The 72,089-nt window shown below is 39.8% G+C and overlaps 1 long non-coding RNA gene across 1 annotated transcript; it reads left to right on the top strand.

Moving 5' to 3' along the window:
• Window positions 1-36,220: 36,220 nt before the first annotated feature.
• LOC147912343 (uncharacterized) lies at window positions 36,221-65,029 on the top strand. Its single transcript, XR_015550001.1, has 3 exons — window positions 36,221-36,315; window positions 61,134-61,317; window positions 64,629-65,029. It is a non-coding gene; the product is annotated as an uncharacterized LOC147912343 (long non-coding RNA).
• Window positions 65,030-72,089: the final 7,060 nt, after the last annotated feature.

Genomic DNA, 72,089 nt, shown 5'->3' with positions numbered 1-72,089 from the left:
ATTTGAATCCAATGCTAAAATTGGTAACATGGCAAGTTTAAAAATTACATCTTCCCAATTATATTAAAGAAGGCAATCAGGAAAAGTAGATCTGAAGCATCCTTAGTCAAACATAATTAGGTGCACTGGTGTAAAAATATTTCTTGCTGCTCTCTTCAATAATACCTGTGTTCAAGTTCAATAGATTTTTACCCAATTCCACACTGCCACATGCTCACTCATCTCTGTGGCCCTGAATGTGAATGTTCTTCCTCACATTTTGCACCAGAAAAACAGAACTGCTAGTCGTTAGCCAATGGCCAGGTCAACTATTTTCTCTGTGATATCATTGCTGTTCCTTCGTAGAAATTGTTTTCAGAAGTTAAAAAATAAAGTAATTAAATAAAGAGGATTTTACTAGTGATAGCATCTTATAAAATTTCAAAATAAATGCTGTTAGTTTTTCTCCTGCTCAAATAGAACCTCTATTTGTCACCTTCCTTTAGATCTTGTGACTCATGCATTAGCCATCCCTCATGGTCCAGCCTGACCCCACATAGTGCTGGATTATTCTCTTTTTCCTCCTGGTCTACCATTGGCATCCCCAGTTGCCTTAATGCTCAGATCATGTAGGTTATAGTAAAAGTATGCAACTTGATAAAAAGTTTTCTTTTATCCTTGAAATACTAATAGAAACCAATTCCACACATTACATAAAACTAGAAAATAGTGATTCTCAATTAAGGCAGTTAATAATTGTACATTCTGCTATACCAGGACATGAGCGACCAGGGGAAGTACTAGGATAGAGGAAATATGGAAATTTTGGTAAGAAGTCATAAATAGAAAAGACTATAATGATGAGCAGAGCAAGGTGTAACCTTTAATGTCGACTCATAAGGTTAGCAACTGAGAAGCCTGGCAGAGTAATAGAACCATGTGGGGTGATGATATAATTTATTGCCAAAGCCAGGACACTTGTGAGAGTGAAGGAGGGTGCTATGGATAAATACACCAAGATTATAGGCATAAATTAGGAATTTCTGAGGCAACCCATTCCAGGTGAATGGATGGTCACCGTAAATTAGGTAAATGATGAAGGAACTAGACAACAGCAAGAATCTATTTTACCTTAAGCCAAAATTCATGGGAAAATTTTCAGAGCAAAGTGGAGAAGTGAAACAAGGAAGCCAGAGCAGCCAATTACAAGCAAAGGGCATCATTACACCAGCACAATGTGTAACTGGAGGTCAATCTCCTGAGAAAACTTGGTAAAATGGAACACAACATACATCTCAGAATTATTCTACCTAGGAGGTGAGGGAATCGGGGTATTTAGACGCCAATGCTAGAGAGTCATTGACAGGCTGCTCCCCGGCGTGAGTTCTTATGTGTGTGGGGCAGCTTTCTGAGGTTCTGAGAAAAAAAAAAATGCCTGCAGGCACAGAGCTGCAGGCACTGGCAGCTGAAAGCCTACATGAGGGGTATGGGCGACGTCCCCATAGGTCAACTACTTATTTCTATGGTCATGGTCTAAAATTAAGTGGCCAAGAAGGCTAGTTTTAGTTTGGGAAAGATAAGATATCCTGGGTAAAATGACCTCTTCTAATCATTTTTGACGGATCAGTATCCCTGTGAGGAAACAATTTGTGCTGGAATGGTACTTGTTATTTAGTCTTATCTCAGAAATTGGTCACAGTCTGAGGAGAGTTTAAAATAGACTGGGGAGAGTTTAAAATAGACTAGTAAACATATAAAAATATTTCAAAGATGTTTTAAATTCAAATCTCATAACTTTATAATTGAATATGAGGTGATTTTCTCAGGTGATCTTCACAGTTTTAAAAAAGTGTTATTTTTTTTATGTAGAACCAATGGTTAGGGATTGTATTGGAAGAATATACAACAACCGTCTCAAAATTCTCACACTTTGAGGGGAATATGTCGGAAGTTGTTTGGGAAGCTATTTTATTACATTTCCAAATAATTTGTTTAATTCTGAAACTACTGTAGTGATGGTATGTGTGTACATTTGTCCAAACTCAGAAAATTGTATGTATTAAATATGTGCAGTTTTTCTATATCAAATTATACCTCTATAATGCTGTAAAAAAAGAATTAGACATTGTCTTTCCTGTAGAAAAAGGTTTTGAGCAAAATTCTTTAGATGGCCATCCACAGTATGGTGATATTTAACATTGTTATAATTTTAGAGACCAATTTTTTGCAGTATAATTTTTAAATGCAAATGTTCCACTGAGTATAGTAAGTAAAGTTAGAAATTGTGTCCTTTTTATGATGGCTGGTTTTCTTTTTCAGACGTATCTCTTTAGTGCCAGGACAATGACTTGGGGCTTAGAAGGGTGTAGGACAGATTTGATCAGGGAGACCTGGGGTCAGGGACCCAGTACAGTGAGAATATGAATTAGGGGCCGACCTCACTGCTGGAACTGAGAATTCAGATATGCAAGTAGAGCCTGATATCCAAAGACTGGAGAAGGTAATATGGAATGTGTAACTGCACAGATAAAAGTCAGTACCAGATGCATGCTGCAAAGCAGAATTTCTAACGTGTGGGGATCCAGATTTGTGTTTGACAGTAGATAGGACTCCTGCCTCAGAGCTAGCATTCAGAGTTTGTTTCTTGGCCAAGGCATGCAGTTGGGAAGAAAATAAGAGCGACTCATAAATCCAGTTCTGTAGAAAGTTCTTTGGAGCTAGGTACAAGATAGTGTGATAGAAACCATTCTAAAGCTGGATTTGGGCTCAGTGGTTTGGCAGAGGCCCAATGACCAAGACTGAAGTGCAAGCAGAGAGATGAGTGGATGTTGAGTCCGCTTGAACCTCTCAGTATCTAGAGCTAAGGGGGGAGTTAAGTCTGCCTTTGTGGATTAAGTGTTCCAGCTGAGTGTGAAAGAGAAATACAACAGCAGGGAGGCAGACACATCCATATATTTGGTTTTAGAATAATTGTCTAAAACAGTGTTTCCCGAAGGCGTTTCATGGATCACTATTCCTAGGAGATTCTCTGAAATGAGAACTTCTTTCTTATAATCAGACTGGGAAATGCTACTTATCTTTTCTCCTCCTTAAAGAATCACACTGTACGTTAACATGTTAAAAACTCTGAGAATTCCTGTAGTAAAGAAAGATTTTTCCTTCTGGCGCCTATTACCGTCCCATGGAACCACACTTCTGTGTAATACACACCGAGAGCGACTGGGTTGGAGGGCCCTCTGTGCAGCAGCAGCCAGTGAAGAGGAAGCAGCTTTGTAAAGCTTTGTGAAGACTCCAGTGGGTAATGGCTAGACACGCTCTATCAACTGCATCTTGAAGAAGCTGCGATTTGGTAAGAGTCTATTGAGAGAGGAAAACAGAATTTGGTTCAAAATAGCTTTTGAGTATGTCATTAAGGTAAAGGCTGTCAAGAGGTAAAAGGCCAAGGGCATCCTTGCTTTATTCTTTTAACAGAAATCACGAAACAGAAGATACCAGCTTGATTGCATTGCTCTGTCTGTAAGTAGGAGATGAATAGGAGTGGAGGAGGCAGGTGTTTCAGTGCTTTCGTTTCAGCGTTTCATCTCCATCCCTAGTAAGAACCAGTCTCAAGACGCACTGGGCTGAACACCTGATGGAGACAATAACCATAGTGGAGCCTGTGGCATGGGGGCAGTTGGAGGCCGAGAGCAGAGCACATTCTCTGTTAGTGGCATTTATAAGACACAATTAAGCTTTTAAAATTGGGTATCACATATTCAAGTACTGTGCCTCTAGCAATAAGCTGGTGTTGTTAAATTTATAGGCTGTTGCTATTAAAATTTTTTTTTGTTTTTGGTGAGGAAGATTCACTCCAAGCCAACATCTGTTGCCAATCTTCCTCTTTTTTTGCTTGAGGAAGATCCACCCTGAGCTAACATCTGTGCCCATCTTCCTCTATTTTGTATGTGGGTCGCTGCCACAGCATGGCTTGACAAGTGGTGTAGGTCCACGCCCAGGATCTGAACCTGCAAACCCAGGCTGCTGAAGCGGAGCACACCAGACTTAACCACTATATCACAGGGCTGGCCTCTTAAAATAATTATTAAATCAGTGTTTCCTAGAAACATACAACTAAAAGAATTATTTCTGATTCATGAGATCGTTGGTATACTGTATGAGGCATAAACTATTTTTGTTTAGATGGAATGTTATTTTTTTCTTTTATATAAGTTGTATTATTTTGAAGATTCATTGTGCTTCAATTTATCTGACTTTTATCAAGAAATATGAAAATATCTATTTCTGAAATTTTATATTTGATCAAGAAGCCACCATGGAAGCAGATATCATGAGTTTGTGCATATATCTATGTATTAACTAGATATTTACATTTGTAGCAATATCTCTATCTCTTTATATTTATTTGCAAAATGAAAGGTTATGTTAAAATTTATTTTGACTAGGATAAAAGTCTCTATTTGTATTTGTATTCCATTAAAATGATTTTGCTCTATGTTTATATAAATCTCTATTATAAATGTGCTATTATATTATTTATATCTTAGCCTGATTTTATTAAAGACATTTGTAAGTATACCTGTGTGGACCTTATATATACCAGATATAGGTTAAGATATGTGCGTACGTATTTAAAGTCTACCAGGTAATTTACATATTTTATAATGTTAAATTAGAAAAGCATCTGATTCGCCTAATTAGAGGTGGTGATTATTATTATTTTGATAAACAGCTCTGCATTGATGTGCATATTTAACGTTAACCATGAAATGAACCCAGTGAGAAGCTGCTCCTTTATTCAGTATGATTTCAAAAATCTTCATGACAGAAAGTAGTTGACTGTTGTGCTAGCAACTGAGCTGTAATTCACGGAAATTGTCCCATAACTCAGAAGTCACCTCTGCTTTAAGCACACTTCCAAAATATGTATTAAAATGAATATCTCTAAAATCTCAAGACTAAAGGCTTCCAAGGTTTGCAGCATTCATAATATTTTTTATGTGCTTCCATTCTTTATGTCCTTTCATTTTTCAGTGCAAACAGACAAGCTAGACCACTCTACTATTATGGAATAAAATAAAGAGATTTTGGAAGCATAAAATATCTTTAGCTAAGTATTTTAAAGCTTTCGGCAAATGTTAATTAACTGTACCTCCTACCAGCCCTGTGAGTAGTGATAGTAAGTATATCATAATACCCATTTTATAGGTAATAAAATTAAATAAACAATTGAAAGAAAATAGATCCAGTACATAGCTTCTCTGGCTGTAAATATTTTCACAGATCCATGGACTATAATTGTACTTATTTAAGACACTGAATTCCAAGTCAGTGCTACTTTTTGCATAAATTAAAGTGCTTTTATAATATGTTCAAAAATTTACATTTTATTAAATTTTGTGGGGCCCCTATTGTAGGTAAAACAATCTACTTGATAATGTGGAAGCTATAAAGCTGTCAGCCAGTTCCTGCTTTCAAACAATTCAGTCTGAGAGCAGAGGATGGAGGTGATTGTGGGCAAGGTTGAGAAGATGGGTTGCAATGAGGTAGAAAATGTATTCAGCAGGCAGGCAGAGTAGGAGATGAACGATACTTAGGAAGCTGGGGGGAGTGGGGAAGTTCAGATGTTAGATATGGGAATCTTTGAAGGTGGTCAGGTGTGAGCAGCACAGTGTGAAAACAGAGGAAGTAATAGAGTCAGGGGATACAGCAGGGTTGGTTTTAAAGAACAAAAAGCTAAATGGGGGAGCAAAAGGGAGCTAGTGATGAGGGAGGGGAAAGGAGAAAGAGAGAGACAGAGACAAGGGGAGGAAGAAGAGAGAGAGAGATCAGCTGTGGCTTAAATCTTTGGAGAGAGGATGGTAGAATTTTCTGATTTGCGTTGTGTTATGTAATTTCTTCACCACTCCCTCTTCAAGAAAAGACATAGTAAAGAAAGATCAGGGCTGGCCCCGTGGCTTGGCAGTTAAGTGCGCGCGCTCTGCTGCTGGCGGCCGGGGTTCGGATCCCGGGGGTGCACCGACGCACCGCTTCTCCGGCCATGCTGAGGCCGCATCCCACATACAGCAACTAGAAGGATGTGCAACTATGACATACAACTATCTACTGGGGCTTTGGGGAAAAAAAGGAGGAGGATTGGCAATAGATGTTAGCTCAGAGCCGGTCTTCCTCAGCAAAAAGAGGAGGATTAGCATGGATGTTAGCTCAGGGCTGATCTTCCTCACACACACACAAAAATAATAAGAAAGATCAGTTTCCTTGCCATTTCCTGTTGGGTTGGAGGGGGGTTGATTTATGGTTTTTTGGGCTATGATACCATCCATGCTGAGACAGACCTTGAGTGAATCCAATTGTGAGCATTTTATGAATCTATGACCTCAGACAGCCAAAGAAGCTCATTTGTGAAGTTTCAGGCTGGAAAATTGGATTTTACTCCAGCTTCTAAAGCCTCCCCAAGTTGTATGAAATTGGAGGACTTCTGAAATGGGAGGGGAAGAGGATGAAAATCACATTTGAGTAGTTCAGGGTTTTTTGCATATTCTCCTGGGAAGGGGCTACAGCCATTGGCAAGCCAGTTAAGCAAACATTAGAACACCTGATGAAAGTCTCATTCTATAGGAAATGAGACAAACTGGTGGAGAGGATAACATAGGCAGAACAGGAGAAAAAAGTGAGTCTTAGAATACCCCACTGAAATGCAGTAGAGGAAGGAAGTCTCAAGAGTTGGGAAAATGCCAGAAATTTAGGGAGACTCTCCAGTGTTCATCACTAGGAATTTTGTGACCTCAAAGATACGAAGAGCTTTGATTGTGTGCCAGAATGTCTGATGATCAAGAAATCTTACAGAACAACATAGAGAGTTATTGAGAATTTGGTGAGGGATAAGGGTGGGATTGAGGATGCAAAAGTGTAGCAGTGTGACAAGCACGTTAATGGTGGATGAGAATAGGCATATTTCTCCTGCCCTACTTCAGGACTCCAGGGATCCAGTTTGGGGTTTGGGTTGGGTCATCGGCTATTGATTGCCTATAGGAAATTAGAAAGAGTGAGACAGAGAGAGGACCCAAAATTAAGTCTGATTTTTAAAATTTTTTGAGCATTGCAAATGAGGATAATAGTGTCACCATTTAGAAAACATGGAAGACAAGAATAGCAACAGTTTTGTTGAGGAATGATGATTTTTGGTATTGAATAGGTTGCTTTTGAAATTCTGGTTCGCCTTCAAGAGGGATCCCTCCAGCAAGTAGAATTTGGAAATCCATGAAGAAAAACTAGAGCTAGAAATCTGATAAATGAGATACTTGGAGCTAAGTATAAGATGAGATCAATGAGGGGGAGACTGAGGGACACAAGTAGAGGAGACCTAATACAAGAACCTTGGGATGGGCTGCCTTATGGAGGTGGGCAGAGAAAGAGCTGCTGCTAAGAGTGGTGTAGAGATGAGAGGGAAGCGAGGTGAGCTCACTGCCCAATAAAGAACAGAATATTGAGGCATATGGGACAGTCAACAGTGTTACATGTACCCGCTCCCCAAGGGAAGCAGCTCAAAGGAAGCCTATCTAGTTGCTGCATCCAGCTCAAGGTCAAGGATCTTTTGGTGATGTGGTCTGCTCCTTCAGGTGCGTACATTACTCCTTGCAGTCCAGCCACCTGTGAACTCACAAACAAGTTATCTCCTCCCTCATCTTCTCCCAGTGGAGGATAACTACACTAAAAACTCCCACTTGGAAGGAAAAGAATGAAAGACACGTAACATTCACTTGTCCATTGCAATGATGAAATTCTGCCAGGCAGGTATTATCAGATCCCTCTCTTCTGGCTGGTGGAAGGAATCCAATTGGATCATGATTCAGCTTTTTTGAAGTTCAAAAGTTTAGAGAGGGAGAAATAAAATGGTCATTATTCACAGGTCATACGATTGTACGTGTACAAAGTTTGAAAGAATCTATAAAGTTGTAGAATTAATAGATGGATTTAGCAAAATTGCTAGAAATAAGATTAATGACATGAAATTAATTCTATTTCCATGTACTAGTAGAAAACAATTACAAATGGAAAGGTTTTTTAAAAAGATATCATTTACAATAACATAAATAATTCAAATATATAGAAATAAAACTAATGAAAATGAAACTACAAAACATTCATGAGAGAAATTAAAGAAGACCTAAGCAAATAAAAATGCTGTGTTCATAGATTGGAAGACTAAGTGTTATAAATATGTCAGTCCTCCACAAATTGATGTATGGATTTAATGCAATTATAATCAAAATCCCTGCAAGATTTTTTTGTATGTGTGAGCACTGACAAACTAATTCTAGTAAATTCAAAGTAAGAGAATAGACAAGGCAATGTTTAAAAGATGAATAAAGCTGCAGTATTTACACCAGGTATCAAGACATCCTAAAGCTATAGTAAATAAGATGGTATGGTATTGTAAAGATACATAAACCAACGGAACAGAGTAGAAAGTCTAGAACCAGACAGCCAGGTACATGAACTTGATTTACGACAAAGGTGGCACTGGTGCATAGTGAGGGAAAGGATGGTCTTTTCAACAAATGATGCTACGTCATCTAAATATCCATATGAAACAATATTTTAACCAGGTGTGAAAATCAATTCCAGATAGATGTGGATCTACATGTGAAAAGTAAAACAATAAAGCTATGAAAAGAAAACATCAGAGAATATCTTCATGACCTTGTTGCTGACAAAGATTTCTTAAGTAAGATGCAAAAAAAACCTATAAAGAAAAAATAAATTGGACTATATTAAAATTTAAAACTTATTTTCAACAGAGGACACCTTTAAGGGAGTGAAAAAAGCCACAGAGTAGGAGGAGATGTTTGTAAAGATGTTTGCAAAGTAGGAGGAGATGTCTGACAAAAGATTCTTATCCAGAATATATAAAATACCCCTAGAAATCAGTAAGAAAAATGTAGTAAACTCTATAGAAATATGGGCAAAAATCTTCAAGCACTTTACAAAAGAGGATAACCAAATGGCCCATAGACATGAAAAGGCACACAACTTCATTAGTCATTAGGAAAGTACAGATTAAAAATGCAATGAGTTAATACTACACATTCAACAGAATGGAGAGAAAACAGAATATACCAAGTGTTAGCAAGGATGTAGAAAAATACCCATAGACTTGTAAATTGCTGTAATCACATTGGAAAACTGTTTGGCACCGTCTCCTAGAACTCAAGATATGCACACTCTATGACCCAGCAATTTTCCTTATAAGTATATACTCAAAAGGAATGCGTATTTGTTCACCAGAAGACATATTATTATATTAATAGTAGCATTATTCGAACTGAAAATTATCCAAATGCCCATTAACAGTAAAATGGATAATTTTTCATATATTCGTACAGTGAAATATTCTAAAGTACTGAGAATGAACAACTATTGCAACACACAACCATGTTAATTTATCTCAGAAATGTAATATTGAGGGAAAGAAGCCAGGTACAAAAAAGTAAATATTATATGATTCCTTCTAATTAAATACAAAAATAGGCAAAATTAAAGGTGTTGGTCTTAGGGATACTAGTTAACATTGAGAAGATGTGACTGAGAAGGAATATGGGAACCAGAATGGTGGGGGTGCAGGGGATGGTTCTGTTGTGCTGTTTTATTTTGTTGATCTGTGTTCTGGTTACTTAGGTGGGTTTGGTTTTTGAAAATCCATTACTCTCTATACTTATGATCTATGTAATTTTATATATGTACGTTATACTTCAACAAAGTTATTGTGTGATTCCCAGCAAGGTAAATATAGCAGAAGTAGGAAACTGCACAAAGAAAAAAAAATCCTGATTACCTTTTTAAAATAGTAGTGGGAAACATGAATTCATATCCATGCATTCATTGCATAATAAGAACAAACAAATTGAATGTGTGATTTGGTTTTTTCCCTCCAACTTGGAAGTGTTTAGTAACATTTATATGCAAATATCTGGACACAAAAGTAGGGCTTGGGTAGTCAATGACGTGACTCAAAATTCATTTTTGTATTTTTTAGGCTACAGCTGACATATGCATTTGCTATGGACTGAATGTTTGTGTCCCTCCAAAATCCATATGTCAAAGCCCTAATGCCCAGTATGATGGTATTTGGAGATGGGGTCTTGGGGAGATAATTAGGGTTAAATTAGGTCACGAGGATGAGGCCCTCCTGAGGGAATTAGTGGACCTACAAGAAGAGAGAGAGAAATCTCTCTCTCTGCCATGTGCAGACAGCAAGAAAGTGGCCATTCAGAACTCAGGAAGAGAGCTCTCATCGGATCCCCACCATGCTGGCATCCTGGTCTCAGACTTCCAGCTTCCAGAACTGTGAGAAACAAATTTCTGTTGTCTGAGCCACCCAGTTGATGAGATTTTGTTATGCAGCTCGAGCTGACTAAGACACATTTTACTAAAGGATTTAATGGAAACACTAGTTAATGAACTGTTTAGATACAGGAGATTAAAATGTGAATTAAAATTTTCTGTGGGCAGTGAATGGAGTTAATTGAAAATTTTGATTCAAATTTGAAAACTGTGAGTTGCAGCACTTATTCAATTCACTGGCCCTGTGTAGACACAGTCATGTCATAGATGCTGCCACGTTTTCATAAACCCATAATTACTAACATCACTTATAGTAACCCTGTGATATTATTGGCATGTAATTTATTCACCTTCAGGACCTGTGGGATTCCCAGGTTTATGCCCAGAAACTCAATTTGCCTAAGTCCTGGGCTGTCCCCAGTGTGGCAAAGGAGGTACTTGTGGGAGTGCATTTGAGGGTCTCACAAAGGGATGCAGAGGGCTTAGGAAGCAGGCAGCGTGGTGCAACTACGAAGTGGCAGAACTGGGATTTCTATTCACATCTGTCTCCCCATATGGCACGTGTCATATGTGGTGCCTTTGGATGGTGGCATGGCCCTTAGATTCCTGGGTCCCCACATTTGCCCCAAAGCACAGAGGATGACATCAGACCCATTTCTACTTTTATGATGTAAGTCAGGTTATACATGTTCTAATAATCCACAATAATATTTAGAAAGAGGAAGGCCCCGTTCAACATGCGGGGGTCTCCTTCTATGGAAAAGGCCTAGATTGTTCTTGTCTCCATGACCATCTTTAAATAACCTTTGAATCACAGGCCTACACGAATCTGTAAGTTCTAATTTTTAAAATTGTCTTGTATTCAGTGAGAATTACTGTTTAACCTTTTTGGTTATCTTATCACTTGGATTTCTAGCACACTGGAAAAAAAATTAATTAATTACATTAATTTAAGTAATACCCACTCCCTCTTTGCCATCCTTCTTTCGTGAAATCATCTGTCTCCCTAGTTGCAGAAAATAACTTTCTCTTTTTCTTTTAAGAAAGAAGCTAGTTAAATTTCATCCTCATTTGTAGCTTTGCTACAAATTGTTTTGTTAGTTATGCCTCCTGCTGAATCATTTTGATGTGTCTCTGCCTTGGTTAGCTCACAGACCTGACAGCCTCATTAGCTCTTGATGGTCTGCTCTCTTGAACAGGGTTACCATCAGCTCCCTATTGGGATTCAAATCACTTTTATCCCAGAAAGCCTGTCTAGTGTACACAGACCCTCCTGCAGAGCTCTATGATTTTCAGAAACTACTTCCATAGCCTGTGGGAGTGGCACACACAGTAGTTAATGTGACTCAAATTTACCTTCAGGTGGGAGTCCTCTTCCTTGTCTCTTTCCTTGCTTCCTTCATTCTTTCCTCCTTCCCTTCCCCCCCCTTCCTCCTTCCCTCTTTGTCTCTTTCCTTCCCTTCCTTCCTCTCTTTCTTTGTAATAAGCATGGATATTTATATATTCAACTAGTTAATATTAACTTAATATTTGCTACTTTAAGACAACATAGAACAGCAAACCATAGTGATTTGTTTTTCTTTTTGTTTGGTGAGGAAGATTGTCCCTGAGCTAACACCTGTGCCAATCTTCCTCTATTTTGTATGTGGGTCACCACCACAGCATGGCTTGACGAGGGGTATGTAGGTCCACGCCCAGGATCTGAACCTGCAAACCCCGGGCCACTGAAGTGGAGTGAGCAAACTTAATCACCACGCCACCAGGCTGGCCCCAATCATGCTGATTTTTCTCACCAATATCCATTCACTCTTCCCCTCGACCTGCTTCCTAACAGAACCCTGCTTTTGTTCATGTATTTCCCCTTCTCCACACTCTTTAGAGAAAGTTTGCTTAATCTCCACCCCCAAGAGTGATGGGTACTTTGGGGCTCAAGTCAGTCATCATTGGCCCCATTTTCCTTGCTAGCAATTATATAAAGCTTTGGGCAATGAAACAGGTGGGAAAGTCTGCTCAGGAGTTTCTGGGGAAGGCTTTTTCACTGCTGAGAAGTGCCCATTCTTTTTTTGAATGTTATTGTGTGTGGATGTTTGGGATGGAATAGCTGGTGATGTATTTGGTTTATGGAAGAAACTAGCCTGAGGATCAAGCTAACCCACCGGAAAAGGCAGAGTGGGAAGATGATGAGTACCTGGGCCTGGATGAATCATTGAGCCCCTGCATTAACCAGTCCTGGAGTCACCTCACTCCTGGACTCTGTTATTTGAAGTAATAAAATCTTTTTTTATTTAAACCGCTTCGAGTTTCATTTCTGTCGCTTGCTGGGGAAAGCCTTCTGGTTTAATATTCCAGTGCTCCTTTCTAGTGTGTCAGCTTGCACAATCACACCCTCTTTTGGAGCTCCGCTTCCCTCATCTGTGTGTCCTTACAGATCTGTTGGGAAGATTAAATGACATAATAATAATAATAAACGTTTATTGAGCCCTTATTGCGCACAGAACTGTGCTAAATACTTTGCATGTTTCAATTATTCAATAGGCCTGCAGAGGCCTGGATATGTGTCTGGCATCTAGTTGATGGAGAGTAGTTTTTCTCTCCCTTCTTCCCCACTCATTCATGTATTTGGTGTCATGGAGAGAATAAATGTGGGGTATGTCCTTGTTTTTAAGGGTTAATAATGTAGATAGAAGGGAGCTGGTTTAGGAGTCTATTTAGTTTTTAAGAAATCACAGTGAGTAATATTGGTAAATATATAAATAACTACTGTTACCAAACCAAAGTGGATTCACTTCTTGGTGAGTTGAAATCAAAGCCTTCACCAGAAGTAGTTGTCACACATGGTAAAATTTTTTTGCAGCAAATAAAGAGACCATGAGGAGTCACTTCCACAGCTGTGGCTCTCCATGCAAGGGAAAGGAGGGGCCTTTTATTTCAGATGAGGAATGAATATTCAAAAGGGAGTTTTCATCATTATGGATAGAGGTGGGCATTCGCTCACGCAGGTGCAGTTTGAAAACATGCTTCCACATATATCGCATGTTATGGTAATAAGGCCTAAGCTCCTCCTGGTGGAGATCTTAACATGAAAATGAAGCAAAGGTAACTCTTGGACACTTCTCCGTCCGTCTGCACAGGCGTCACTCATGCTGTGGGGTTTGGACCAGTTCAGGGGTGATTGGTGATTGTATCTCTTAACATAACTAAAAAACTCCTTTGAGAAACAATTAAGTGCTTCTGAAACTTCCTTTGAGTTTACTTGAGGCAGTTAGTCGGTGACAAAATGATATGATAGCAAACTAAACTCTGGTTTGAGGAGGACTGTGAAATAAGGTTAGGAAGTAGGGGAGTCAGTCTTAGAATGTCTTGCAACTAGGCAAAGTAGATGGGACTGGGTATAATACAAACTGGGGGACCACTGGAAGTGTGTGACTCGGGAGGTAATGTGATGAATGTGTTTAAAGAAGATAAGTCCGAGTGAGGAGAAAGACTGAAGTGAAACAAATTGATTAGGAAGCTACTGTAATGTAATCTGGATGGAAAGTGATAAGGTCTAGATTATATTCCAGTCAACTCCCATTTGTTCAGATCTTAAAAGACAGAATGCCCCAATTAAAAAAACAACGCATTTTGTATTCTAGTGCAAGGACTCTTGATTTCCACAATCATTACCCGAGAGAAGTCAGGATACCTGAATGACTTCTAGATCACGGGGATAGATCAACTCATATTCAGTCCTACTTTGAGATTATTTATATTTTAGAAATAGCCCTAATAAATAAAAAAGTTTAACCTATTTAGTACGTATAACAATTTTCAGTTAACTAGATTATTAAAACAGGAGTGCCCTGTTCCCTATCATTGTGGACAAATGAGGAGTAATCTTATTGTGTTTAGAAATTAAATGGTCTCTTTATTTACTAATTAGAAAACCTACTGGTAACTTACAGAATATTTTCATACTTCTCTTTTGTATGTAAAGATTTTTTTCCCCTGGATATATTTAGTGGATCTGGCTGTAAATATTCTTCTTTTCCATATCAGAGGAGAAAATAGGCCCATATATTTCAGGTGACATTTTTTCTGGCTAGTGGGAAGTAGAAGTGTGGCGAGAAGATACCTAGAAAAAAACCTATCTGTGTCAGATAACAACAGAGTGGTTTAAAAGAACAAGCCCCAGCAAATCATAGACTGAAACAATAGAAAAGAAACAAGAGAGATAACGACACACCACAGAACAGAAGAGGCCAAGACCAAGGCTGGGCAACTCGTTACAAGTACAGTCATAAAACCTCCAATGAATACAAGGTTAAAAATGGAATTGTCACTTAGGACCTCAATTTCAGGAAACAAATCATATGTGGCCTAGATGTTGTCATGAAAGGTTATTTCTTGCCCTCTGATCAGATTTTTTATTGTATTTTTTGATTGATTGTCTTGGATTACAAAACAACAGTAGGAAACCAGGCAAAATTACTGGCCACGTATTTAAATAGAATATGAGTTTGATTCCAGCATTTTGAATGCTGTTAACCAGAAAGTAAAGACTTGATAAACACATCAGAGTGCCCCCATTATAACCAGAGTTTTAAAAATTATGCATAATTAAAAAAAAACACACATTAATAGAAAAAGGGACCCATCCTCTTTTTTTTTTTTTCTTTCTTCCTTTCTTATGTCTTTTAAAAGCAAATGTTAAGTTATATCCTGTTCTTTTTTTGGGGTGAGGAAGATTAGCCCTGAGCTAACATCTGTGCCAATCCTCCTCCACTTTGTATGTGGGTTGCCTCCACAGCATGGCTGACGAGTGGAGTAGGTCTGCACCCGGGATCCAAACCTGCGAACCCAGGCCGCTGAAGCGGAGTGTGCGGAACCCCAACCACCTGGCCACGGGGTCAGCCCCATATCCAGCTCTTTTGATTCCCAGATTTTTACAGTCAGCTCTTCAAATTGCAAAGATGTAGTCGAAGTTAGTAACCATTTCCAAAAGACTTTATTTTGGAATGGCATGGCATGACGTTCACATTTTAAGCATTTTTTTGAATATAATATCCCATCAACCAAATACATTGTAATCCATCTGTAAATATCTATTAAGAGCCTTTTGCATATGGTAAGCAAGACAGACATTGCCCTGTTCTTTTGGAGTTTACATGGAAGAGAGATTGTTGACCAAGCTATCAAGTCTTCATCAGCTGGGTCTGGATGTTGTGGGTAGTGGAGGACTTGATGTTTAAGCCAAAACCCAAATGATGAGTAGAAATTTTCAGGTGACAAGGAGGGGAGGAGAGTCCCTGGGCAGACAAAACTGTATGTGTAAGAGACAAGAGAAAGCACAGGCTTTCCCCAAACTGTAAACCTAATTTGGGAGGAAGTTTGTGGGTGAAGAGAGAAAAGGGCAGAGACGGGGTTGGAGAAGAATCGCTCATCTTTCACTTGGTGGAAAGATGGTCAGCAGATTTTCCACCACAACAGATTCTTAAGGATATTTGACAATAGGGGCCAGAAAAAAAAAAAGCCAGAGTGAGTTTCTTCTTTGTTTTTCATTAGACTAATTACCTGATTTCCTTTAGGCAAGTCTCGATTTCTGTTAATCTCCGAGCTCAGGAGATGGAGTTTTCGCTCTGCTCTAGTACCTACTTCCATAGTATATTTCCCTCCCTAGCAAATTGAGAAGCCTCATGCCAAGACTCAATTTCCAAGAGGAAATTTATTACTCTCAAAGGAAAACACTTGGAGAAGAGAAGCATTATATTAAAAAGAATGGATATACTTGCTCGTTTTGAAACATACTCATGAGGCTCAAGAGGCAAAGCAGAAATTCCCCAGGAGAGAACTAGAGAAACGGGGAGGAACGAAGGCTGGGCTCTTTCTCTCTGCAGGTAACCTCATTAACGTGTATCTGTGGAATAGAGTGAAGGCTGACATTTTGTTTTAAAGACTTTTCTTCCGATGGGTTTCATTTCATTACGTGGTTCATTTAGGGCTCCCTCGCTTCCCCCAGGGAGATCCTTAAGGACAGTATATCTTGTGGAGTCAGAGTGAGTCAGTCTTCATCTCTATACAAATACAGCTAAATCTGACAGGCTCTAGTGTGGAAAACATTTTAAGTCCTATGACGGTGATTTGAGGATTGGATGTACCTCATGCCAGGTGGACTTTGGTAACCAGAAAGATGATGGTATTGTTCCTGAATCTATAACATGTTTGTTCTAAGTCTAGTTTTAGGTACTTACCTATGTGCTTGAAAAGACAAGATATAGAATATAGAGTTGAAAAAGTCAAAAGGTCCTAATTTGAGTTCTAATTGTGTTGGTTATTAGCTGTATGATCTTGGAAAAATAGTTTATCTGAGCTTCAGATTCCTTAATTATAAAATGGGGATAATTTATTTTTGGTGAGGAAGATTAGCTCTGAGCTAATATCTGTTGCCAATCCTCCTCTTTTTGCTGAAGAAGGTTGGCCCTGGGCTAACATCCATGCGCATCTTTCTCTACTTTATATGTGGGAGGCCTGCCACAGCATGGCTTGATGAGTGGTGTATAGGTCCGCTCCTGGGATCCGAACCTGCGAACCCCGGGCCGCTGAAGCAGAGTGCGTGAACTTGACCACTATGCTACCAAGCTAGCCTAAAATGGGGATAATTTTTAAAAATTTAATTGCTGCTCATTATAGCACTTACTCTGTGCTTACTTCTATTCTAAGTGCTTTGCAATATCAACTCATTTGATTCTCATAACAAAGCTGTGAGATAGATACTATTTTGACTGCTCTGATGTTAAAATACCACCTTAGAGGGCTTTATGAGGATAGAGTAAGAAATGTGTTCCCACTCACCCTTCATTTATTGCTTAACCACAAAAGTGTGCCACTAGTTGATGTGAGAGGGTTTTACCAAGAGTGTGAACCATTGCTTCGTGAGGTAGTTTGCTGATGTGTGTCCTGGCCTGCTGCTGCTTCCTTAGGAGATGAGAAATCAATTTCTGGAATAGACCCTAGCCTGGGAATCTAGCTTAGTTCTTTAATGAACAAGATTTTAAGGTAGATAGGAAGTGGGTTAACTTCTACATAGGATCCAGGAGAAAGGGATTCGTGTCATACTGAATGGTACCATGGTAGCACACGGGTGTGTTAGCTCCTAGGAGTTACCTGAATATGTGACCAACATTCCCCCTCAATCTGGCAATCCCTTCTTTTGGTGGTCTACTAACTTAAATAGAATGAGTAAAGAAAAAAATATTGTAATTTAGGATAGCTCACATATAGGTAAGTGTTACTTCCTTGAAATAGATGTGAAAATGAAAAAGTGAGAAGGTCTTCAGATTTATGCACTGAATTAGTCAGGATAGGCTAACTCCTGTTTTCAGGGAAAAACAACAGAAATTTCAGTGACTTAATACAATAAAACCCCCCTACAATGACATTTCTCACCCCCGCAATGGTCTGGCATGGGCTCCCCCGGGCAGCTCTTCTCCAAGCAATGGCTCAGAGACTCTGGTTCCTTCCATCTGTGGCTCTGCACTCCCCTAGGTCCTTGGAGGAAAAAGAGAATGGAAGATTGTACATGGGAGCATATTATAGGCCAAACCTACCAGTGACTTATACTGTTCTGCTTATTTTTAATTCACCAGAATTCAGTCACATGGCTCATCTAACTCCAAGGGAGGGTGGGAAATGTAACCCAGCTGGGCCAAGGAGGAAAAGAGAAATGAGAAACGGTTTGGGGGACAGCTGATCAGTCTGCCACAGGGAACTAAGTTAAATAACCAGGGAACAAAGGTTTGCTTACCTTCTCTGTAGATCATGCTTTCGTCTCTAATGATTTATTCCACGCGTCTCTCTGAGAGATTAGACATTATCCCCAATTCCATATAACTTGCAGTGTCCCCCACTGTAGCAGGAATATACTCCCCCTCTCCATCAAAATTGAGCTTTGGCTATGCTATTTGCTTTGGCCTATGAGATGCAAATTATACCACCTTCAGCAGAACCTTGAAGAGCCATTGTGTGTTTGGCTCTTGCTTCTTTCCCTGTGCCCTAGGAACAGCATATCTCAAACAGGGTGCGTCCTGAATCAACCTGTGTCCTGGAATGAGACGACCTGTAAAGCAGAGCCACATAGAGAGCTGAGTAAAGTTGATCGGAGCTGCAGCAGCTATGGCCAGCCTGCAGCCTCCACCATTTACCGGGAACAAGAAATTCACGTTTGTTATTAAAAGCCACTGAGATTTTGGAGTTATTTGTTATATCAGCAAAGCTGACTAAGAAAGTCTTCATTTGGCATATGTACAATTCCACTATAGGGAAGATCATAAAAAAGTTGGAGCAGAGCTGATGAGTGAGAGATACGAACTGAAGCTCTTTATTTTTTAGAGCTGACTCTCAGAATTGACAGAAATTTATAGAGTATGATTTGAAGTATACATAAGGCCTTCCACTTACTCTCCAAATATTCAATCAGCTAGCCATGTTGTTTTCCTTCTGCTTCTTTACTTCTAACTCTAATGAAATTTCTAACAATAAGATCACTAAATAGACAACAGGCAAATTGCTTTTATGTACAAATAGTTACTCTTAAAATAAGTACACATTATTAGGGGGAAGTGAGAAGTCCTGGAGAGAGAATGAGTAGAGACAGTCATCTCTTAACTTAATAGCACATACTAAAAATCGATGTGAAACTTTTGATTTCTCGTGATATTGAAGGAAAGTTTTGAGCAAGTGGAACACAAAATAGTTCTATTTTAGGAGAGGATGAAGAGTAGGACATATAAGGGGTATGTCTAGGACCAGTGAACCTATGTCGAGTTCTGAGGACCACTGGACAGGGAATAACACAAGGACAGGAGGTGTCTGGATTGGTCTAATGAGTAGGTAAAAAGACTGTATGGGGTCAAAGGAGTAGTTTATTCATAGTTAGCCCTACTTACTATTGTTGGAAGACTTTTAAAAATAGTTCAAACTTATATGATGATAAAACTTGCATGAAAGTGTAAAAAATTCATTGACTATTGGTTATATAAATGGAAGCATTACTGAAGAGATGCAAGAGATTTATCACTATTATTAACTTTTTAAAAAATCCTGGGTAAGGGCCGGCCCCGTGGCTTAGCGGTTGAGTGCTCGCACTCTGATGCTGGTGGCCCGGGTTCGGATCCCGGGTGTGCACCCATGCACCGCTTCTCCGGCCATGCTGAGGCCGTGTCCCACATACAGCAACTAGAAGGATGTGCAACTATGACGTACAACTATCTACTGGGGCTTTGGGGGGAAAATAAATAAATAAATAAAATTAAAAAAAAAAAAAAAAAAATCCTGGGTAAGCTACATGCTAGAATGTAAATTGACATTTTACTGGCACACTTGCTTATTAAAATGATATTGGATAGTGTAGCTACATGTTTGGGCTTGGAATTAGATGGGGCATAGGTTTAGTTGAGCACTAGGCCATCTTAGAGACAACACATTTGGTTTCAACGGGATGCTACTCTGATGTTGGGTGGGCTTTAGGTTGGACCACAGGTAATATAAGGTTCTTTAGTGGTTGCAAATAACAGAAAATCCAACTTGAACTGGCTTAGACAATAAAGGAAATTTGTTGGTCTCTGGAGCCAGGTCAGGTTTCAGGCATTGTTTAATATAGGCGTCAGCTCAGTTTCTCTGTGGTTGTCTCAGCTCTGCCTTTTGTTGTGTGTCTGCGTTCATCTGAGGCTGGTATCCCTCATGCTTGCTATAGGACTGCCAGCAATCATCAGGGCCACGTGTTTCTTCGTGTGAAGGAAGTAAATTATATTAAAAATTTAAAAGTTAATACCTTAGAGACAGGCACCTCCACACCCTAAGGATTCCTGGTATAAGGGGGAACGTTTATGGATCCTGACTGACTCTATTCATAGAAGACTCGCCCTAAACTGTTCGGGGAAAATTGAGAACAAGAGAGTGCACCAGAGGGATAAGTTTGGGAGGGTCAGGGTGGAGGGGGTCCAGATGGGGACGCGTGTGTGTAACCTGATAATTGCTTCGCGCCATAGCAATTCGCGCCATAAAATGTAACTGTTTAAATGTTTTAAATTAGCCAATCATGTAAGACCGCGCCAACCTTTTCCCGCATTATGCTTCCGAATCCTATAAAAGAGCTTGCCCCTTAAGGTTCGGGGTCGACCCCTCTGTCTCCTGCGAGAGATACGTGTCGACCCGGAGCTCCGCTTAATAAACCTCGTGCGTTTGCATCAAGCTCGGTCTCCTGTGTCTGTGGGTCCGCGCCTTCCCGAGACTGGAGTTGGATTTCCTTTTTGGGATCCTACATTTGGGGGCTCGTCCGGGATCTGCGCGGTCACCCCAGACTCCGAAGACCCCTTGGAGGTAAGCCTGAGTGACTGGGTGTGTGAGCGTGTGCGGCGCCGCGAAGCATTGTTTTGGTCTCGGTGTCTGGGCAGCCGCCGCTTCGGGCCGTGAGGGCCGAGCGGCTGCAGTGGCAGACGTGCTGGGAACTGCAGGCTGCAACCCTGGGGGACGCCCCAAGGGACAAGGGGAATCAGGAAAGCCTGACCACCCCCTTTCAGGTGGAAAAAGAAACGGCACTCTTTTTCCCAGGGAGGACACGAAAACCCCTCCCGTCTGAAACCGCCTTCGGTTGGCTTGTAGAGACACCAACCGGGCAAAGTTGTTTATGTCTTGCTGTGTTTTTGGTGTTCATTGTTCTGTTTTTGTTCGTTACGTGGACCTCATTTGACGGGATGGGACAGACTATGACGACCCCCCTCTCTTTGACCTTAGACCACTGGACTGAAGTGAGAGCGAGAGCGCACGATTTGTCGGTAGAAATAAAAAAAGGGCGTTGGCAGACTTTTTGCACCTCTGAGTGGCCCTCCCTCAATGTGGGTTGGCCCCCTGAGGGGACGTTTAATCTAACTGTTATTCTCGCGGTGAGGGCTATTGTTTTCCAGGAGAGACCGGGGTCCCATCCTGACCAACGACCATATATTACAGTGTGGCAGGATCTAGTGCAGAACCCACTCCCGTGGGTTAAGCCATGGGTAAAAGCGGAAAAACTAGGCCCCCGAGTCCTGGCGCTACAAGATGCGGAGACACGAAAGAAATCGAAATCAACTCGAACAGCGGAGTCGGAGACCCCTTCGGCCCCCCCCCCGGGGTCTACCCTGAGATTGAGCCTCCTCCCGAATGGCCCCCTTTCTCGCCTCCCCCTTACCCCTCCCCCGCTCCAGGATCGCAATCAGGACGGAGGGCGACTGGCTCGGGTCCCTCCGCTGGAACCCGAAGCTGCCGCGGAGCCACTCCGGACGGGCCTGATACCACGGTGGCGCTCCCGCTAAGAGAGTATGGAGCTCCTGCGGGACCCAACCAGCTGTCACCCCTCCAGTACTGGCCTTTCTCTTCCTCAGACCTGTATAACTGGAAAAATAACCATCCCCCCTTTTCAGAAAACCCTGCCGGATTAACCGCCCTGATAGAGTCCCTAATGTTTTCCCATCAGCCCACTTGGGATGACTGTCAACAGCTCTTACAGGCGCTCTTCACCACGGAGGAGAGAGAAAGAATCACACAGGAAGCAAGAAAGAACATCCGAGGCACCAACGGGCAGCCGGCAACGATAGCTGAGGCGGAAGAAGGGTTTCCGCACAACCAACCCAACTGGGACTATAACACGGCTGAAGGTAGGGGGTCGCTGTCCGCTTACCGCCGGGCTCTAGTGGCGGGTCTCCGGGGAGCCGCAAGGCGGCCCACCAATTTGGCTAAGGTAAGAGAGATTCAGCAAGGACCCACTGAACCCCCCTCCGTTTTTCTAGAACGATTGATGGAGGCTTACCGCAGGTACACGCCCTTTGATCCGTCCTCGGAAGGGCAGAAGGCCTCTGTCATTATGGCCTTTATTGGACAGTCAGCCCCAGATATAAAGAGGAGATTACAAAGACTAGAGGGGCTGCAAGACTACGACCTGCGGGACGTAATAAAGGAGGCTGAAAAGGTGTATCATAAAAGGGAGAGTGAAGAGGAAAAGCGAGAAAGAGAGAGAAGGGAGGCTGAGGAGAGGGAAGACAGGAGAGACAGGAGACGAGAAAAAAAACTAACTAAAATACTGGCCGCAGTGATAAAAGCGACAGGGCCAGATCACAGACAGTCAGGGAACCTGGGCAACGCCCCACGACCAGGCTCACGCAGACGGCAACCCTTGGACAAGGACCAATGTGCCTATTGTAAGGAGAGAGGACACTGGGCAAGGGAATGCCCCAAAAAAAGGGACACACCCAAAGTGGTGTCTTTAGGAGAGGACGAAGAATAAGCGGGGACGGGGCTCGGGCCCCCTCCCCGAGCCTAGGGTAACCCTAACTGTTGAGGGGACCCCTATGAGTTTTCTGATTGATACTGGGGCTGAATATTCAGTACTGAAGCAACCTTTGGGGAAATTAAAAACTAAAAAGACTCTGGTTGTTGGAGCCACTGGGCAGAAACAATACTCATGGACTACTTCCCGGACAGTGGACTTGGGAAAAGGAAGGGTGTCCCATTCCTTCCTAGTGATTCCTGAATGCCCGACCCCATTGCTAGGTCGAGACCTTTTAACCAAACTAAAAGCTCAAATAGATTTTGCTCAACCTCGGCCTACAGTATCCTGGTCCACACCTACCACCATGATATTGGCCCTGGAGCTAGAGGAAGAATATCGGCTCCATCAGCAGCCTAAGCCTAGAGCTCGGCTCAATACCGATAAGTGGCTGATCGAATTTCCAACGGCATGGGCTGAAACCGGGGGACTAGGGACGGCTACGAGAATTCCCCCAGTCGTGATAGATCTTAAGGCCGGAGCCCTCCCGATAAGGGTGCGTCAATACCCAATAAGCAAAGAGGCCAGAGAAGGAATCCGCCCCCATATCCAGAGGCTGCTCCAACAAGGAATCCTGGTTCCTTGCCAGTCTCCTTGGAACACCCCCCTCCTGCCTGTAAAAAAGCCTGGAACTAATGATTATAGGCCGGTCCAGGATTTGAGAGAGATAAATAAAAGAGTGCAGGATTTACACCCTACCGTGCCAAACCCATATAACCTACTCAGCTCCCTCCCCCCATCACGAAAATGGTACACTGTCTTGGACCTGAAAGATGCATTCTTCTGTCTACGGCTTCACCCAAAAAGCCAATTACTTTTTGCTTTCGAGTGGCGCGACCCTGATATGGGGATCGTTGGACAACTGACTTGGACGAGACTACCTCAAGGTTTTAAAAACTCCCCTACCCTGTTTGATGAAGCCCTCCACAGGGACTTGACTGATTATAGGGTTAAAAACCCTCAAGTGACTCTTTTACAGTATGTAGATGATCTATTGTTGGCAGCGGAAACCCCGGGAGACTGTGAAGAAGGGACCAAGCGCCTCCTGGCCGAGTTGGGTGAGTTGGGATACCGGGCGTCAAAAAAGGCACAGTTGTGCCAGGAAAAAGTAGTCTACTTAGGCTACACACTAAAGGACGGCCAAAGGTGGTTAACCGGCCTTACGGAAAAAGACTGTGACCCAGATTCCGGCCCCAACCTCCGCTCGCCAGGTAAGGGAATTCCTGGGGACAGCCGGCTTCTGCCGATTGTGGATCCCTGGGTTTGCTACCCTGGCTGCTCCACTGTACCCATTGACTAAGGAAAGTGGGAACTTTGTCTGGACTCTAGAGCACCAGAAGGCTTTTGAGACTCTAAAACGGGCATTATTAGAGGCACCCGTGTTGGCCCTACCAGATTTGACCAAGCCCTTCACCTTGTATGTAGATGAAAGAAAGGGAATCGCCCGGGGAGTCCTAACTCAAGCCCTTGGGCCCTGGAAGCGCCCAGTCGCATATCTATCAAAAAAACTGGATCCGGTAGCCAGTGGATGGCCCTCCTGCTTAAGGGCAATCGCCGCCACTGCCCAGCTGGTAAAAGATGCAGATAAGTTAACTCTGGGCCAACAGATAACCGTAGTAGCCCCCCATGCCTTAGAAAGCATTATCAGACAGCCTCCAGATCGATGGATGACTAACGCCCAGATGACTCACTACCAAAGTCTGCTCCTAACTGAGAGAATTACCTTCGCCCCACCGGCCATCTTAAACCCGGCCACACTACTGCCCGAAGCGGATGATGAAATACCTGTTCACCAATGCGGCGACATCTTGGCATCAGAAACGGGGACCCGACCCGATCTGCCGGATAAGCCATGGGCTGGGGCCCCTAATTGGTACACCGACGGCAGCAGCTTTATGGCAGAAGGTAAGAGGATGGCTGGGGCTGCTGTGGTAGACGGGAAAAAGACTCTGTGGGCAAGCAGCTTGCCGGAAGGGACTTCTGCACAAAAGGCTGAGCTTATCGCCCTGACACAGGCGTTAAGGTTAGCTGAGAATAAGACTGTGAATATATACACGGACAGCAGGTATGCCTTTGCTACTGCCCATGTTCATGGGGCTATTTATTTATTTATTTATTTATTTATTTTTTTAAAGATTTTATTTATTTTATTTTTCCCCCCAAAGCCCCAGCAGATAGTTGCATGTCATAGCTGCACATCCTTCTAGTTGCTGTATGTGGGACTCGGCCTCAGGATGGACGGAGAAGTGGTGCCTCGATGCGCACCCGGGATCCGAACCCGGGCCGCCAGCATTGCAGCGCGCGCACTTAACCACCAAGCCACAGGGCCGGCCCCATGGGGCTATTTATAAACAAAGAGGGCTGCTTACCTCGGCCGGAAAAGATATCAAAAATAAAAAAGAGATTCTGGGCCTCCTAGAGGCTATACATTTGCCTAAAAAGGTGGCAATCATCCATTGCCCAGGCCATCAGAAAGGCACCGACCCCATAGCTCAAGGGAACTGCTTAGCAGATTTGGAAGCCAAGCGGGCGACACTAGGACCTATGGTCCTGACTCTCCAGGGAGCTAAGGTCAACAAAACTGTCTCCGGTGGGGAACTAACTAAAGAAGAGAAAGTCCTTTCCGTTGCAGAGGGGCGAGAATATCTATCACATCTACACCGGCTAACCCACTTGAGCCCTCAGAAACTAATTAAAATTATTGAGGCCTCCCCGTACCAGGTACCAGATTTGAGAAAGGCGGCTGAAGAAATTTATAAGGATTGTAGAGCTTGCGCTCTCACAAATGCTGCAGTTACCAAATACCGCACTGGACATAGACTCCGGGGAGATAGGCCCGGAACCTTTTGGGAGATAGACTTTACTGAAATCAAACCGGCCCGGTATGGAAATAAATATCTTCTAGTATTTGTAGATACCTTCTCGGGATGGGTAGAGGCTTTCCCCACCCGAAAAGAGACTGCCTCTGTAGTAGCCAAGAAGATATTGGAAGAAATCCTCCCGAGATTCGGGATCCCAAAGGTAATTGGATCTGACAATGGTCCTGCATTCGTTGCCCAGGTAAGTCAGGGACTGGCCAGTCAACTGGGGATCAATTGGAAATTACATTGTGCTTATAGACCCCAGAGCTCAGGCCAGGTAGAAAGGATGAATAGAACAATTAAAGAGACCCTAACTAAATTGTCCATAGAGACCGGCGATAGTGACTGGACAGCCCTCCTGCCCTTTGCCCTGTTCCGCGCCCGGAACACCCCACAGGGACCCTTAAAACTTACACCCTTTGAGATCCTCTATGGAACCCCTCCCCCTTTGGCACAAATAGGGATACATGACCCTGACATTATACCTTCTATACCTTTGTCAGCCCGCTTGAAAGCACTTGAGGCCGTCAGGCGCGACATCTGGAACCAGTTAAAGAGGCCTACCAGCCTGGTGATCTGCTCATCCCGCACCAATTCCAGGTTGGGGACTCTGTCCTTGTGAGACGACATCGGACGGGGTCATTAGAGCCACGTTGGAAGGGGCCCTACGTGGTGCTCCTCACTACGCCCACAGCAGTCAAGGTGGACGGTATAACCTCTTGGGTTCACGCCACACACGTAAAGAAGGCACCCCAGAATGCAGCAGATCTCTGGAAGGTGGAAAAGACTGATAACCCTCTTAAGCTGCGTTTGCGTCATGGGAACGGCGAGCAGGTCGTCCAATCCTAATCCCCACGCTCCTCAACTGCTCACGTGGCAAGTCGTCTCCCAGGTAGGAGATATAACCTGGTCGATCCAAAAAACTGCTTCCCCTTGGACATGGTGGCCAGACTTACACCCTGACCTTTGTAAACTGGCTATAGGAACCCCCGACTGGGATTTCATGGGTCGACGAGGGGGGGCAAAACAAGCCGGAGGATGCCACTCCCCCCATCGCAAGGGTAAACTAAAGGCATACTCCTTTTACGTGTGCCCCGGTCACCACAGACCTCGTTCAATTGACTCCTGGTGCGGGGGCAAGGAAGACTTCTACTGTAAAAACTGGGGATGTGAAACCAGTGGGACTACTTACTGGGAACCCTCCTCTTCTTGGGATTTAATCAGGGTTAGAGCAAATTATAGCCACCAGATGAGTCGGGGCTCAGAATGCAATACCTGGTGCCACCCCTTAACCATTCAGTTCACAGGGAAGGGAAAAACAATTAAAACCTGGATCGGGAATGGTCATTCATGGGGAATAAGATTGTACAAAGAACGGTACGATGATGGCCTGACCTTCTCTATTAGATTAAAAATAGAACCCCCCGCCAGCAGACCAATAGGGCCAAACGGGATCCTAGCCGATCAGAGGCCCCCTCTGTCCCAAAAATCCCCCGCCAGCAGACCGATAGGGTTAAATAGCCCCAAACCCCCCCAGGCAAAATCGATAACCCTAAATGGGACCGTAGATATGGTCACCAGATCTGCTCTGCGACCACCATCTACGCCACCTCCCACAGTACCTACTGAGCAAAGATGGCACAGACTGTTTAACTTAGTATGGGGAGCTTACTACGCCTTGAATGATTCCAACCCTGAAATGACTGAATCATGCTGGCTATGCCTAGCAGTCAGCCCCCCTTATTATGAAGGAATTGCCACCATGGGGGTCTATAATAACACCTCAGACCACACGACTTGTCTTTGGGGCAAAGAAGGGCGGCTAACCCTAACGGATGTGTCGGGGACCGGTTCAGGACTATGCTTAGGAAAAATTCCCCCGGGCTACCAGGCTCTATGTAATAAGATTGAAGTCAGCCTTCCGACTACTCCTGGTCATTTTTTGGTACCAGGACCCAATAGGTGGTGGGCCTGCACCACGGGCCTAACCCCCTGCATCTCAACTAGCGTATTCAATTCATCACAAGATTTTTGCGTGCTTGTGCAGTTGGTGCCTAGAATTTATTATCATACTGCCAATAGTTTCGAGGATGAATTTGACCAGAGATCCAGATTATGGAAAAGAGAACCAGTATCCCTCACCCTGGCTGTACTCCTGGGACTGGGAGTTGCATGGCGTAGGGACTGGCACTACGGCCTTAGTCACAGGAGAAAGGGGATTAACTGCCTTGAGCAATGCTATAGATGAAGACCTCAGGACTTTAGAACAGTCCATCTCTAAATTAGAAGAGTCCCTCACCTCCCTGTCTGAAGTAGTGCTCCAGAATAGAAGAGGATTAGACCTGCTGTTTTTAAGAGAGGGAGGACTTTGTGCGGCCCTTAAAGAAGACTGCTGTTTCTATGCAGATCACACAGGGGTAGTCCGAGATTCAATGCAAAGATTAAAGAAAAGATTAGACATGAGGCAGCGAAGCAGGGAGGCGCAACAGAGCTGGTTTGAATCCTGGTTCACTAAGTCCCCTGGATGACGACCTTACTATCCTCCCTAGCAGGACCCTTGCTGATTCTTTGTCTACTTTTGGTCTTCGGACCGTGTGTTTTCAATAGAATTACTGCTTTCATAAGAAAAAGGGTCAATGCAGTGCATGCTATGATGCTCCAACGCCATTACCAAGCTCTCCCACGCAATGAGCCACTGATAGTAGACACCGAAAACTAAGTTCTAAGATTAGAACTAGGGACAAAAGAAGAAGTGGGGAATGAAGGAAGTAAATTATATTAAAAATTTAAAAGTTAATACCTTAGAGACAGGCACCTCCACACCCTAAGGATTCCTGGTATAAGGGGGAACGTTTATCGATCCTGACTGACTCTATTCATGAAAGACCCACCCTAAACTGTTCGGGGAAGAATTGAGAACAAGAGAGTGCTCCAGAGGGATAAGTTTGGGAGGGTCGGGGTGGAGGGGGTCCAGATGGGGACGCGTGTGTGTAACCTGATAATTGCTTCGCGCCATAGCAATTCGCGCCATAAAATGTAACTGTTTAAATGTTTTAAATTAGCCAATCATGTAAGACCGCGCCAACCTTTTCCCGCTTTATGCTTCCGAATCCTATAAAAGAGCTTGCCCCTTAAGGTTCGGGGTCGACCCCTCTGTCTCCTGCGAGAGATACGTGTCGACCCGGAGCTCCGCTTAATAAACCTCGTGCGTTTGCATCAAGCTCGGTCTCCTGTGTCTGTGGGTCCGCGCCTTCCCGAGACTGGAGTTGGATTTCCTTTTTGGGATCCTACACGTGCACATACAGGGAGAGAAAGGAGATTGTTCTCCATACTTATCTAACAAAATTCTTGAACTTTAGCCTGATTGTTCCAACCTGAAACTGTCACTGTGTCCAGGGGAAACCCATTCTTCTCAATTGGCTTTTGCTTATCTCTGAAGCAGCCACTGTGATCAAATGAATGAAATCGTATTCCTTGACTTACATCGTCTAAGCTACATGGCTGCTACACAATGAGGGGAAGGGTATTTCCTCAAAGAAATGTTCTTAGTTAGAGAGCAGATAGTGGAAAGGTCCTGGGCAAGCAAAAGAGTGTCCTGTCCTGTACAGTGTCCTGTACAGTGACATGGGCTTTGTCACTGACTAAAACATCCAGGCTGGTTGAAGGAAGTGGAAAAACTCAGGGCTTCGGTGTCAAATGGATGTGCTTTCTGGCCTCATTTATGTCATATACCGTAAATGTGAACTTGGATAAGCTTTATGACACCTGTGAACCTCAATTTTCTTATCTGTAAAAAAGAAATAATCTGTATTTCCTTGACTCCTGGACTTCCGTGCTTTCTAGATGCGTCATGGACTCATGAATAGTACAGAAAAATAGACACTGTATTAAATGTACTTAACACTAGTAAAATGCATCCCAATTTCAGAAAATGCAAAACATTTTTTCACAAAGATCAATCTTAGATCTGAGGATATGGTAAGGGTAATGTTTGACATTGAGGTTTGTTCTAAAGATTAGAGAATATGGCATATGATAGGCAAGAAAATGTTTCATTATTTGTCTTACTTGGTCTGGGTTAGTTGTTTTGGTGGAGGGTTATCATCTTGGTTTTAGTCTTAAATGTTTCTCAAAATAGACCTGAGTCTTTGGGCAAATACTTCTGTGTTTTCACTCACAAAAATGAGTGGTCTGGATTAGGTGATCTCCAATATCTCTTGCCCCAATTTTATAGCTGTGAATGCTGGCACTGACCCACATTCCTAGAACTAACATGAAATTTAAGCAGCCTCTGAGATTTAGGGGGCAAATGGCTGAGTGTTTGGGTGAATGGCCTTTTCCTTCTGAATTATGCTCAATGTTGGCCCACAGACCTGAGAAAGCCAAGCCACCTCTGTCTGGTTTGCAATATTGTTGGCGTCAAGCAACTCATCTTTTAACAAACCAATGTGGAAAACTTCCAGTGCATCTGCCACTCTAATTTATACTTTAGAGGATAAGGCTGACCGGAAAGGCCGTGGAAATGACTAAATTTATTCCCATTTGTTCAATTACAGTGTCTCTTTCAGAAAAGTAGATTTGTTTTTCAAGATTTTGAGTATTCACCCTCTTTCCTGGCAGAGGCATGTGTTGGCCATAAAGCTAGCAAAATGAAAGTAGTTAACACTTTGAAAACATCCGTAAATTATCCTTTAAACAATTTTTCTAGAGAAATATAAGTTTAAAAATCTGCATGTCAAAGACTGCTCTAAGGAGTCCGCCTTTCTATTCATCACCAAAAGTTAAGTGGTTAGAGGGAAAACTTGTGCCCTTTTTTCTAATCCTTTCCTCATCCCATTCTGTTTAAGGTGATTGACTGTCTTTCTGCTAAAAATGACATAACTCAGTTCATTTCTCCATTTTCTTTATGATGAGCCCCATTTTCCAACCATGTAAACTTATAGTAAGTTAGGTACTTGGGAAATGAAATTAATATTTTTAGGCCAATAATCTCTCAGTAAGTGTAATCAAGCAGCAATTTATCAAGGATTATATATAATACAACTTCATAAATAACCAAATAGATCCTGAAGAGTTAATTCTTCTGGAAAGGGAGAGGGGAAGAAAATCTTTGCTCAAAATGGTTGTATCAGGCCCTGTGCTGGGCATTTTCACACACATTAATGTATAAGACATGTGGAATTATCTCTGATTCTATCTGAAGAAATGTATTTTCAGATGGGATTATTAAATTCATGGCCAATAAATCAAAAACCATAATTATAAATATACATATTTGCTACAAAGCTGATTAACTTTCTTCTTAATGCACTGTTGTAATCTGGATTTTCATTTTATGAAATTCTGTGTTTTACTATTATAATAACAACATTTATTGAATATTTACTCTGTCAGACATTATGCCAAGTACTTTACATGCATTATTTTCTTTAAGTCTCATAAGAAACCCTTCATATCAGCATCTTTATTTTGGAGATGAAGAAACAGAGCTGGCAAGGACCGTATTTTCTGTTCATAGTCTCTCCACATTGTAGCCACAGAGCTTTTTTAAAAACCGCCATGAAAATCTGATGAAGTCACTCTTCTGGATTAAAGCTTTCCGTGGCTTCCCCCTTCCATGGGCATTGTGTGGCCTGGCCCTGCTGACTCTCCAGCCCCATCTTGCCTCATTTCTCCTGCTCCCTGAACTGCAGCCACCCTTGTCTTACCCTGGGGCTCCATCTGTCAACAATCTTCTCCCCACCGCTCATTCACCCTCTTCACCAGGTTAGCTCGTATTCATTCTTCAATTTTCATAACATTGCTGTGATCTTCTAGATCCAGTGTGGGGTTACGATCATCTACTTTTATTTCATAGCATTGCTCACATTATATAACTGTATCTTTATTTTTGTGATTTCCCGATGACTGCAAGATCCATAAAGACCACGTGCTCTATTTGTTTTTATCATCGTCCCTAGTGCCAGGTGCACTTTCTGCTACTTAGTAGGTATATAATACTATGTTTGTTGAATGAATAAATGAATGAATGACCAGGGCTGAAAGTAATTTTTGTCGGACTCCAAAGCTCTTATCAATAAGATATTTTGATAGAGCAAACATCTATGCTGCAGGATAAATAAAATAAAGTGTTAGATTTTTTTTTCTTTTTGCTAAATCCAATGATCCTACTCCATTTAAGCAACAAGGATTAAGGCCATCAATGTCCTAATTGTGAGGAGGGGAAAGTTCGTTGGAGAAACTGTAGAACTTGATGTTACAGCATTGGCTGTTCACTTCTAAAGCCTACAGTCAGGTGTAAGAAAGGAAATATATGGGAAGAAGAATATTTTGGCTGAGTGGGATTAGAGAGGGGCCTCTAAGTTAATGGTAAAGTGAGTAAAGTTTGGCCACTAAGTAAGAGTTAGATGCTAGCATGGGTTGCTCTACATTCGCCTCCAATCCCTTGAAAGAAGATGATTGACCTCTTTAGGTCATGGGGACTGAGAAGAGAGGAGAGTGTTAGCTTACATGATGCATGGTTGCCTAGGAAACTGTAGGTATGGCAGAAAAAGACTTGTGCCACCTCAGGTGGAGAGAGCAGAGTGGAGATGACTGCATGGAGTGGCTAGGCAGATGGGCCTGAATGCAGCCTTAGAGAGCACCCCAGAGGGGAACAAAGAGCACTTAAATATTTTTCCATGTGGCCCGGGGAGGCATGGATATGATGCTGAGAGCTGGTGGTCTGAAAAAGGCTCACAAACATGACACAGGGATGCAGGCACAGATGGAAGCACGGGTTGTGCAAGCTGCAGCCCAGATGGTAGACAGACCAGCCTCCACGGATTGCTGCACGGGAGAGTGCAGACAAATGAGCGACAGTCGTGGAGATGAGCACAGCCACGACGGTATGATTGAACACACCGCGATGGAATGATCAATGATGACAGGCCAGGCCAGGTCAAAACTAAAAAGTGGATATACCCTGCTAACCCCACACCACTTCAGGAGGAACAGGAAAAGGAAGATCTCAAGCTTGGCTGAGTTCAAAACTTAGGTCCTAAAACAGGTTTATCTGGATGTGACTAAAGTTTCCTTCTCTCAGGGGAAATGAAGGCTAAGGTAGAAAAACTTCAATTATAGAAAAAAAATATTTATATACAATTTTGCACACCTGAGTTTATGAGAAATTGTACGTCCTGAAATTCTATCGTATTATTCTTTTTCAAACACATTTTACCATAATTAAATGGCCATGCATTTTAGGTTGCGTGAAATCAATGTGGCTAAAACATAAAGGAAATACTCTTTGCCTTTGGTTCTCAGAATCAGTAAATCCTTTGGTGGGGATTGCCTTCTTCCATTATACCAATAAGAGAATGGGAACCGCATAACTCATGTAAGCAAGTGATTCAGCCCCCAAAAGTAAATTGCTCACAGGAAAGGAGAAACACTGCTTTTTATTATTTTTCCATATAACCTGGTATTATTGCATCAAAGATAAACTGCCTCAAATTTCAATTTACCAAACCAGAATACTCTAATAAAAGCAAGATCTGTCGGGTGGCCAGATTTAGCCTTTTCATTACTTTGAATCACTGGCAAATACAAAAATTTTCTAATATAGTAATATTTTCATTTCACATTCTGTTCTGAACTGTAACTCGGCAAAACTACAAGACCTCTAGATCCAGTGTTGCCATTTGGAATGTTGTCCATTTTGTTGTTTATCAGTGTTGGCTTTTTCAAAAAAATGTTTCCTCAAAACATAAATGACCTTTTAAGAGCACAGTCTGGATTTCTGATATTTTGTTGAATGTTCTTTGAACAAATCTCTACTTCTTCAAGGAATAAGATGTTTTCTGAGATTGGCAAGATAGGCACTTTATTTTTCACGTCAGATAATAATTGCTTGATTTTGTTTCATTGAATTACTTACCAACTTTGTATTGCAAGCATATACTATTATTAAAATAATTCTGTCCTTTTTTTCCTCCTTCCTCATCAAGAGTCACCCTCATTTTGCATTTGAGAGTGACTTAGGATTCTCTTTCCTGTGGTTCTACATTCTAGGGAGGAGAAGAGCTGTATAAAGTAGTTTTAGTCAATACTAGAACAGTTGTTCTTTATTGTACTTTAGATCGGGTCGGTTTTCCCCTCCAACCAGCAGTCAGGAAACATAGTGATACACCATTAGTAAATACTAATGGAACTTTGAGTTCAAAATCCAATAAATATTCTTTAAACAATGCTACCTTTGAGTCTGAATTATTTGTCTTGAGAGTCTCGACTGATCAAGTTACCAGGATAGTTTCCAAATAGTTATTGTACAGATGCCCTGCCAGATTGGGCATGTTGGCTCTTAAAGATTGATCCAGATTTTTATTTCATGTAAATGACTGAGGGGACCCACTGCAGTGAAATCAAAATTACCTACACTGTTAAGTTTTGCCTGGTTTTGACCCCTGATGAGGGAGATCCAGAGCCCAGCTCAACTGAGATCAACTTAGAGGTTTTTTTTTTTAGGTTTTTCATTATACTTGGTAGAAAATGTTTGTTTTCTATTTTAAAATGCTTGATTAAAGCAATTAGATAGACTAAATACTAATTTTGAAATTTCTCTTATTGAATTTAATGATTACTTCATTGGTTAAGATGTATTTTATAAATAATATAAGGTGTAAGGGGGTAGCATCTCATGTGGGATTATATACTAATGCCAGTTAAAGCTGAAAGTTAGAAATAATCAAAATTGGGGCCGGCCCGGTGGCGTAGCTGTTAAGTTCACACGTTCTGCTTTGGTGGCCCGAGGTTCGCCAGTTCAGATCCTGCGCAGGGACCTACGCACCACTCACCAAGCCATGCTGAGGCGGCGTCCCACATAGAGCAACTAGAAGGATGTACAACTATGACATACAACTACCTACTGGGGCTTTGGGGAGAAAAAAGGAAAAAAGTAAGAAGATTGGTAACAGATGTTAGCTCCAGGCCAATCTTCCTCAAAAAAAAAAAAAAAGAAATAAAAGAAATAAAATCATCCTTGAAAATCCTTTACATCTCAAATTTATATCAGTCTGGATGTCTTTCCTGTATTCCAGTCTCATATGGCCATTGCCTGCGTGTCCACTTAGAAATATAGGGGGCCAGCCCCATGGCATAGTGGTTAAGTGCGTGTGCTCTGCTACTGGCGGCCTGGGTTCGGATCCCGGGCGGGCACTGATGCACCGCATGTCCGGCCATGCTGAGGCCGCGTCCCACATACAGCAACTAGAAGGATGTGCAGCTATGACACACAACTATCTACTGGGGCTTTGGGGAGAAAAAGGGGAAAAAAAACCAAAAACAGAGGAGGATTGTCAATAGATGTTAGCTCAGGACTGGTCTTCCTCACAAAAAAAAAAAAAAAAGAAATATAATAGACAACTGAATCTTAATATGTTCCAAACTAAATCCCTGATTTTCCCCTCGTCAAATCTGCTCCACCTGAGCCTTCCCAAACTTAGTGATGGCAACTCCATTTTTTTTCAGTTGCTCATATCAAAGCGCTTGAGTGGCCCCTGACTTTGTCTTTCTTTCTTACTTCATGTACTTAGTCATACACTTCATATAATTAGTCAAAAGATCTTGGTGGATTAATCTTCAAAATAGATCCAGAATCTGCCCTCTCTTCACCACCTCCATTCTCACCACCCTGCTCACATCATCTCTCTGGAGTTACTGAAATGGTCTCACTGGTTTTCTGCTACTCCTTCATCCCTTCAGTCTACGCTCAACATTGTGGTTGGCATGACCCTTCTAAAACACGTCAGATGATGTCATTCCTCTGCCCAGAAATCTCCAGTGCCTCCCTGATTCACTCAAAGCAGCTTTACAATGATCTGTAAGACCCTACATGACTTCAAAGAGTAGAGGAGTGGTGATGGGGGAAAAGGGTACCATCCTTGACATCAGATCCTGAGAAATGTGGGCTGTGAGAAAAGAAACAGTTACCATTAAAGAGAGAGAGAGATGCAGGACAGAGCCTGGTTTCAGCTAGCACGAGAAGTTAAAAGAGACTGGACATGTGTCCTGCCGTGGAACAGCAGCTAATGTCAGTGTGAACGAGTGTGCAACACGAGACTTACCCCTGAAAGAAAGTGCTGTTTCTTCTGTTCAAATGAAAAAGTTTAATTGGGTTTGAATTTAATCATGGAAGAATTCATGGTTTCTGCCGGTATGTTGAGTGTAGATCATGTAGTAAGCCAGAGGATTAAAAATTTTGTAGAGGTGATAATTCATCCCATTTGGAGTCCAAACAGAGCATGACATTTCACACTAAGAGTCTTCTATTCAGGTTGCAGAAGATATTTTTAGGGGCTTTATGAAGCCTATTTAATTTCTGTCCCTTTTACCATCCATATATTCAACTGGATCACTGTACAGGACACAGACCTGCGTTATACAAAATCACTCGACGACCTCAGTACTTTGGAAAGAACCACCTTATTGGTAGATGTAATTAAGTGATAGTTTTATATTAAGACTCTTGAGGAAAAATACACATTCAAGAAATTTTTTAACTAAAATTATATTCTAGCTATAAGTAGGCTAAATAGACTACATTGAACGTTGATATTAGTACACTGGTACTTTGAAAAAATAATCTTTTTCTTTCTTTCCAAGTTCTAATGCTTTTGTGCACTACAGAAAAATTTCTTCTTTCCGTTTTCTCCTCAGAAACCTGTTTGGTGTGGAAACTAATCAACTCATGAATTATCCATGAAGTATGGCACCAGGTTATTTAAAATTTATTGAGTCCGTAATGTCCACTAGCCACAGGTAATTTTACATGAAAATTAGTTAAATGTTTCAAATAGTAATGATCTAATCTATTTTACAAATTGCACATTGCTGTTTCACGTATACCAGTAAATCAAAAAATTATTTGATAACTGTGGTTTCAATGGCTAATCTAAGTAGCTATACAAGAAAAGTTGTGGATATGTTGCACATAACTGTTTAGTTCTGTTTGTGGTGGAGAACTGGGGTGGTTTTAAAATACTGAAATATATTAATTTCAAAACCCTTTACTTCGAGAAAATTTTCATTGGTCTTAACTATTTAGAACCAAGTTATATATGGCAGGCACTCATTAAACATCAATTTCCAATTTTATGGACATATTTCAGAAAGGAAAATATTGTTTTTAGAGTACTTTTCCTACTATGAATAATAGCCCAAACAGGTAAAGAAAGTAATGAATAATGAACTGCTCTGGAATGAATTTGTAGGGGCCCTTAAAGCAGAGATTAACAATAAAATAATGAGATCAGGGAGTATAATTGTCCTGGTAAACAGAAGTGACTTGTAGTAGAGAACATACTTCAAGTTGTTGGGTAATGATATTGAGAGATTGATAATGATACATTGTTATGTATGCTAGGTATGAGCTTAGATTGGGGTTAAAGGTGCAGTATATGAAACTACTGGCTCACATAGTGACTGAATTGGAAACTTTGTCCTCTTAACATAGTATTCTAATTATAGATAATTTCATAATCAGCCAAATGTATTGTAAATTTTTTTTCAAATAATATGTCTGTTTCTGTGTTTGGAATTATGGCACATAGTTGGAGAGCTAGAGATGGATTATAGTACTAATTGATCTAAGTAAAATCAGTTCATCTCCTGCTTTCTAATTATGGGCCATGAAACACGTGCAGAACCCTCCTCTGGTCTTGTAAAAGCATTACTGACTAATCAATGCTGTGATGCTCAATTGTTTAAAGTGCTGACTCTCACACACTTCGCAGCCCACTAGCAGTTGGGTGGGCTGTTGGACTCATTTTGGCCGTTAGACTGTGTATGGAAGTGATGTCTATCACTGAGGTGCCAAAGCTGAGAATAGTACCCAAACCATCAATCATCTCTCTCTTGGCCCAGGTCAGAGAAGGCTGTACCATGCAAGTAGTGCAGTTATGACTTGCTGGAATCTCTGTCAGCCTGGGTCCTATCTCATGCAATCCTTTCCACCCTGCCCTTGGATATTGGGATCTATCCTGGCTAATGCAAATACAATTTACAATAATAATAATAATAATAATAATAATAAATGCTAGTAAATGGTAACTAGTAAAAACACATACATTCAAAATGACTTTGATAACGTAGCTCACCAGTCCTTGGGGAGCCGTTTATGCAAAGGCAGGGAGTCATGACATGGCCTGAGTTCTAGGGGAACCGCTGCTCGACCAGATTGGCTGGAACAAACCCACTGTGAGGACAGGAGAAGTTGTAGATGAGCTCATGGGGTAAACCCAGATCTGCTGCACTTAGAGCTTTTGACTCCTTCCTGTCGTGTTTGGGGAGTTTGGGGAGGTATTAACGTGAGTTAATGGTTACCTGGCCGGACTATATGCGCTTACATTCATGCGCTGCATAACGCCGTTTGGGTCAACAACCGAACGAATATAGGATGGTGGTCCCATAAGATTAGTAGCATGTAGCCCAGGTGTGTGGTAGGCTGTACCATCTAGGTTTGTGTAAGTACACTGTTTGCACCTAATTGCCTAAAAACGCCTTTCTCAAAACATATCCCCGTCGTTAAGCGACACATGACTGTATTCGTAATAGTCCAGAGAACCTACATCATCCAAACTCTAGCTTAAAGGGAAGTAGGTGAGTAAGAACCTCAAAATGTTAATCACCGATTAGTCATGGTGGTGATCCTAAGTACTATTCAGCCAACTTGCCCATTACCCCTGACTCCCAATTACAATAGCTAATGGCCTCATCGGTCATAAGGTCAGATGTCCATGCAACTCTTCCTTTTAAGAGCAATAATTCTCAGCCTGGACTAAATGTAAGAAATACCCAGAGGCCTGTAAAGCATCCAGGATGCCCAAGGCACACTCAGGACTCATTAAATCAGAATCTCTGAGAGAGAGCCCAGACATCTGTATTTTGTAACGATATAGATACAAAAGTCTGTGTCTTTGGCCTACAAAAAAGATTATTTCCACCTTGGTAATAACTTCCTACTGGTTTATGGGGTCTGTAACACGCTGTCATTTCTAATGACCATTTCCTTGTGATTTAACTGCCTTTTTCTTATGAATGTTATTTGAAAAGAGGAATGTAATACCTCTGGGGAAATCTTAGACATTCCAAATGTCCTTAATGTTTCAAGGGCCGGATTAGAGTTTTCCCAAGTTTTGATCCATTAATTTATTTCCTCGAGGCCTTAGCTAAACAAGGAGAGTGCCGCGTGGGAGCTGACATTCAGAGAAAATCACTACATGTGTTTGTTTGAAGGTAATTATTGAAGTAAACACAGTTGACATTATTCCAGTGTGCCAGGTGCTGGATATATGTGTGTACGAATGTGTGTGTCTTGGGAACAGCGGTACATCCTTGGTGTATTAAAAAGTTTATAAAGAAAAATACTTGATATTTACATACTGGAAGAAGAATTTTTTTTAAAGTGTTTGCATCTTTACAAAGTGCTTGCAAAGCCTGAATTTGTGGGCACGAGTGAATTCCATCTGTTGCTCTTAAAGAAAAACTGACTTCCTTTTTATGTTTGGAAAGATATGGATGAAATAAATTCACAGACAGGTATACATATGAATATGTACTTATATCTATATTTGGAGCATGTGAGGCTGTGCAAATGCTAATAAATTTTCTACAGCAGTCAGCTTCATGAACCACTGAACTGTGGTATGTCCTTATTTCTAAATATTCCCTAAACAGGAAATATTTTCGGTGATTAAACCACGGACTTTCCAGCCAGACTAGTTGAGTCTGAATCTCAGACATACCAATCACTAACTGTATGATTTGGGGAAATTTACTGAATATCCCCGTGTCTCAATTTCTTTATCTGTAAAGTTGGGAATGATTTTAATGGTATTTATTTCATAGCATTGTTGTGAGGCATAAATAAGGTAATCTATTTAAAGTGCTTAGAAGAGAGCCTGGCACATAGACCATGCTAAAAAATATTTGCTATTTTCTGAAACCATCTAAAATACAGGATAAGACATCCTGTCCCTAAAGGATATAAGTAATTTTCAGTTAAGGACCATTAAGCGAGCAGACCACACATAGACAAAGAGAACGCACGGGTTACCTGTGTCTGCAAGATGTGTTGGTTTTACACACACTGATCCGGGAGCTTCATGAGTTTTATGATGTCTGCCTCATGGTTTCCACACTATTGGAAATCTCATTGAATATTTTCTTTGTCGCGCTCCGTGAAACTGCATCTCTGTGTGCTCGGTCAGTTTCTCGATTGCTTCAGTTTTGCAGCTCTGGTTGTTTCCAGTTGAGAATTTATGGCCTAGTCTGTTGACCCTGGTTGTGTTATCTGGTTTTCCTTGACTGTGGTTATGAGTCTAGTCACCTCTACTGACACCGTGGTGGGGATAGAGGGTATGTTTATTTATTTCACTTGAGGAACTCGTTCCTTACATTCTCCGTGGTCTCCAAGTACTGAGGTCTTCGTTGTGTATTTCTGAGAAAAAGGGCATCTGCCATATATCTGCTTTCTCTTGCCTTTCACTCGAAATTTACCACTTTTCAAAATTTAAATGCTTCATTCTTTTACGGATCATCTGGTGACTAAGTATCCAGAGAGAAAGTGCTTTTAAATGAGACCTTTAGATACCAAATATCATAATTCGATGAAATGAACCTCTAATGAAACTCTGGGCACTGTGGCGCATGGATGAAGAAATCCGAGGCTAAGAAATGTAAGGTACCTTTGTCAAACTCTCCTGGTGACATCTGCTAAAACTCTGCCACTTTAGATAAAAAGACAATTTTGCTCTAAGATTTTGTTCACATTTTAGAAAATCTAAGGTAATGAGCAGAACTTTAAAACTATGTATTTTCTGGAATTATTTAAAAATATATTTATAAGAATTTAAACTAATAATAGAAGAGCCATAGTGTGTCAGTGAAGGCAGTTTCTGTAAAACAGTCCGACTAGGAGACTAGGTGTTTTTTTTTTCCTTTTAATCATAGCCATTTAATGTGCCATCAGCTGTAAAGAGTCATCCACTAATCTTGTCATTTGATACTAAGAATTAGGGTAATGCTGGCAGCTTTAACAGAATTATAAATAGGCCACCTATCTGTTAATGGATATTTTATATCAACATTGCATTTATAATTTTAGTCAATTAGAGCTTCTTTTGTTACTTGTTCATGGAAAGTAAAAGGAACATATCAAATATGGAGATTAATTATGGCTAACTGAAGGTTATTTCATTCAAACTCAATGAGAATTTCTTCTGATATAGAAGTAATACAGAAAGTTAAGGCAATCTCTCAATGTGATGCCTTAGAAACGGTCAGCCTAGTAAAGAGAAATCACTGTTGTTTTTAGCTGGACAACTCTGTCAGTTAAAACTTTTCTTAGTTCTCTGGTTTAAAAAAGGAATGTCAAATGGGGGCATGAAAAAAATGCTAATGTCATGGCATCTAAAAGCTGATATTTTAATTTAGCTCGGATCATCTGTATCTTATCAATGTCTATGAACAGTCTCACAAGAATAGAGTCCTCAGATTACTCTTCATCTTATCATAAAATTATTAATCACATTTTGAACACTTCATGAATCCCAGTGCAGAAAAGGGTTGCCTGTTTATCAGTTGCATATGGAAGCCTGAATGGCTGCAGAATGGTTCAAGATCTGTACCATTTTTGCTACTGCCTGTGTTTGCTTATCATTACATTTAATTACTGTCAGCAAATAAAAGGGGACTATGAAAGAGGTCATATATCATTGGGAAACAATTCTCCGTGGGTCTTTCACATTTCTTCCTGCCTTGAGGGGCACTGACTGCCTTGGTTCTGGACCATCTTTTCAATATTTGTATAGTCAGCAGCCTTGGAAGATGGAGATAGTGTCTCCCCCTGGAGCAAAAGGCAGGCATGATCACTCTCCAGTAGGATAAAGATAATGGCTACACTGGAACAAAGGGTAGGCGTTCTAACTGCCCATTATGAATGGTTCAGTAACCTCAGTGTTCTGAGTACAACCCACCATGTGTGCAGATGTCACTGGCACTCCTTTGTATTGCCCTGTGGGAACTGGGACTTGGGGAACCAGTGCAAACACTGACATTCTGGCTACTGCTATTACAGTGATAAGCTGTCTTTTGTCTCTGACCCAGGAGTCTCATATCCTACCAGCAGCCATGGGACTATGGCAGGCTAACTCATTAGCTTAGAAGTAGAATAAAATTTCAGACCCTTCGCAGTTCCTGACCATTCAAAAACCCTCTGCTTGGATCTTCTAATGTTATTCAGTTAACATTATTATTTTAGGTTTTCTCTCCATGTTCCTTAGTTTAGTATTTGGAATTGGCCAGCTATCCCCACTGAACTTCATTTACTCCTCTGCAAAATGAAGATAATTATACCTATCTTATGGCTTATTTGGAGAATTAAATGAAATAACATATGTAAGAAAACTTTGTGTAAGGCAGTGTACTGCTTTTAGTAATTTCAGTTGTTCATTCTGTAGCTCACATTAAGTTTTCTGTTGTAATGTGCTAGTGCTCATTGACATGTTAAAAATAATTATAATAATCTATCACAGGAGACTCTAAAGCATCCTGGAAAGTTAGAAAATAGGGGCAGAATTTTTTGTTTCCGTTGGAAAATGAAGACAAAGAAAGGTTAAAGTGATTTTTTTCATAGTTTCATAGGTTTTAGGACTCAGGTATCTTAGGAAGCAGTCACAATACTTGCACGGAAATCTGTGGATGTTTCTATCCATGAAATATTATTTCCAAAATCTCCTTTTCATAGATTAGATCATTGAGTTGTAGCTGTTGCACATTTTCTAAAAAACAAAAAACTAATATTGCTGGACACTTTTATATAGAAATATCTGTTTTTTGGCATCTTCACAAAGTACTAAGTTTAAAATATTTGTGAATATAGACAATAGCAAACTGTCTTGGATGGATATATATTATAGTTCCAATCTAGTGTCAAAAGTAGACTAAAACCTAGTTAACACCCCTTCTGGAATTCTATCTTACCTAACCTTAGTTCTGGCATATTTTCAAAGGTTAGGGATGAGTGATGGAAGATAGGACAGTGGGTCCTGACAGAGAGCAAATTTCTAGGACCCTAGCTTATGTGACTTATTCCAGGGAGTCATTTCTCATGAATCCATTGATGCTGAGTTTATTTTCTATAAGCAATTCTTAACCATGGATTTCCTGTTAATAGATAAGATTCCTCCTTATAGCAAATATCATTCTTGTATTTGCTCCAAGGTCCAGTTATCCTCTATCTCTCTTGAAAGAGATTGGATCAGATCATCCTCTTTCTTTTCTCTCCTCCAGGGACTTCTGATAGTAAACACAGTGAATCATCTCTGACCAGGTGCACTAACTCTCTTCTCTCCAAGTACTAAAAGAGAAAAATGAGTGGCATAGTGGTTAAGTTTGAACGCTCTGCTTCAGTGGCCCAGGGTTCATGGGTTCAGATCCCAGGTGCAGACCTACACACCACTCAGCAAGCCATGCTATGGTGGCATCCCATATTACAAAATAGAGGTAGATTGGCACCAATGTTAGCTCAGGGACAATCTTCCTCTAGCAAAAAGAGGAAGATTGGCAGCAGATGTTAGCTCAGGGCCAATCTTCCCCACCAAATAAATAAATACATAAATACGTAAATAAATAAATAAAAGAGAAAAACGAGAAAGTCACTTTTTGGCAACTTAAACATTATATTTATAACTAAACCTGATGTCGTTGTTAAAACTTTGCTAAATATTTTATATGTATTATCTCATTTCATCATAGAAATAACCCAGCAAGATTGAGGGGTTACTATTCAGTGTTTACAAATGAGGAAATTAAACTTCAAAGGAAGTAATTATTTTTCCAAGTTTACATAGGCATAAGTGTCACAATCAAGATTTGAATCCAGATCTCTCTTTAATGTAAAGTCCAAGCACTTTCCATGTATCAAACTGATTCTTCTCAAACCTCAGTTACTTTGACCCAAGTATGTGTTATCTGTGAATTGGAAAGCTGATCTTTTATAGCTTTCCTGGGGTGGTTTCGTTTCCCGCAAAGCAGTGACTGCTCTGGCAGAAACCTTCAACTAGTTTGGGGGAGCAGGTGCTGAACCTCTAAAATTCACTGCAGAGACCCTTCTTTGGTTCACACTGGAATGTACTGAAAGTGAGTCTACCATTAAAGAAATACTTTAAATTCTGTCCACACTCCTTACTTCACATACTCTTTTACTCACTTGAACTAAATAAATGGCAGTTATCAAAATGGGGAACTTTAAGATTCTTATGATCAAGAGGATGGAGAAGAGAATGACTTGGGAGTACTTAGAGAATAATAGAACTCCAGTGGTGTATTTTGACGAAAATCTAAATTCAGACAGAGGTTGAATGAGATTCTCTTAGGGCCCAAATGTCTTCCTTGGGTGGATGTTAAGGGCCTCTTTGTCCTCAAGAATGCCTCTGTGCTTATTTTCCTCTTTTCTCTCACCAAGGCATGTACAGACACACACACACACACAAACTTTTATCAGTTTTATGTTATGTGTTCAACACTTTAGCTATTACATTTTCTACAGCCCTCATCTTTCCAACAACACAAAAGTCATGAGCCACCCTATCCCCTCTCTTTACCTTTCTTTGAGGGTAGCAAAACAGACTGTTGGAAGGAAGGTAGTAGGTGTGTGTCTCCTTGTGTAAATCTGTGTGTAGGGGGGTGGTAGGTGGAGGACATACAACAGTTTACAAATTTTGAAAAATCTGTGTTCTGGTGGTTAAAGTATTTGAAAATACAATTGGAGGGTTCTCAAAACCAAGTACTTATTTTACCAGTGGGCTGGAAGTGGTCCTACCTAGCATACTAGGAATTTGTTATGTGGCTTTCTTTTTGTAAGTCACATAAACTGAATCATTTATGAGAGACAAATAATATGTCTATAGACACAACATTTATACATAAGTAGTTACTTTATAGTGTATTTCCCAGACATTATATATAATTGATGACCACAATTGCATTTATTAAGTATTTAAAATGCATGTTATTTCTTGTTATACTATAACCTATTTAACAGTAATTAATACGAAGCAAATAGAGGTAATAAGATTGCAGAAATATGACATCCAAAACCAAGAATTATAAGTTTTATCATACTACTCGTTTGTATATTATTGTTTGTTCAAAGGTAAGTCCCATAATTCATTTTGGGATGATTCAACCTTTGGATATAGTTACCCAAGGGGTGAGATAAACAAGTTTTGAGTCATCAACTGCTTAATATTCTGAAAAACCACACATGGAAAGGTAACATGAATTTTATGGTAGGTAGGTGTTTCATCATGGAAAACTGATAAGAGAAAGAACACTGGCCTGGTTGCCATGAGTCATGGGTCCTGCCTCATCTTTAATAGGTACATTAGTGGGTGCCTTTGGGTAAATCATTTAGCATCTTGGAGGCTCAGTGTTCTTAACCTTGAAATGTGTCTCTTTATCTAAAATGCACATTTCATTGAGTCACATGGAGGAATAAATGAGCTAATGCCTGGAATACCGTTCCCCAGTCCTTCCCGTGGCTCGTTCTTTTCACCCTTCAGATCTCAACTAAAAGGTAGCTTCTGTGTAAATTTTGCCCCCTCTGTTCTCCACTGCACATCCCACATTGTCTTCCCAGTCATTGGTTCTCATTCTCTATCACATCACACTGTATTTCTTTCATAGTGCTTGTTACTATCTGAAATTAACTTGCTTATGTATTTGTCTACTTGTTTATTTTCCCTCTGGTCCCACAGGATATAAGCTTCCTAAGATTAAGGAACTTGATGTTTCCTCCTACATCCCCCAGGACTGTACCTAAAACAATGTCCAGTGCACAGGAGGCATTCAAGAAATGTATAGAGGCAGAAAATGAGCATGAAAAAGCTATAGAGTATAAAGCACATGCAAGTTGGCTACTTTGATTTCATATTAAAAAGCATTTATGCATTTATGAAAAAAACATATACACATGTTTTATCTGCATGTGTACATTGTTTTTCTTGGTAAGAACAGCTTTTCCCCCGTGGGCTTTGCGGGTGTCAGAGTTTTGTTTTTTTTTGTTTTGTTTCGCTCTTTGAAAAAGATCTATGGAAAGTATTGGCTGAGTGAACTACGGTGAAGACACAATAAGCTTAGCTGTTACAACAGGAGCCAAGTTCGGAATTTGTGAAAGGAAATAACATAGGAATGACCCTGTTTTGACCAGACCCTGAGCTTGCTATGGAAATCATCTGGTTGCTAAGGGGATTGAACAAGAGCAGATGAAGAGATAAAGGTCTGGGCAGAGAGAGGACCTCATCTCTTTAGTGGTAATGAGACACCTTGAATATCCAGTTGTACCTGCTGTGACTTAAACCAATTAAAGGTGGTCTTTCATGGATGCCAGCTATTTTTGTGAAAGCTCAAATTTACCTGAGGCAAATTTACTGCTAATAAGTTTATTCACTACAACCACACGGGGAATATCATTTTGACGGGAGAGATAATCCTCAGCCACTTAACCAGCTAAAAATAGAAATGCCTCAATTCCTGGATCAAAATGTGCATACGTTAGAGAAGGTCAGAGGAAAAGAATCTTTTTGCTTTGCTTTGAAAGCCTGCTTGGTTGATTGCCCGCCCTGGGGAGACAGAAGAGCCTGGTGTTCATAATGTCAGGTCTGGAACCACAGTAACCAGGTCCCCGTCATGCCAATCATGCACTTTATGAGCTTAATTCTGTAAGCCTCAGTTTCCTCATCCATAAGATGAAGACAATGATGACAACAGTCTTGTAGGGTTGTTTTGAGGATTAAGTCGGCAAATATATATGTGTTTTATATATATGTTTGTATATATAAACTGTATATATATAAACTAAAAGCAGTATCTGACACTGAGTTGTGCACACTTCAGATGGTTAGCTATTATTATAATCCCACTCTTATCAATGACTCCAAAAGGGAGATAGAATTCCGACTGCTTCTGCAGTGGCTCTGTAGTTCTGCAGCAGTGGCTCTTTGAAGTAAAATGTTTCTACTGTTCTCTCAGAGCTCCGGAGGAATAAGAATTATCAGATGGCTTTGATATGATGGTGAATAAATCAAGTGAAGGGAGACACAGTTCTGGAATCACAGCGAAAGGGAGCAGGGTCGCTGAAGTTGCACTGTGAGGCCATAGCTTTCCGTGGCAATTATGAAATATTGTCTGTGTTTTCTGTCCCGCTTCTTCAGAGGAAAACTAGTGTTTTTGAAATGTATTCTTTTCACTAGGGACTCATATTAAAAAATCTTATCTTATGGGTATGTTAGTGTAAATGGAATATGAGAAAACTATGTCTCTTGGTTCTTAAAGACTTCTGTTTTTATTGGACATAGAGCTTATATTTTTTTACTTCAAAATATGAAATTAGCAGTATCATTTTTATATAAGTAATTTGAAATGGCTCAGGTTTGTTAACCACTGTAAAACCCAGAGGAAGAAATGGGTGTGTGTATTATATCTATATATATATGTACTATATATACTATATATATGTAGTTATAATAAGAGAGAAAACATAACTTGGTTTTAATATCTGTCTTGATTTATCAAGTCATAGGATATTTGCCTAGCTAACCCTGTTGCTTGAAGATGTAGGCTTTCTTTCAGAGTGTGGCTTACTTATTGGCTTGAATCATGAAACATGATTTCTCTGCATCAACCAGTTCTGTAAGCCCTCATCAGTGCACTCCTGGGGACATGTGAAGCCATAAGGCCAAAAAAGAAAGTTTTCATGTTTAAAAAATAAATAACAAAATGATTAATATTTGGGGGAAAATATAGAAAACCATAGTTAGGGGTCTCAGAAGCTTCAAGTTTAATTCAAATGTTTATTAAGTATGTATTTATTCATGTCCACCCATGTATCAGGTTCTCTCCTGGGGTGGGAATTCAAGGATAAATAAGCAAGGCACCTTCTCCTAAGGGAATTCCCAATTTGGGGATGGAGGGAAGAGGGACAAACGGGGAAACGTAGAAGTACCATAGAATATTCTTGAGTACTTTTTATTATCACAGTCCCTGTGGGTAGCCAGGCTTATCCAAGAGCTGGCCATATGATCGCCAGACAAATAAATACTCCTGGAATCTTGTCTGCCAAAGGTGTTTTCAGCAGTAGCTACGGCTCTGAATTTTGCTTTAAAATTATATATCTACATAGACATATATCTGTTGTTTTTGTCTGGGGCTTTGTTCTCTGGCATCTTGAGTTATTATTGGGCTTATGCTTGCGGAATACATGCCCATATTCTGGTCCAACATGTTCCAAGCTGCTCAGAACCCTGGGGTTGGGAGCACATCCTGCTCTTCAGCCAGAACTTGGTTGTTTCTGTTAAGCCTTTAAATGATTTTGCTTTAGATCAGCTGCAAATCACAAATGCCTGTTCTGAAGTTGATACATCTGGTGGGAACTCTGTTGATGTGATCAAGTTGATTGATAAATACATCTTCCTTCTCAAATTATTTGAATTGTTATATTTACCAAATACAGATTACTTAGCTCTATATTTGTCTATTTTTGTTCTTTCTACTCCCTTCAATTAAGTAAGTATTTATTAATGTCCTTGTTATGGAGCCTTGTTATTCTTGTCAAGAATGATAAGGCTCTATGAATATTTATGGAGCCTTGCTATTCTTGTCCCAGCCTCACATGTTTAACTATTATGAATTATAACACATTTTAATATGTAAGGCAGGAATTCTTCTCGTATGTCTTTTTTTCCCCCAAAACATTTAAAGAAATCCTTGCCCTTGTATTTTTTCAGATTAATTTTAGAATATTTTGTCAGTTTTTAAAAATTACTTATATCTTTTGGAATTTCATTAAGTTTATAAATTAATCTGGAGAGTACTGCATCTTAACAGTCTTTATTCCTCAAGTTACTAGAAGTCATTTATGCTCCCAACAGAGTTTTATGGTGTTCTTCAAAGGGCTTTACTCAAGCATGGTTTTGAAGGTACTGGGAACAAATTGGAAAATTACGGGTATTATCAAGTCTGTGAACTTGGAGGGTCCACCCTGCCATTTCAGCTGCATAGTATCACAATAATAAAATTAGATTTTGGAAAGTAGTTTCATGGAAAGCATATTATTTGACACTCTCATTTATTGTAAAGTGGACACTTGTGTAATCCCCCCTTTTACCCATTCCCTCTGCTAAGATGCTGTTATCCCCATTGATGTATCTTTAAATCCTATATCCTTCAAAGTCATGTAAAAGGTTACCGCTTCTGCAGAGCATTTCTTTTCTACCCCCAGTTTTACTGAGATATAATTGACATATAACATTGTATTATTTTAAGGCGGGCAGCGTAATAATTTGATATATGTATATGTTGTGAAATGATTATCCCAATAAGTTTAGTTAACTCAGAGTGTTGCTTGATCTCTCCAACTCACTCAAAGAAGTACTCTTCTCTCCTCAATGCCTTTATCTCTGTGTCTATCATAGGGAATGTATACTTTGCATTTTATTATGTCTCTGCAAGTCTCACTGTCACTGTAGCACCCAGCGCAGGGCCTGTTACATCGAAGGCCACTCAAGTGGCCATATTGTTAATGGCTGTTCATGTGCCTGGCCACATGGCTGCAAGGCTGCATGGCTGTGAGGCCGGAAAAGCTGCCCCAAGTACACCCAGATCACCAAGCAGCAGCACTCACTTAGCAGTGAAACCCACATTTCAGGATCAGGATACTTACCTCCATTACCCATTTTATTTCATATTTTGTGTTATAGCCTTACTGTGAAAAAAAAAAAATGTGACAGTAAGGAATCCTTCTTTGAGAGAATATTGGAAATCTCATAGATGCAAAATAACCCTTACTTCAGATCTCCCCTCCCTCTTTCTTCTCTCTTTTCTTGCTACTGTGCTAAGTATTTTTATATTTTTAAAGAAGTACTTTGTGAAATCTAGATCTATTTATATATAGCTACATTTTTATCACCTTAAGAGGATTAAAAGAGACTCCAATGTGTTTCATTAAAAAGGCAGTAATATAATGTTTTGTATTGTTAATTCCATGCAACATCTTAAACACAACAGAGGATGCATATACATCTGCTAGTGGACGTATATACAAATTTATAATGTATGTTTAGTCCGATAACATAATCTTTCAAATGAACACTCACTCAAACACTTTGATGGAGTGAACAGATAGCTGTGATATAAACCTGTTTGTATGTTACAGTAAACAGAGGACGAACCAGTTTCTTGGGTTTTTTATTGGTCAGAATAAAACAATTTGTATATTGAAGACAGAGAGAACCATAATCAAGCATTGAAATATTTATTGTATTAGCATCACCAGGTTCCATGAAACTTGGAATGAAAGGAACATTTCATTTCTCATTCTTAAGCAAATATACAGAGAAATTCAGTGCAGTTTGCTTTTGTAAGCATAATGAAATAAAAACAGTAAACACAGAGTCCCCACAGGTGGGGGCAATCCATGTCGCTATCTTGTGTCCCAATTTATGTTTTATTGTGCTATAACCTTCGATCAACACCAGTTTCTTTCCTCTCTCTCCAAACAGAAAGAGGTAGACATAAACATGACTGTCAAGGATCTGACAGGACAGATTTATTGTCCAAGTTAGACTTTGTTGGAGTGTTCTCCACTTACATTTTGCCTCAGGTGCTGGATATGTTTTTTCTTTCATAGGTTATTCCAAGAACTTTGAGGTATGGTATACTAACTGAGAAAATTATAAGAATATTCTTCACTCCTAGGAGATCTACAGGGATAATGAAAAAAATGATATGTGGAAAGTGAGACATCGGAGAGCTTCGTGGATATATTTTAAAAAAATAGGACTTTTGCGTATTCCTTATGTGAAACCTTTTATTTTTACTTTTTCAAATGGAGCTGTGTCCATTCATCAAAAGTCATATGAAAATTGAATCATTTTTATATACAAGTCAAGAGAAAATACCACCATCCCACCTTTTTTATCTTTTTAAAATTTATCACCTAGATAATTCAGGTTAATTATTTTTCTGACCTAATCTTTTGGGAAATGATTTTAGTTATCCAGTTAACCTTGCATGTGTAACAAAGTTTAAGGCACAGGACCAGAAGAATATATTTTTTAAAATATCAATTCAGTTAACCTGATTATTGAGATCATGTGATTGAAAACACAAAGACAAATTATTTCTCAATTTAACTTGAATTAACTCAGGCCCTTTGCTGAAACTAGACCATAGGCATCCAATGACCAGGAGGCCATGGAGAGCTGATCAAGTCTGTCCTGGTTCAGAACTGCCTCCTTTCCTCAGGGCTGAACTTTGAGCCCTGTGAATGTTCTATCAGTTTCCTAGGGCTGCTGTAACAATGTACCACAAACTGGGTGGCTTAAAACAACAGAAATGGGTTCTTTCACAGTTTTGGAGGCTAGACATCTGAAATCTAGGTGTTAGCAGGGCGATGCTCCCTCTGAGACTCTGGATAAAATCCTTCCTTGGCTCTTCCTAGCTTCTGGTGGTGGTCGTCAATGCTTGGTATTCCTTGGCTTGCAGCTGTGTCACTCCGGTCTCTGTCTCTGCCATTCTCATGGTGTTCTCCTTATGTGTGTCTTCACATGGCTGTCTTCTTATAAGAACACTAGTCATATTGAATTAAGGGCTCACCATAATCTAGTATGATCTCACATTAGACAACTCTATTTCCAAATAAGATCACATTCTGAGGTACTGGACGTTGCGGTTTCAACATATCTTTTTGGGGGGACAAAATTCAAACCCATAACAAGTGTCCATTTGTATTATCAGGATGTTGGTCTGCTCACCACTGCTGAATTCAACACAGGCCTCCACATTGACAAACCTAATGAACATTTTCATGTCTCAATAATACCCAACGTCCTGATGGCATCACCACTGCTGATTACTCCTACCAGCCTGGAATTCTCCCCTCCCCTGGCTGCTTGGCAATGTTCCTGCTATGTAGAACTGGTGATTATCTAAATGATCAGAAACTTTTGGCTGTCAAAATGACTAATTACCTCCTACCACGATAGTTATGTCAAGGCTTATCTGGTGAAACAGACCTGAATCACTTTTTACTTCCCCATTTTGGTCTTCTGTGGTCTTATCTGTGTTTTCCAGGGTCCTAACTTTTATTTTTCTTTTCTAGTAGATTTTCCTGAGGTGACATTATCCACCTGTATGCCTTCAACTGCCACTTGTATGCTAATAATTGCCACGTTTATATGTCTGTCCAAGATCTTACATCTCAACTGCCTACTGGAAACTTCCATGTGGAAGGATCCCAGCGACATTAAGTTTTTCATATCTCAGAAATTTAGGTATCATTCTAAAATCCTATTTCTCTTTACCTTGTCCATATTCAGTTGGTCATTAAGTCTTATCTATTCACCTTTTTAAACAACTCTTGTATGGACCACCCCAGTTACTACCTAAGTTTAAGCCCTAACTGTTTCTTCCCTGGACTATTGCAGTGCCTTTCCTACAGCTCCTTCTGTTTGAAGACATATCCCACTTTAATCAATCCTCTGCATGATATCTGGAGTGATTTTAAAACGGCTTTTCTGAACACATCTCTTTCTTGCTTAAAATCCACCACCAGCATAGTTTAATGATGCATTTTTAGCCTCTTAATTCAGTAGTGGAACCCTTGTGTACCTCTCTGGCCAAGTCTCCTGCATTGCTCCAGCCATGCTGAGCTCTGCGCTGGTCCCTGGATGCAGTATGCTGTTTGATGCTCTTATACCTGTGCTTCTGAAATTTGCTCTGCTGGGAATAAGCTCCCACTGTGTTTCATCCTGCTAACATATGAGTCCTTTAAAATTCTTTTTAAGTGGCATCTTCTTAAGGAAATCTTCATAACTGAAAGAGACTTCTAGACTCCATTAGAACTGAACACTTTTTTGAAGATCGGGATTATTTGAATTCAACTTAATTTTGATGTTTATCCATCAATATGAAGATTAGTAGTCTCCCTCTGACCATTGCACAATTAATTGGAAAAATTAGTTGCGCTAATGGAGTTCTTCTGTCCCACTATTATTGCTTAATTATTTGGAAACCAAAGCACATGTGGAGGTGGATTAAAGCTGTCCTAGGATTAAGCTAGATTGATTGCCACGTTTATATGTCTGTCCAATATCTTTCTGTTCAACCAGCGTTTCCACTGAGTAGCTATTAAAGCTTTTTGGCTCAAAAATTATCACTTACTCTGAGTTTCATTTCAAATGGAAAAGTAATGTACTGAATGGTAAACACTGGGATTGATGTAGACTGTCTCGGAACTGAACTGAAAATCACGTAATCAATCACAAATTTTTGGCTGTTATAATGACTGAATTACCTGGGTGAATTATAGTGTGATGAAAAAGAACCTAGTTATACGGACTGTCTGACCTCTGTGTCGTCAATTGTATAACAATCTGATTGATTACTCTGTGACTGGCCTAAACTATCTGGAAAATGATCAATTTTCTGTCTTGTCTAATCTTGTCCACATTATAATGCAGGCTACTGCTAAGGCTGCATTATACTGGGTTCTCCATCACTGGTGAGCAAGGTCACTGTAATTGGTGATACAGGAGGCCTTTCCTCATCATGTGAATAGGGGATTCAGATTTCAACAGCGCCCTAAAAAGGAATCGTTTAATTTAATCAGAGTATCGGCAGTTAAGTGGTAGTCCTTGTCTCAAGTTGTACTTGAAAAACCTGGTCCTATTGATATCGAACCAAGTGGGCTCACCTCCTGGTGAATTAAATAAGACTCTACACCAGAGGAAGTTGTCTCACAAAGTAAAATGTATTTGCAGCAAATAGGAGGCCTTGAGGAATCATTTCCAAAGTCACTGCGTCCCGGAACAAAGGAAAGCAGGAACTTTTATTTGGTTGGGGAATGAATATTCCAAAGGGAGAGGCGGGTATTCGCTTGCACAGGCTCAGTTGGAGAACATGCTTCCACATAATGAGGCCTCAGCTCCTCCTGGAGAGATCTTTGCATTAAAGATAAGGCAAAGTTCACCGGCATCGCTCTTGTGGTGAGGCTTGGTCAGTTTCAAGATAGCTGGTGGTTACATCCTGGCTTGAATGCCTCGCTTAATCAGTTTCAGGATGGGTGGTGGTTACATCTCCTTAACACACAAAAGGAAAAGAAGCAGCCTGGAAAAACAGTTAATCGCTTCCAAACCCACCTTTGAGTTTCTCAAGGCACCTAGTCGGTGACACTATCAATCCAGCATCCCCATTGCTGACTGTTATCATGATTTTCAAAATATCAGATGTTTTGCCACCTGCATAAATCTGACTTTTTCTTCTATTTCATTCTTGTGTTACTTTCTAGGGATTAATTGTTAATTTTTTTAAAAAAATAAATAAAATTGTTACAACTAGAGAGTGGGTGATAACAGTAAGAATCGTATAGTACATGAATCCATAGAATCTCCAAAAATAGTCATAGGTCTACTGATAATGGATAGAGTGACTATAAATACTTATAATAAAAAAGCCTTAGCCTTTTGATTTCCCTTAGTACTCACTTGCATACTTGTTTTAACAGTGGGAACCCAAACATTGGACACAGGCTAAGAAAAAGGCTAATATTATTTAAACGCCTTAGTGGCCAGATCACAAAAACTAATTTACTCTCATGGATTGTGCATGAAATGTTGGGATTCACTGAGATTTAGTTTATATCATCCTGAAGTTGCAGAGTATCTTCATAGTAATTCCTTTCGGAAACTCTTTGTGGTTGGCATTTATAATGATTAAGGCATACAGGTATCTTATCTGCCACAGTCTTCAAATTGCTATTCCAACCATCACTTGTACCATCAGTAAACTTTCAAAGAGATCGTATAGAGGGAGATTTAAGAATTAAAACCTGATTACTCTAGGTTAAAAAAAAAGCCTACATAGTAAAGTACAATTTTTCTTTAAAACTTAGCAAACGTGGAAACCAAAAGTTCAGGAAATTTATACCAAGTGATGTATATGGTCAAAATAAAATTCACTCAAATTTTAAGAATTAAAGAGGCAGTTCTGAAAAATTGTGAAACAGTTTGAAATCACTTCAATTTTAGGGTTTAAGAAACTTACCGGTTTATTTTTTATTTTTGGCACTTGATGACTATATTTTAAGGTAATGTCAGTAACTCCTTAGAGCCTGACTCAAATTCTGGCATGTTTTTGTTTCCATTTCTTCATCTCAACATCAGTTACCACTTAAGTACTCAGATTGACCAGATTGACTGTCATGTCTTTAAATTATTGTATATCTATTTTTAAGTTCATCTATTAGAGACATATGAATTCAGGAATATATTTAGGATGTAAATTAACAAAAGGAACAAAAGCCCTCACATGTAGTAAACTTTCTTAATTAAAATTAATGATGCAGCATGTTTACTCCTTGATATATATCCAAGAAAAATGCATGCACGTGTGCCTCAAAAAGGTTCGTGGAAGAATGAACATAACTTCATTATTCGTATCAACCCTAAATTGAACATGACCCACATGTCCCTCAAAAATTAATTGGATCAATAAATCGTGATGTGTTCATATCATGGAACACTCCACACAGTGAAATGAACAAGGTGTAAGGCTACAAGCAGCAGCACAGATGACTCTCTCACGTATACTTTTGAGCAAAAGAAGCCTAACAAAATAATACATGCTGTCTACTTCTGTTTATATCAAGTTCCCATTATACTGAGTGTTAGAAGTGACCACAGATCCCTTCAGAGGGATCCCCTTCAGGGGGGAGGGGAGGAGGAAAGTGGGTGATGATTCAGGGAGACACAAGGAAGATTCCTGAAAGACGTTCCTTCTTGATCTGGGTGGCGGTTACATAGATTTATTCACATTGTGATAATTCCTGGGTGATTTGTAAACTTTCCTGTATGCATATTATACTTTAATACGGTGGTTTTTCAAATTATATTTTTTTAAAAGAGACCCTTGAAAATCATCACCCTACTCTGGAAAAAAATAAGCAGTATTGGGGCGGCCCGGTGGTGCAAGCTGTTAAGTGCGCATGCTCTGCTGCAGAGGCCCCGGGTTCGCCGGTTCGGATCCCAGGTTCGCACTGGCGCACCGCTTGTCAAGCCATGCTGTGGTTGCGTCCCATATAAAGTGGAGGAAGATGGGCATGGGTGTTAGCCCAGGGCCAATCTTCCTCAGCAAAAAGAGGAGGATTGGCAGATGTTACCTCAGGGCTGATCTTCCTCACATAGACACACAAAAAGGCAGTATTTTTAACAAGCTGAACAGTGAATCAATTTTAATAATTTCCTATTATCATCATCATCATCATCATCATCAACTATAGTGACCATGCTGTGTATTACATTCCTATGACATTTATTTTATAACTGGAAATTTATACTTTTTGACCTCATTCACCCATTTCCTGTTATTTATTATGATAAAGATGCTATAGAGGAAAAACTACAGAGGACAGTGGAGTATATAATGCAGAATGGTGTGGTGGAAACAATTAGAGATTTTTAGTCAAATGATTTGAGTTCTGTCATTTAGTTGCTATGATTGTGATCTTTAATTTTCTGTTCAGCTGGAATATAGCCAATTTTATATACATAAATATGGTGATGTATATAAAAGCATTTTGAAATGCCCACCAAAAATATCACTTGTTATCAACACTATTGATATTTATTTGACATAGAAATTTCCATTTATGTCTCCATGAAGACTAGACAATTGACTGGAAAGAATAATTTAGCCATGTCCTGAAAGATACCTTATCAAACGACCTATTAGAATCCAGATAATCAATGGCATCGTCTATTCTTTAATGTGTCAGTCACGTGATTTTTAAAAGAAGGAGTTCATCTGATATGATTTTCGTTCATAGACTATAATATGTTGGAAATTGATGCAATCCTAGATATTATCTCAAACTCCTTATTTTACACATGCGAAAACTGAAGGTATGGCTTCATGAAGAGAATTGTTCCAGTCTCATTCACTGATATATATAACTTTGGTACTTACTGTGGTGTCGACCGCAAAATTGGTTCTCAGTTAGTATTTGTTGGATGAATTACTGTAAGTAAACTTTTTATTGACAAAAGTTCAGTAGTGAAAGATATTCTACTTCTCAAGTTTTTTGTAACCAAGCTGTTCTTTGCTTGCCTTGATTATAAGTTGCAAAAGGTTTTGTTAACAGCTTTGTGAATAGAGTAGTAAAAAATTCTATCATATCATAGAAAGGTAATAAAGCAGTTTCTTAAATAACTATACCTAAATATTATTGATTAATAGACTCCACATTTATGGAAACATGTTTTGATTTTAAAGTCTTCTGAATATGTTAAATTTCACTTATAGGAAATCTTAATGGAACAAGATTGTGAAATGCCTTCAACATGCATAGATTTTGGTTGTAAAAAAACTTCCTTTATTTCAATCCAAATTGCAGTTGTTTTAACAACAGATGGTCCTTTTCTTTGAATGTTGGAATGCTCTCGCATTCTACCAGTTCAATTAATCTTAATGGTGTCTTTAAGGGCTTATGGTACTGTACCAGTGCTAAGGTACTGTAGAAGTGTAAATAACACCGACGCCCTTCCTTTAAGCGTCCACAAATTTAAGCATCAAACTTTTGAGAACCTTCCTGGGGAACTGGACTGGGGGTATGGTAGGTCAGAGATGGAGCTGGTCATTGGTAAGGAAAACAGTTATTAGCTGCTAATATTGTGGGTCAATGAAATCAGGGGCAAAGCTCAAAGCAGGAAGAGAGGCAGAAATCAGAGGAAAGAAAATCTGGGTTTCTGAAAGGTTTCTTGGAGGAAGGAGATGCAGAAATTAAACCTTCCTCAAACAAAACACAAAACGTTGCTATGATATTTGGAAGGTGTGCTATGGGTTTGTACTCGCCAAGATTCTATCCAGGAATCAAAGTGGGGTGAATGTCTTCAGGAAGTCCCATTAACTGGTTAAGAAAGAGTGATGACATTGTTTTTACTTTTCCTTTGAGAAACCTACCCCGGGGTGACAAGACCTCATTTTCAGTTTTTACTGAATAACAATAACATCGTTCCCCTGACTCCCTAACTCAACCTCATACCCAGGGACTAATTTAAAGTATGTTCTATAAAAATTCCAAAATTTTTTTTGAAAACCACCCTTCTTCAGAAAGGAAAAAAAGATAATAAAACTTTCGGTTATAGCCTGATCAAGTCCACTGAGCATCATCTTTAGACAAAAGAACTTTGTCAGGTTGTATCTTTATTTTTCTCGTCTATGACAAATATTTTAAAACTTTAGAGCTCTTATTTAGTAATGCGATAATGCAAGAATGCTTTGTTAGCCAAATTAAGGGTTTTTCTTTCAATAAAAGTTTATTGAAGTTACTATATGCTAAGCACTTTTCTACATGCTGTGTAACTATGTAAAATATTCAGTATTAGGCAATGGTAGGCTTTGTTGATTTCCCGAGGAAATTCAGTGTTTAAATTGAACATTTGAAGTATATAGAATCCTTAAAAATCTTTAAAAATTCATTTGTGTCTGTAATTGTTTGAAATCTCTGCTGGTGCAGGATAAAATATTTCCACTGAAAATTTCCAAAAGAACTAGCTACATTCTGTTATTGAGTATTTTGTTTGTGAAAATTTGGGTGGGAACAGTAGGGGACCTTTTTTCAGAAGATTAATTAATTAATCCAGTGTTTCATTTACCAAGTATTTATTGAGTACTTGTGATGTCTGGTGTATTATGTTGTGTTATGCACTGCGTATGCAAAGGTTACTAAGACATTCTTATCTTGATTCACGGGAAGTTTGCATGCCGATTTGTAGTTTGATATACGAGACTCCCCAGCCAAAACTAGAAAGTAACGATGTCTTGCATTCAGCCCATAAAAACGTTGAAAAATTGCCAACTGATTGCTACTTCTGTGGTGACAACCATTGGGTATATAGTCCTGGTTCCAGAGACGTTAAATTCAATAAGACTGTGTGGATATATATGCATGTCTGTCTGTGTGAGTGACAGAAAGCAGGTGAGAGGTGAGGGAGTTGTTTTAAACTTGATTAATAATGAAAAAGGTTCTCTTTCATAAAAAATAAAAGCAGAACAGTCATATTTTATGCAAAATATAGACTTAGCAGTGATGCACTAAAGCTGGCTTGTACCAGCTTATGAAAATTGACTTGTACCAGCTGGTAGGGGAGGATGGTTAAATTTTCAAGAATTTTATGAATTGGTTAAGCATAGCCATTATTAAAAATTAATATTAAATAATTAATTAAATAATTAAATAAAATTAAATTATATTAAAAACAAAAAGTAATTAGTATTAAAAATTCATCACTTCCTAATTATTTTACTACATTTTATTATTCTCTATGCTTTTGAGTTTATTTACATGTATTGCACCTGTAAGGAGGAGAAACTATATAAAACAGTGCTCTGTGCATCTCTTCCCACCTCTACATTCAGTGACATCAGATTGGTAGCTTGAAATTGGCTTTGGGAGTATTAGACAAATACTACCAATCAGGTACCCCCTCCAAACTTCAAAGGGCAGTTAGTTGTAAAACATTTGCCAGCACACCAGTGGCTCACATGCCAGGCTCACCACTCTCTTCTTTTTGTTTCAAAGGGTAGAATCACAACCTCATTAACATTCATTTTTTCTTAGTCCAAATTTGTCATTTCTCACCTTGTAGAACTTGAAGGAAGCAGATGGCAAATCTATGAACTAGTTAATCACTGTTCTTGGAGTTGTATTTTGCGTTTAAGGGAGCTAACGTAGGACACGGATGAAACCAACGCTTCCCAAGTCAAGCCACAACATACAGGATTTACCTTGTCTAAAGTCATGGTGGTGGAGAGAGCAAATGAACCCAGAATTAAATTGGGCGTGAAAAAGCTTATTTATCGTCCTGTCAATTGTGAAGCTCCTTGTAAAGACATGGATTAAATGAATATTCATCACAGATAAATATTCATTCAATGATTGTCCCTGCTGCTTTGTCACTATGAGAATAGATTAGGAGTACTCTGTCAATAAGTGGGCATTTGGGGAACAAATATATATCTGACTATTCATTGAATACACAGTATAATGAGTCCAAAGTGCAGTGTATGAAAGCAAAACTGTGGGTATATCATATATATATACAGTAAAACATTTTTAGATATATTACAGCTAAGTGTCATATTAGCCTTTATTTCATTTTACTAAACTCTTTGTACTTATTATTTCACACTTACAGGGTCCTGATGGTTTTCTTTTTGGGGAAACCAAAGCGAGCTTAGAATTGTGGCAGCAAACCACATATAAAATAAATATGAAAAAGGAATCAAATGATATTTAAGAAGAGAATGTAGCTTTGTGACGTTATAATTAGCTGATGAGAAATCTTTTACAGAATTAATGTTTAGCTTTGTTCTGCACAGAAAGACAGTTTATAAAACGTCTGTGTCTATATCTATCTATATATACCTATATATGATGTATATATGATATATATCAGAGATTAACAAAGTTTTTCTGTGAAGGGCAGGATAGTGAACATTTTAGCCTTTGCAGGCCCTCGAGTCTCTGTCGCAGTGCTGAACAACCAGAGACAATATGGAACTGAACGCGAGTGGCTATGTCCCCCTAAACTATTTTGGGGGCAAGATTTGGCTCATGGGGCTGCAGAATGCTGGGCCTTGATCTGTAGCAACGGAGATTTGGTAACTGCCCCAGCTAATTTTCTAAAAACAAGAGTTCTCCTTTAGGACCTGAATCACTTAATAGGAGTTCTATTTTGATCGCAGTAACTGGGGAATCCCCAAATTTCACCGTATTTGCATGATGAAGACTGAAAGTGATGGGGAAGTAAGAGTGCACGTTCACTGCTAGCCATGGAGTGAGGAGTTCTCTAGATGTTTTACCCTCTAAAATATTTCTGCAATTGTCTGCATGCACCATGTGAGGATATTGTAGGATATCTGGGTCATCCCAACCCTTTAATGTAATTTTCACAGTTAGAAGCACAATGTCAAATTTGCTAGGCGTGAGATGATGATGAAATCTCATAGATAGGAAATACAACTGCACTGGTTTAGGGACCTTGCTTTTTAAACATGAGATTCTAAGAGTAAGTAAGATGAAAGTTTGGGCACTGAAACCAACATTATTAAGCGTTGCTGGGACAGGACATACTTTCCCATCCCTCTGTTAAAGTGCACCGAGAACAAGCAAACATAACTTAGCTGCTGGCTTCTGGAAGATGGCAACGTGAACCAACTAAAATAGCTTACCTATAGAGCGTGATGGTTTATTTTATGTGTCAACTTGACTGGGCCATGGGGTGCCCTGACATTTGGTCAAATATTATTCTGGGTGTTTCTGTGAGGGTGTTTTTGGATGAGATTAACACTCAAATTGGTAAACTTAGTAAAGTAGAATGCCATCCATAAGGTGTGTGGGCCTCATCCAATCAGTTGAAGGCCTGAATAGAACAAAAAGGTTGACCCTCCCCTGAGTAAGAGAGAATTGTTCCTGCTTGATGGCTTTCACACTGGGACATTGGCTTTCTTCCTGCCTTTAGACTCAACTGATACATGGGCTCTTCCTGGGTCTCCAGCCTGCTGGCCTTCAGACTGGACCTACACCATTGGTTCTCAGGCCTTTGGACTCAGAGTGGAACTAAACCATCAGCTCTCCTGGGTCTCCAACTTGCTGGGACTCACCCTGCAGATCTTGGGACTTGCCAGCTTCCATAATTGCATGAGGTAATTCCTTACGATAAATTTCTTTCTGTGTATATTGGTTTTGTTTCTCTGGAGAACCCTAATACATGAAGATGAACAGTTTGCTCATCAAGAGCAAACTTGTTTCAAGATGGTTGCCACACTGCACCCACCAATCCAAAACTATGATGTCATAAACTCTGCCAATTCTAGCCAGTTCCCTACTTTGCAAGATTCACCTCAAAATTACCCAGCCCAGGCCATAGCACTCTACAAATATAGTCCTCTGACTTTCCCCTCTGGACATTACTATAAATCCATCATGGTGGTATTCCCCTCTAATGTAGTAGATCTAATAATCATAGCTTTGCCCAAAGCTGGTTTTTCTGATGGTCTGGAAGAGTTGACAGTTGCAATTTACTGGACATTGATTTGAATTAAACATTTAACAAATATTTACCATGGACAAGGCTTTGTGCTCAGTGGCTGGGAGTGTACGGGTCAACAAGAGAAACTCAGGCCTCACCTCCATGTCCTAAGAGAATTTAGATCCTGTGAAATTCCCTCCACTATGAAGACTCTAGTCGGGTAAAACCAAACTTGTCTCTCACCTTGTCCTGACTTTCTTTGCGTGCGTAGTTGACAGTTTCTCTTGAACATTTTTCTATAGGAACTTGTAAGTAAATAGTGATGTGCTCTCACATAATAGCACCTGCTTGTCATATGTCAAGAATGTACTAAAACCACTTCTGAGTTCAGTTCTGTTAGGCCATTTTTCCTGATCCATTCTTCAGCTCTCTGTCCTCACACTTTTCCGTACACTTTTGAAAAGGCCACTGGGATCTGCCTCACTCATGCACAGACCAATTGACTTGTGATTCTGAACAGACCCACTGGCTTTTACTTGGGCCACAAGTAAGATATAAACAACAACCCTTAGATTTAGCCAGTTACTGAAATGAATCCCATTTTGGCTCCAATATTTTACGATTCATTGGCACTTAATTTCTGTGAATGTAATCAAGATAATAGAAGTCTCCCATTAAATCGATGGCATGCTCTTTTTGCTGTTAGCGTAAATCAAAACAAGAATCAACCCTTCACTTTATTAAAAGTAAGAATCCAACTTCATAGAGTTATAGCTGATTGAAAAGAAAGCTGACATTTGTAATGATCAGAGTCACTGTTTCCATGCAAACGTCTTGCCCACATTCGTTCACAGAAAGATCCTCACCAGGCAGAGTAGATCTCATCACTCATTTATAGGGAAGGGTGAAGATGATGAAAAGTAGCTGGTGTCAGGAGAAGAGAGCAACTGGTTGACATACCCACTGTATTGATTAAAGATAAGTTATTAAGATATACCTAGCTGTGTTTGAAGCGAGACACACATTGCTGAGTGCTAATTTCTCAAGGCACCTGCTGTTTTTACACATGTGAATCCAAATCCACAGGTGTATAACCGCTCAAGTGCAACTAATTGTGCCTATTTTTGGTCCTACGGCAAGGCGAGTGGCCAACTACATACCTAATTCATTATGCGAGGGAGCAATTAGTTCAATGTAGAATTTTTGTTGGGAGGTCCCTTTTTTTTTTTTGCCGCATAATTGTTGGGAAATCTTTTGAGGTGTGACCAGCTCTTTTCACCTAATGTTTGGCCGTGTTTCTGGAACAGTCACGCACAGCAGCTTAGCACACCTGTGCTAAAAACCAGTGGAAGGCATTCCCTTTTACAGACCTTGCAGCTCACACAGAACCAAATATATGTCTGGCTTCACTCTCTCATAAAATGAGTGTAACTAATTAGAATAGCAAAAACGTTACTTTTTATTACAAGGCTGTGTTAATGCAGTTGCTTTAGTTTGCCGTTATTCCTTAATAAGATACAATAAAACCACCATAATGCATGTAAACAACTATCCTCTCTGGGATAAAACTGGATTAATGACATATTTTGTGTTTATAGAAACAAACACCATTTAGCAGCCATTCTTCTCAAGAGATTTTTCTTAACCAGCAGCCAGGTACTTATTTTAGACCTAAAAGGAAAACATAGTTAATAATATTGAAAGGTTATTAGTGCAATAGGATACTTATCATCCTTGCACAATAGAGAAAGCAGGTTCCTTTAAAAGAAGCATAAAGAAAATTTGCGTATTTATACGAAACGTGGGACTGTTGACTTTCTCTCTCTCAAGGTTTAGAGTTAATTTTAATTATGAATTCCCTTGCTGGTTAGGACCTGACAAAGAAGGAAAGAAAGTAGTCATTTCTGAATTGAAAGTTTGAAGCATTCTTTGTTAACCATATTTTAAACAGCAAGATAGGAAACTTTCAGATGGTGAGATGGCATTTTTGGCTTAATTAACTTTGGCTTAGAAGTCGGAGATGAATAGATTCTCCCTTGATACGAACCTCACCTCCCACTTGCACAGCTAATCTGCCTTATATATCTGATTGGATTAAGTAGTGTCCTTTAAAATGGACAGAGTAGAACATTTCACTATTTCTTTGTGCTCTTTTGCTCACTCTCTTCTTATTTTTAAATGAAAAGGACTCCTTTTAATTGAAAGCAGTTTCAGAAATTAAGGGGTAATATTTAGCTCAGTATGTTAGTTTCCTATTTCTGCTGTAACAAACTACCACAAATTTAGTGGCTGAAAACAACACGGATTTATTATCTTATAGTTCTGGAAGTCAGAAGTCTGAGATGGAATTCGCTGGGCTGAAATCGGGGTATTGGCAGGATTGCATTCTTTCTGGAGGCTCTAGGGGAGAACTGGTTTCCTTTTCTTGTCCTGTATCTTGAAGCTGCCTGCATGCCTTGGCTCGTGGCGCCTCCCTCCATTTTTCAGTGCTAGCCATTGCTTCACCCAGGCCCCTGCTTTCCTCGTCACATCTTCTGCTCTGATTCTGACGTTCCCGCCTAGCTCTTATAGGGATCCTAGTGATTACATGGGATCCACCTGGATAATTCAGGCTAATCTCTCAGCTCAAGATCCTTAACTTAGTAAATTAGCTTAATAAATCTTTTTTTTTTTTTTGCCATGGAAGTGACACATTTCTAGGTTTTGGGGATTAGGATGTGGATGTCTTTGGGAAGCTAGTATTCTGACTGTCACACCCAGTCATTGCTGTGCTTATTTAGTTCCTAGTTGCTCACTTTATTCGCGTATACTATTTTTTCCTTCTAATTTTTAGTGCTTTTGTCGGAATGTGACATCTTACGTGGGTTCTTAGTGAGTTTCTGGGTGAATATGCCTATTCTAGTGATGAGTAGTATCACCGGCCCCAAGCCCCATAAGATGTTAACTACAACCCTGCCTGGAGCAAGCCTAACATGTTATCTTCAGTTTACAGGAAACCACACTGAGAGGAAGGAGCAGAAGGCTGAGACATGCGGTCAAGGCTAGCCTAAACTCGTTGAAGGCAACATGGCGGTCCAACTTGACATGACATAGACTCCGCAGCTCACTGTACGTTCATTGTAATACGTTACCATACTAAATAATATACCTACCCACAGCCATGTCAGGAAACACCAGACCAAACAAGGAAAGAAAAGAGGTGGCACCCTATTCCCCGAAAAGCCTGCCCATTTCCCCGAATTACTGTGAATATTCCTCCTCTTCGTTACTTTGACTCCTGTAACAACTGCTGGATCACCCCTAAAGCTGAGAGGTTGATTTGTGAACTTAGTTCCCACTCATCCATTCTTTGGCCACTGAATAAAGCTTGCATTGTTGAACACTCAGCTTCGGTTTTGTTTCAAATCTGTGACAACAAACTGGAAAGAACCTTCTGAGGAAGAGACGGATTGTGGGTACGAGGCCCACCTGTGGGCCCCTCCTTGGAGCTCCTCCAAGTGTGGGTTGGAGTCCCACCGGAGTGAGGTGAAATTGGTAACAGTATGTGATTCAGTCAGTCATCTACCTCTTCATGTTTATTATTCATTTGTGAAACTGATATTTATTTACTGCCTATTTGGTGCAAGATGCTGGATAAAAAGAAATGAATTAGTGATGACTCACATCAGATTCTTTAGATGCAGACTGGTCCTGCTTCCTTCCTTTTAAATTATTGAAAATTAGTTCTAAGATACAGAATGTAGGTTGACTAGCCATTGCTCCCTTCTAGTTACTTTGGTTTGTGAAGTTTCCCTGGTTAAAATGGTGAAGTAGAGGCAACCTAAGGAGATATTAAAACTTTATTTTTTAAAAAGGAAACTAACAGTTTACCGTGAACCTAATAAAACCCCTCATTTAACATCTGCAGTGTGTTACCTTTTCAGCATCATCATTAATTTAAAATTCATTTTAGAAAACCGGGGTTTTTCATGGGCAAGTCAAATAAGATAATCCAATGGGATGTAGACCTGAGACTTTCTAACACCAAAAATTTGCAACAAAAAGAAAAAAAAGTAGCAATGCTCTATGAAAAGAGGAAGGGGGTATATTTTGTGTACGGCTCAGTGCAGTTCTTTTAACATCTCACAAGCTCCATTTTTGTGTCTCCTCTTGTAGAGATAATTTTAATATGCTTTGATATGCTATACAATGCAATAATGTTTTCTGAAGGACTTAATGCATTTTGCAATGTTCTATGTGTGTTGAATTTAATAAAGAGAAATGTATGAGAAATTTTGAATCTTAAAAGGGGCAGTTCTGTGTTTCTGTAGGAATCCTTTGAGTTTCAATCAAAAGTAAACTGATTGAAACACCCTCTCTGATAAAACTGTGAAAGTCTGCACTTTCTGTGCCTTTCAAGTATGCAGCTTTATCTTCCAGTAACTCCACTAAAAGCTTCCAGTTCAATGGATGAACTTCTTCTTTTACTTGACTAAGAAAAGGTCAATTTCTGTTTCCCCCTCCAATCACCTCTCACCACTTACAAGCGCTGTGATGCAGGGTGACTTATTGAAAATCCTACTTTACCTTGAGATGCTGCCGTTAGTGCTTTCAAGGCTTCTAATCAGACCTGGCGCATTCCTGTCCCTGCTGATCCTTTTACTGCTGAAATCATTTTCCCTTTATTCCAGGTGTTTAAAGCCGTCTCTGAAAGACCTTCCCTCTGACTCTTCATGTATATTTATATGTCACTCTCTGGGCGTATATTACAATGGACTGATTTGAGGATTGCTGCTATTTGGCGAAATGGTAAAAATGTGAAATAACTTACTAGAAAACAGCCTAAGAGAATGTAGTCAAGGATATACTCAACACCTAGTGGACCTAGAGAAAAAAGTAATTTTGATAATATTTTAAAAGTGTCTGCATGAAAGTTTCTAAAAATGATGTGAATTTGCTTTCAAATTTATAAAGTACTGCATGTATGGAGAATGTTATTCGATGATATGTATTTAACATGTAATATGTGTGTGTGTGTACATTAATGCAGTAGTTAGAAATTGTTTGCATTTCAAAATAGCTTAATTTGGGAGATAAACAAGCAAGAATGTGACATGGTGTTGAATGAGATGGTGTTTATGACTCCACTATGAAAATTTTAATTTTTTTTTTTTTTTGCTGAGGAAGATTGGCCCTGAGATAACATCTGTGCCAATCTTCCTCTATTTTATACGTGGGTCGCCACCACAGCATGGCTGACAAGTGGTGTAGGTCCATGCCTGGGATCCGAACCTGCGACCCAGGCTGCCAAAACTGAGTGCGCCAAACTTAACCACTACACCATGGGGCTGGCCCCCCAAAAATGTCTTTTTTTTGGTAATGTCGGCAATTGGGACACTGATGATGTTAATTTAGGAGTTTTCTGAGTTTAGCTTAAGATACTTATTTCCATGAAGTCCTTACCATTCAAAATAATTGGCTACAATTAAGTATATTGCACCCAGTTGGTGATGATGATTTGGGTTTGGTCATGATCATTGAACAGCCTCATGTTTGCTGTCAGAAGATAATCTTTTTCGCCATAAAAACCTCACAATTCTTTACAAATTGGCTAAATATCAGCATTAAGTATTTAACAAATGACACATAAAGCAATAACATAAATAAAGCAAGGATTTAAAGCAATAACATTCAGCTACATTCAACTCTAAAATTATAAAATCGTTCTTAATCTAAACCCACTCATTTCTCCAGACTTGATCAGAATGCTCTTTCTATAATGTGCTCCAAAAGCTTATCATGGAATTGTGACTTTTCTAGCAATGGGAATAACTTCACGGCTCTGCAGTGTTAACAGGGATAAAGTTTCCGCAGTTTCTATTGCAGTACAAGTTGAGCTTCCCTTTCTGTTGTTCAACTCTCACTTTTTCTAGTCTTCTGAACACATTGTAGAAACAAAGCAGAAAGGAAAATATGAAAGTAACTGAGACCTGTGCCATGTTGATACATGGCGTTGTGTAGACACTCTTTGGATATCTGCCTGAGATCTGTTCTTAATTGTCAAGAATGGTAAGTAAACCAGTAATTTTATTCACCATCTCAATACTGAATTTATTGTGACAGAACTTCCAGTCGTGATTTATATGAGCTTCACTGTGACAACGTTCATATAACTGTATTACTGTTATTCTGATGTAATCTCATGGCTTGATGTTATTTTACAGAGAAATTCTGGAACATGGGAGTTCAAAGAGATGTTAAAATCTATTCTCTTCTCTTGAAGTGTTGTGAGCCCTGACTTCCAATGAGAGATGGTTATTCAGATGAAAACTGTGGTTAGGTAATCAATTCCCAGGATCTTTAATTAATAATGTATAGTTAGGAGGTATTTCATAGTATCCAAGAAAGAGTGCAATTAAAATCTAAGGATTTTGTTTCTAGTCTATCTCTGCCACGTGTTAGCTCCCGTAGTCATGGGATTTGTCTGAAGTTTCATCATTTCTAAATCAAGGGGTTGTACTTAGTGATATCAAAATATTCTCCCAGCCTTTAGTATTTTTATAATTTTTGGATGATTCAAGTCTGTATTATCACATCCTCGGCAATAAGCAATAACAGTTGTCCTGCTTGCAGTTTTTCCTCCAATCCATCCTGCACGCTGCCTTCAGAATAGGCATTGCAAAAGATCTTGTCTTGCTATTTCCTTCTAAAGTTAGTAGTGATTTCTTGATGACTTCAGGACAAACGCACCACAGACTCATTCTTATCTACCTTTTTTTTTACTTTTGTGGCTCAGTTTTCTTATACATGTCTTTTCTGCTTCAGTTAGTTTACTAAAAGGAAACCAAAGCGAAGCAAAGTTAGCCACCAGCCAACCAACCAACCAGCTGACCAACCCAACAACACAAAAAATAGCTTTTCGGCTTTATTTTTTTCAGAATGCCTCTTTCTCTTCTTTCTGCAAGCCCAATCTCATTTCTCCTTCAAGGCCTCATTTAGCACTTTGACCTATAGGAAAATTTTCCAAATCTTTCCAGAATTGGTCAGTACTTCTTGGAGTGCATTACACTTTCAATCTGTATTGTTCTCTTAACGTCTCTTATGAAGATTTTTCTATTCTTGGCTTAAATTGTAATCTGACACTTATGTATTTATTGTTTACTTATTCATATGTTTATTCTTTCTATCCCCAACTGGAACACAGGCTTTTTGAGGAAAGAAGCAATACATATCCTTCTTTGTACTATTCTTGGTACATGCATGGTGTGTTGTAGAAAAAAGTATTCAGTAAATATTTGTCAAAACAATCTATATTTTAGAACCCTTTTGTTTGCATAGAATTAAAGCAATGCATTTTTCTGATGCAAAAAATAAAGTTGAATGAAATTCAAATAAATCTTTGTTTTTCCCAGCCAGGTACTATGAAGTAAAATTATGTGGCTAGGAAAATGCTAATAAGGATTTCTATATGAGACTCTAAGATTAATAATTAAATATTATTCTGTCATTGGTTTCTTATTATTTGAGACGCTATCCATCAGGTTCTTATTGACTATGTAACAAGCACTGTGTTTAGCTTGGTGAAAGCCAAGGAAAACTGGGTCCTCTGGCTCTTTCTTTAAGGCCATTCAGCACAGCGTCATATCCAGTATATCCAAGATAAACAAACATTTATACAAAGCACTGAAAAATAATGTCTGCGTTTCCCAAAGGTGTCTTGAACATGCTGAGAAGCTTCTTCAAGGCACATGGCAGTAAGATACATAGCAAAACTGCCTAAAATTGTATCCTAAAATATGTTTCTTAGCAAAACTTCCTAAAATTTCTCCTTAGAGATCTGTATATTTTTATTCTTTAGGAGTCTTTTGGTGTTTTTATTCTGTATCTCTCATCTTTTTCCAATACTCCATTTTCATGCATTATCTTAATCAATGCCATAAATTCCCCAGAGCAGATTAAGTCTAAGAATCCTCCTGGGGAGGGAGGAGGCTGTGAATACTTGCATTTTAATATTTTCATCTGTGTCTTATATTCTATCTCAGCCCTGTGTTAGAGCTGCTGCTTTCTCATGTTAGAGACTGAGGAAAGTGAAGGTTAGAAAGACTCCCTAACTTGTCCAAGGTCACTGTTCTGGTTGATATTGCTGCAAAGTGAATCATCCCAGAGCTTAGCAGTGTACAACTATTTTATTAGTCTTACAGATTCTGTGGGTCAGAAATTTGGACAGGGCACAGCAGAGACATGATGTCTGGGGCCTCAGCTGGGAAGACTTGAGTGCTGGGGGTGATGGACGTCTGGGCCGTAGACTTTAGGAGACATCTTCGTTCACATGTGTGGTAGCTGATGTTGCTGTTGACTGGGATCTCAGCTCAGCTGTTGGCTGGAACACCTACACGTGGCCTCGCCGTGTGCTCTCTTTACATGCACTAGTTTAGTCTTCCTCAAGGCGTGGGGGCTCGGTTCCAAGAACAGTCACTCCATAAAGGAAAGCAGAAGTGTGGGCCATTTTTATGATCAAGCCATGAAAGTTACAAGTGTCTCTTCCACAGTACTCTGTTGGTGGAGGCCGTCATAAAGGTCTGCCCAGGTTCAAGGGAAGGGATGTAAACCTTACCATATAACGGATGAATGTCAAGGTATATTGAATGAAGATCGTGGGAACTGGAAAATATTGCTGCAGCCATCTTTGGAAAGTACAATTTTCCAGAATTAAAGAGGTTGTGAGTAGCAGAGTAGGGATTTGAACTGAACTTTTTCTAATTCAAGTTCCCAGCACTTTTACTCACTACCCTAAAATCCATTCTCCAGTGTGAGTAAAAATTCTGTCACAGTGCAGAATTGTATTCATTGCATTTCAGATATCAGTAAATAATCCAAAATGATATGCTTTTCAAAAATGTTGGATCACACAAGAAAAATTTGTCAAAAAACTACATTTATCATTTTCCAAATAATAATGGGAAAGACTTTATTTCCTTTCAAAATTGCATCTTTCTAAAGTGAGTGTGGGGGTTTGGCTCATATTACGTTACTCTGCTATTTTTAAATGAAATGTCAAATATAATTTAGTGCTTGAATCATGAAGCAAGCGCGACTACACTTAAAGTATGACAGCTTCACTGTGTTTCCATTGAGCTGTCTATCCATGAGCATCAAATACTATCTTTTACAGAGAAGCCTATTAGGAGATATCTGTGGATGCAAGTATGCATGGGTTATTGATTAATAATAATAACTAGTGTTTATTGAGTGCTTAGTATGTGCCATGTTCCTTCTATAGTTGATCATTTTGAATGCCCTCAGTAACTGTGTGGGAAAGGTGCTATCATTATTTCATTTTGACAGATGGAGAAGCTTAGAAGTATTTTGATAATTTGTCCAAGGACACACAGCTGGGCACAGCAGCATACTTAAACACTATTTTATCCTATTTCTGTAATGTCTGAAATATGAAACAGTCTCATTCACCTTTTGATGATCTAAACTCCAGATATTCCCAAGATGACACTTTAGGATATGTCCACCCTTGCCCGTCCTGCCTCGAGGAGCAAGGTCATGCAACGTTGATAATGATACAATGCTCATGAACATCTCTATGAAGTCACTATAGATTAGGAAATGCTTGACTTGTAAAATTTCTTTTGTTGCTCATAAAGACTTCTGAGTTACCATTATCCACATTTTATAGGTGAAGAGTGACTTCAGAGCTAAAGCAGAACACAGTTTGTTACTTTCATTTCACTACAGGGAATTGTGCCTTTAAGTATTTCACTTCCTGTTGCCCCTTAGTGCCTCTTCCCATAGTACACACTCACACACACACACACACACTAACACTTAGAGTGAGAGGTGAGAATTAGGTAGAAGGAATGATGGGACTAATTGTTTCCTCTAACTGTGCTTTTCAGACATAAAATTTGTGCTTGTAGAAGATTAAAATACATATAGCTTATGTTCTCGTCTAGGTTAATCTGATAGCTAACCTCTTACATGTTATTGCAGCCTCTGGTGAACAATGAAAATACATGGATGAACTTAAAACCATTCCTTTCTTAATTTAAAATTTCTGAGAATAAATATAGACGCAGTTATGTAAGCAATGTTCAATGACAGGGTAAGGAAGTGGCCTGTGGAACACTGCTCCTGAAATGTCAAAAAGGAGTCAAATTTTCTCTTCTTCTACATAGTTCAATGGAAAGCATGCCCCACATCCACTTTTCATTGACAAGAACCCCTTTCTTCTCCTGTGGGTACTCTTTATTGATTCTAAAATCTGTTTCCAGTGGTCGAACCATAGAAATCTTTACCTGGACCATCAATAATTTGGTTGATGTTAGGGAATTCCTTGCAGACATTTTGACCATAACCTTCAGGTTATCGTCACGGGTCATCCCGACCGCTCACCACTTACATGTTACTTGCAGATGATAACTCTGGTTTTTACGATTCTGAGCTTTTAATTCAAGA

Source organism: Ceratotherium simum, chromosome 36 (assembly GCF_057802395.1).
Source record: "Ceratotherium simum simum isolate JZ-2026a chromosome 36, ASM5780239v1, whole genome shotgun sequence".
Lineage (NCBI taxonomy): Eukaryota > Metazoa > Chordata > Mammalia > Perissodactyla > Rhinocerotidae > Ceratotherium > Ceratotherium simum.
Note: the sequence above shows the minus strand (reverse complement) of the source record. Positions and strands in the feature narration are given on the sequence as shown.